At 49.3% G+C, this 69,693-nt stretch overlaps 4 protein-coding genes across 12 annotated transcripts in view; 2 read left to right on the top strand and 2 right to left on the bottom strand.

Moving 5' to 3' along the window:
• Window positions 1-1,487: 1,487 nt before the first annotated feature.
• Tmem140 (transmembrane protein 140) lies at window positions 1,488-11,096 on the top strand. 3 transcript variants are annotated; one of them, XM_052173424.1, is made up of 3 exons: window positions 1,488-1,720; window positions 7,557-7,696; window positions 9,741-11,096. In XM_052173424.1, exon 3 carries the CDS (start codon window positions 9,767-9,769, stop codon window positions 10,322-10,324), a length of 558 nt encoding a protein of 185 aa, XP_052029384.1. In that variant the 5' UTR covers window positions 1,488-1,720; window positions 7,557-7,696; window positions 9,741-9,766; the 3' UTR covers window positions 10,325-11,096. The 3 variants fall into 3 exon arrangements, with proteins under 3 accessions (XP_052029384.1, XP_052029382.1, XP_052029383.1); XM_052173422.1 differs by lacking the exon at window positions 7,557-7,696 and having other exon boundaries at window positions 1,489-1,720; XM_052173423.1 differs by lacking the exons at window positions 1,488-1,720; window positions 7,557-7,696 and adding an exon at window positions 7,733-7,851.
• Cyren (cell cycle regulator of NHEJ) lies at window positions 10,945-15,371 on the bottom strand. 5 transcript variants are annotated; one of them, XM_052173429.1, is made up of 4 exons: window positions 15,159-15,371; window positions 13,989-14,016; window positions 12,772-12,847; window positions 10,945-11,938 (listed from the first exon to the last, which is right to left on the bottom strand). In XM_052173429.1, exons 3-4 carry the CDS (start codon window positions 12,817-12,819, stop codon window positions 11,660-11,662), a joined length of 327 nt encoding a protein of 108 aa, XP_052029389.1. In that variant the 5' UTR covers window positions 12,820-12,847; window positions 13,989-14,016; window positions 15,159-15,371; the 3' UTR covers window positions 10,945-11,659. The 5 variants fall into 5 exon arrangements, with proteins under 5 accessions (XP_052029389.1, XP_052029388.1, XP_052029385.1 ...); XM_052173428.1 differs by having other exon boundaries at window positions 14,899-15,250; XM_052173425.1 differs by having other exon boundaries at window positions 13,765-14,016; window positions 14,899-15,250.
• Window positions 15,372-16,611: 1,240 nt separating this feature from the next.
• On the bottom strand, window positions 16,612-48,296 carry Wdr91 (WD repeat domain 91). 2 transcript variants are annotated; one of them, XM_052173416.1, is made up of 15 exons: window positions 48,127-48,296; window positions 46,694-46,873; window positions 45,641-45,848; window positions 44,107-44,189; window positions 42,936-43,069; window positions 42,051-42,216; window positions 33,112-33,270; window positions 29,581-29,768; window positions 28,611-28,761; window positions 26,678-26,772; window positions 26,375-26,543; window positions 24,260-24,368; window positions 23,516-23,628; window positions 21,666-21,863; window positions 16,612-18,731 (listed from the first exon to the last, which is right to left on the bottom strand). In XM_052173416.1, exons 1-15 carry the CDS (start codon window positions 48,247-48,249, stop codon window positions 18,567-18,569), a joined length of 2,241 nt encoding a protein of 746 aa, XP_052029376.1. In that variant the 5' UTR covers window positions 48,250-48,296; the 3' UTR covers window positions 16,612-18,566. The 2 variants fall into 2 exon arrangements, with proteins under 2 accessions (XP_052029376.1, XP_052029375.1); XM_052173415.1 differs by having other exon boundaries at window positions 29,581-29,774.
• A 17,456-nt stretch (window positions 48,297-65,752) lies between these two features.
• Window positions 65,753-69,693, top strand: part of Stra8 (stimulated by retinoic acid 8) — a 15,138-nt gene continuing 11,197 nt past the window's right edge. Inside the window, exon 1 of one of the 2 annotated variants that reach the window (XM_052172465.1) lies at window positions 65,753-65,944. In XM_052172465.1, the coding sequence (XP_052028425.1) occupies window positions 65,753-65,944 (192 nt within the window). The remainder of the gene's footprint in view (window positions 65,945-69,693) is intronic. The other variant, XM_052172466.1, reaches the window with a different exon arrangement.

Raw genomic sequence — 69,693 nt, forward strand, 5'->3', positions numbered from 1 at the left:
GAGTCCTCAAGGAGGCATGCCACCGTGACTCCCTCGCCAATCCCTCTCCAGGCTGCAGAGGCAAGGTGCTCCAGTCAGGTACGACGAGGTTCCAGGCACTGGCTCCTCCACCCAACCACAGGACAAAGGCTCTTCCCAGCCTTGCAGGCTAGACATACTGGAACCAGTCACCTTTGCCCTGCTTCTTCATAAGCTAGAAGACCCACATGGGAGTGAATTGTCACACCAAAGAGAACAGACTACTGTCTAGAGTACCAGCCGTACCCCAAGAGCCACGTCATTCAAGAGAGGCAACGGCATCCCCAAGTGTAACTCCGCAGAAATAGCTCGGTTCCTAGGTCTCAGGAAATCATACATAAGAGCAAAGAGCTCTGAAACTCTTGCCCAAGGCAACTTGTTTGGTAGGGTGTGGGGAAGTTCAGGGGCAAAGGTGGTGCCTAAAAAGGGTTGGGGTGGAGGGGAGACTTGGGTCTCATGAAAATGGCACTTTCTTCTAAAGGCAAAAGGCTGGGAGAACAACGGTGGGGAACTTCCCCACAATGGGAAAGGTAGACAGCATGGAACACGGCCTCCACACTGTATAGGAACCTTAAAGAAAAATACTATGTGCTATCCAACTTTGAACAAGTTTAAGACTAGAATAAAGATATTATCAGTTCGACAAACTTTTTTTTAAAAAAAATACCTTTGGTGTCCCTCATTTCTCAAGAAATCACCAGGGATTGAGTCTACCAAAAGTGAATACAGCCAAAAGCAGAAAAGCCTGGGGTCTGGAAATAAGAAAGCTAACCTAGCACGAAGGCAAAGGGAACCCCTGGGGCCAACCAAGACCCCAGTTGGGTGCAGGGTGTCATGTGGAAAGGAGAAACCCCACCAAGGCTTTGGGGTTACTGGGAGCTGTCTACTGTCTTTCCCAAGCTCACCCAGTTCCCAATTCCAGAGATCACGTGAGCAAGGGAGGCAATTTGTAAACTCGGGCCAAGAGTTCCCTCTCTGCGATATCAAAACTAAAAACTTTCTTTCTCTTTTACTTTGAAGAGGGATCACAGTGTTTCTGTTACTCCATAACTGTTAGGCATAACTTTGCTAAATGCAGAGTTCCAATCCAGAGGCACAGTCAAGATCATCGGCTGATTTTTGAAAAGAGAGTCCACGGCATAGGTGCCTTCCAAAGGAATGAGTAGAGAGGACCCAGGCTCCGAGAGCTGCACTGGCTGGAAACTTGGCCCCGTGAACTAAAGTCCCTCCCTAGAAAGATTCTAGGTCGCATTTCTCTGGAAGTTGCAATCCCCTGGAGCTCTGGAAGCTGGCATCAACTTTGGATTTTCGCATAGTAAAATCAGGATCCTCACCTGGCTCACTGCTCAGGCGATGTGTGTGCGCCAGCGTGGGTCACGTGTTCCCGCCAGCAACCAGAAGTTGTTTACACTCTTTTCTGAAAAGTCATAAGACACGGGCAAGTTAAAAAACGAAAGTGAAATCAGCTGATAGTGACATCAGTCAGCACAAATGTACCAAAGTTCAGAGAGCTGTTTACTTGAACGCGGCTGCCTGTGAGGGCAGGCAGAGCTCCCTGAGCTCTGAGCTGTGTCTGCTGTGGCTTCTCTCCTCGGCCCTGGTTTCTGGAGCCTGGCATTAGAAAGCAGCCCAAGAGAAAGAAGATCAACTCCCCGTACGCTGATTTCCATGACTGTCTCTCTAGGCTCTGGCATTGGTTTTCGTAAGTACACCCCACAGTTCCACAAGGGAGAAGAGGTGTTTACGGCTCCTGGACTTCACATTCTAGCAACATACAAAGGGGGGTAGCTGTGCTTGGTGCCCGTGGCCTCCTCTCTGCCAGGGAGTGATAGACCCTTTTACCTCTGTCCTGCCCCCATGCTCTTAAGCATCACTCGGTGTGTCTCTGCCTCCAAAACACGCCGAAGGTGACACTGAAATGGTTAGAAACACCCGGCTAGCTGCATGCAGCCGGGTCTCCAGGAAGCTTGGACGGGTAAATACCTGTGGCTTTGGAACACATTGTTCTCCAGAAGTAGGCAGACAAACAAAAACATGTCACTACAGCCAAACTGATACCAAGACTTGAAAAACACAAAGGAAAAATCTGTTTTCTTGTCCAAAAGAGAATTATAGGACATAAAAGATTTTAAGACCTGATGTCAAACCCCAAAACAAACTCATGGAGGGGTATTGTGCCTTGAAACGGCGCTTTTTTTTTTTTTTTTAAATTTGGGCTGATTAATAACTTCCATTACATTTCTTTAATCTGTAAAATCAAGTTGTTGGATAAGGAGAGAAAAGAAAAAACAGGGGAAGGGAGAGTGATCTTTCAGAGACAAAGTGAAGTGTGTTTTCAGTGTTTCCTCCCCTCTGGGTCTTCCTAATCACAGGTCTGAGATTCGGTGCCTGGACCAGGGCCCCACACATCCTGATTTCTAAGCTGCTATTTTCATCCCCACATTATCAAATTGCTGTGGTGACTTGTTTTTACAATGTCACTTTTCACAAACAGCACATAATTCTGGGACTATTTTAATGTGGCCTTCACCCAGAAACACCACAGCTAGCTGGCATTAGGACTTCAATTCTTCCGCCTCTCCTGTGCATCTTTCTATAGATGCCTTCACCACCCATGTGCTTTTGAACGGGCTGTCCTAAAAGCTGCTTTGTCATCCAGATGCACAATAAGCAACCTGTGTTACGCCTGATGTTGTGATACTCCGTCCTTGGTAGAGATTGGGGTCACATTCCTGATACTGCCTTGGGATAAGGTGATGAAAGTGGGTCACTAGGCCAAAAACACTTACGAACCTTAAAGTCAGAGTCACCGTGTTAGGAGGTGACTCTTGGCATATGGAGTGTCACCGAGGATGCTATCTACAGTTTTTTAGGGAAAATGGCACGTTACCCAGAGTACCTTGGAGGCATTGGAAACACAGATTTTTTTTCATGTTAGCTTCATTCTTTTGTGAACTACTTGTATTGCCTCTTCCAGTTTTATGCAGCAGTGTTTCTTGATGCTTGCATGAACATTCCATACGTTATGTGTATTAATTATCTCCAACTTATTGCAGATAATTTTCATGCTCATCAACTTACAATTCCGTATTGTTTTGACTGGTGCACAGAAATCTCCATTTAAAAAAGAAAAGCTAAATCTATAGTTTTCCTTGTAGTTTTGATGTGCTTTTATGCTCAGAATGTACTTTCTCATTCACAAATCAGAGTTTTGTTTTGTTTTTCTAGATTTTATTTGACATTGCTTCATTCTTGAATCCATGTGAAATTTATTTTGGTATATGGCATGGTGTCCTAAAATAGTTTAGAGCTTTTCATCTTCTTAATTTTTTTCTTTCTTTCTTTCTTTTTTTTATGGCTTGTTAATAGTCACTTTAGCATTTGCTAATTAATGGAAATTGGGCCTTAAACCTAATATCTGATTAGGTAGGGCTTTCCCCCCCCTGACCTGTGATATGGAACCATTTACATATTCCTGCTGATTCCTCTCCCCGTCACTTATCCTGTTTAGTCCTCCCCAGATCTTTTCAGAATTATCTCTGTAAAGCTCTATGTGGTTGTGTTCCAAGGAGCAGGAGCTTGGGGGCGGGGACATGTTATTTGTTCCACATGTTCCATGTGTCTTTGGTTCTCCAGGGCCCCTGGCTCAGAGATCCCAAAGGCAGCATTAGCGGGGTCAGGAGATGAACTCCTAGCCTGAGAAGGGGATGGTACACCTCCTCTGACCTGCGGGGAAGACGGGCAGGCAGAGCTCAAGAGCAGGCCAGGTCCTGGTGGAGATGGTAATCATCACTACGTTTGTCTCGAACATTCTTGTAACCTTCGTTCCCTGCTGGGTTGTCTGTTACTCAATGCCAATGAGCAGCAAAACAGTGGAACAAAGACCAAGTTAATATTAAAGGAGCCATTTAAACAGTTACTTCAACGCTTGCTGTCCATGCCTTCGTCTGGACCGTGCTTCTGGCTTTCTGTCACAGTCCTATGACTGTCTCCTCCGCTGGCCAAGCTGTTTTTATTTACACAGAAGACTGATCTTGAAAGCAAACATTACAGCATTCCATAGAGGCCACCTACACCACTAACCACACCCAGGCAACAGCTCCACCCTAGCCCAGGCTTGAGAAACTAGGACGTGGGCTCATCTTTCTGCCAAAGGAAGAACAACCCATTTCCCATTCTCCTTCCTTTCTATTCTGCGAGAGCTGCACCTAAGCCGCAGACTCTAAGCTTAAACACGTTTAGCTGAGCAGCGGAGTGGGCAAGCTTGCTCTCCCTGCAGCCTGTCAGAGTCTGCTGTTCCGCCTTTGCTCGCTGCACACAGCCCCCCAGCCTCTACCTCTACCTCACTCTTCTCCCCATAAATCGCTGCTTTAGCCTCAGGACCACAGCACACACGTGCACTTAGCATGTGCCCGATACTGGTTCATTCATAGGACTAGCAACTCCACCTCCCAAAGTCCCATGCAAAACCAGAAAATAATGACAGGAGAGGGACTTGAACCCAAGTGTTGTGGGAAGAATTTTTTTAACTGAACCAGAGGACAGTGGAGCGAGTGAAGAAAATGAAAGAGGAAGGAACTTATAAGAAGTCATGTGTGCTGTGCTGTCACGTGTTCTGCCACTGACAGTCAGTCAACCATGCCTGTCATCCAGGGAAGGTTTGTTGAGTACATTCTAGATGCCAGGAGCAGCCTTTGGTATTAAGGATAGAACAGAAAAAAAATTAGATAGCTGATAGATAGACAGACAGACAGACAGACAGATAAGGAGATGACACAGTTGGTAAAGTGTTTGCCATGCAGGTGTGAGCCTGAGTTTGAGACTCAGAATCCTCGTAAACAGCTGAGAATGTTGGCCTGCATTGTAATCCCTGCACTTGGGAGGCAGAAGCAGATGGTGCCCTGGGGCTCACTGGCCAGCCAGCCTCGCCTAATGGGTGATCTCTGGACCAATGAAAGACCCTGTCTCAAAAAATAAGATAGATGGCATTCCTAAGGAAAGACTGACACACCCAAGGCTGTTGTCAGGCCTCCACACATGTCTACACGCAAAGCAAAACAAAACAAACTTGACGACAGACAAAGCCGTTGTTCCCCTGGAATTCCCTTCGGCTGGAGGATGGGGCAGTCGGAGTGTCTTCTGTCAGACAGACAGTCATTCGTGCTGAGGAGCAGGGATGGGATGCCAGGCTGGGCTCACAGACGAAGAGGACGTTGCAGTTTCCACAGTGCTAAGCAAGGAAGCTGCGCCTAATCACAGAGCAGAGACCTGAAGGGGTGCGGTGGGGGGTGACAGTGGCAAGGGTCCTCAGACTGTCTTAGGTTTCCAGAAAATTCCAGAGAGGCCCCTGTGGTGACTGAGGAGGAGACAGCAAGAGGACTGGCAGTCTGAGGTAGGGCATGTAGTGACACTTGGAAGGGTCTCATGCTAAAGCAACAAAAAGAAGGCCGGAGCATTTTTAAATGTCACCCAAGAGATAAGAGCTCTAGAGTAGCAATGATTCCTCACCCTCCTGGGAGCATGCTCACGGCCCGAGAGCACCTGCCAGGCAGAGGATGCAACTCTGCTGGCCCGCGAAGGAATCAAATGTTAGCCATCTAGTTGATGTGTTTCCACAGGGGGAACGCCGACTGTGGGGACTTCCTGTGGAGGAACTTCAATCCTCTCTGCATAGTGTACAAACAAAACAACAACAAAGCACAGGGTTGTTCTGTGAGGCTAGCCTAGACAGAGAAGACAGAGTCCATGGGGCAGTGTTAGGGGTGCAAGAGGTGGCGGGCTGGTGTGTCCCAGGAGCTAGTAAGCCCTGCTGCCCTCTGAAATCTAGGCCTGAATCCCACGAGGCACTGGGGAAGGACCTGTCAAACAAGCAGCCACAGCAGGTTGGTTGTTTCCATGTAAGACAAAGGAGAGAAAGGGGAGCTCACGGGTTCTTAAATACCGAACATGCTAGCTAAATTGTGATCAGGGCAGTGACGAACTAAAAGTTAGAAATAAGTGTGCTCAGGGGAGCTCTTGATGTTTAGATGGTCGCCGCCAGTTTTGCATTGAAGGGGACAAGTGCCCGGTATAAGCTAGGAATGGAGGAGGTTGGTGCTACAAACCTTCCCTGCGGCAGGGAGCATCAGGCTCTGTGGGCAGTCTCCAGTTTCACTCGGAAAATCTTTAACCGGGAGCAAGTGTCAAAAAACAACGGGTCTCACCGCCTTTCCGCGCTTCTCCGGTGTTCCTCACAGGGGAGGGCAGCTGTCTCAGAGCCAGGTCTGCGGATACACGGCCGAGCTGTGCAGAGGGTCTCTGCTTCACTCACCTCTCGCGGCTGCACCTCACTGAGCAACGTCTCGGGCTGGAGAGACCATCTTACACACCCTCAAGGCTGTGAAAACAGGGCTCAGGGATCTGAGATCACTCTCAGTGTCACTTTTAAAATGATCCTGACAAAAGCATAATTATAATTCAGTGTGAAATGGCTTCCTGGCCATGCCCCTTTGGGCCACTAGCCCATTCTCCACTAGGATAACTCTAGAGATGCTTACACAACAAGCAAGCAAACCTCAACCTCAGACTAGCCTTCCTATTTCCACAGCGGGGGAAACCAAGCAGGTTTGAGTCACTGATTCCTCTGGTCATTCTCATGCTGTGGCCATCAAACCCCCATGAAGCAAAAGCCCAGATCAGGGGTCAGGCTGGAGACTGGTGCAGCAGGGAGGCTCTGCCCTACTGTGGCCTAGTGACAAGTCTGGGTCCTCTCTGCCCCAACCCCAGAGCATTCACAGGATAGGAAAGCTGAATCCCAGGATGGTTCCTTTTCAGCCAGCTTTGGGAACAAACCCAGGGCCTTGCGCATGTTCAAACGGCTTTTTTAAAAAGCAAAAGACCTCCACCGAAGAGATACAGCCGGTCAGTAATCCCTTGGAGAGGCTGAACCTTATCAAGCATATCAAGAATATGCGACCCTTGAGAGGAGGGGGTCAGATAGGCATCCGCCAGCAGGCAGCACATACCCGCACCCCAGTTATTCAGGAGCCTTGCTCCTGAAGGAGTTAAGCTCCAGTGAGTAAGGAGATGGTTGCCAGGTGGGAAACCTGACTTCCGCTCTCTGAACCCACATCACGTGGAAGGAAAGACCTGGCTCCTGCGAGCGTTCCTCTGACAGCCACACTTGTGCTATGGGCACACTCACAGAACATCCATAAAGGGCTTTGTAAGTTTAGCTGCTAGAAGGATAAATGTCTTCACAAGCATTTCACATAGATTATGAAACATAAAGAATCATTTATAAAAACTGTTAGCTTTTACAGCTCCAGGGAGCCCTTAAAGGTAACAGGAAGCAATTGTCGGGACATAGCCATGTGTGCTATAATGACACAAGGGAGATGCACTCGTGCGTGGATGCGACCCTAGCCACAGAGCATGGGAGGAAATATGCTCCCTGGTCACTCTGACCAGAAGCTACAGATGATTTCTACTCTTTTCCCACACTTTGACATGTTTTAATAGTTTTCTGAAACCAGCATGCATTGCTTTATTACAAACAGGAAGAAGTTCATCTAAAAGTGGCCACCGTGACTCAGCAGTCTCTGGAGCTGCTTGCTCTCCGAAGGAAGTTGAGCTTATCACAGGAAACTAGGCTCCTTTGTGCCCACAATGTGATCGCCAGGGCTGTCAGAAAACCAGGGTGAGGAAGGCTGCCGGACAGCTAGGGGAGTGTCACACGGGGTTTTCAACCAAGTATACAGGCACTGTGGCTAGTCACCAGCCTCAGGACTCTGAAGAGACTGGTGGTAAAATGCCAGTGACAGACAAGGCCCCTCAGGATGCTCGGACACTCAGGTATACGCCTAAGGGTCCCTCAGGATGCTCAGACACTCACGGTGTATGCCTAAGGGTCCCTCAGGATGCTTGGACACTCACGGTGTATGCCTAAGGGTCCCTCAGGATGCTTGGACACTCACGGTGTACGCCTAAGGGTCCCAGAGGGCGTGTGCGTCCGTTCCTTCCACAAACTTTCATCCTTCTCAGGATGAAACAGACAGAGACCGTCCCTAAGGAACACTGCATTCTCCTATCTCTTCCAGCTTCCGGCCTGCCCGAGGCGGCTGGAGAGAGGCTGAGTGTAGGCACTGCCTGGACTGAAAAGCTTGGCCACAAGAAAGCAAGTGCAGAGGACAAAGAGACCTGAGTCCCGGTAAAACTCAAGTTCCAGGACAGACCCGATGCTAGAGAGCCTCCAGTGCCAGGCCGAGGAGCAAAGGCTGAACTCGGACTCTAGGCTGAGCAGAGGAGAGCCGGCCAGGCCTGCCTTCCCCACGGGCCTGGGCCTGGGCCTGGGCCTGCGCTCCGTCCCTCCCATTTTCGAGTGTTCTCCTCTCTGTGGCAAACCTTTGGGAAGCCAGGCGTGATGGCACATGCCCGTTATCAGCATTTCAGAAGATGGGGCAAGAGGATCTTAGGGTTTGAGGTCAACTTGGGCTACACAGCGAGATTCTTATTTCAGAACAAGGCAAAACAAAACAGTAACCCTCCCAAACCGCCAAAAGATCAGTTGGGAGAAAATGAAGCCTGCTCTGCCCAAGCAACAACCAGGATGCAACCTGGGAGCCTCCTGTTTGGATGGTGTGTTTAGGTTAGCCCTTGAAGCTTGGTCAGACAGTGAACTTGGTGGCTTCTCAGAGGAGGCGTGGTCAGCTCAGCACCGCTCCTGCCAGGGCCCTTGTTTGTGGCTTTTTTTTTTTTTTTTTTGGAGACATGGTCTCTTTACATAGCCCTGGCTGCCTGAAACTCACTCTGTAGACCACGCTGTCCCTCAAACTCTGAGATCCACTTGCCTCTGCCTCCAAGCACTGGGATTGAAGGCAGGTGCCGCCATACCCGGCCTATGAAGTAAATGTTAGGTATCCATTAATCGTGTTTTGAAGAATATCTCAATGGCTATGAACAACACCCACAACAGTCAGTGAAAGTCACTGTATTTAACCCTGTGCTTTAAAGACATACAGTCACATGGGGAAGATATCTGTGGAATAGGAACAGGGCTTTTTACTATGGTGGTAGTATAATTTTTTCTTTTAAAAAATTTTCCAGAATTTCCTAGAATAATAGATTACTATTGTTATGGGGTGGGGCAGAGAGACATATTTTAAAATCAGCAGTGTATACTGGTGTGATTTCATCCCAGGAGAGGTTCAGTTCCCTAAAACGGGCAGGTACACGGGCCACTGCTCCTCCACACAGCTCACAGCCAGCCAGCCAACCCAGCCATAGAGCGGTGCTGACCACGCACACCCAGAACACAGACACTGGTCTGACGTGTAGCCTCACTGGGTAGTTTCTCAGTTCCCTAAATGGTTGTCAGCAGCAACCGAGCTTAGGCTCAGTCAAGCCTCGAACACCTACCTCAAGCTGCAGCCCCAGCTAACAGTGAGGCTTGCCCTTCTCCCTCACACCTCCAAAGCCACCTCTGTGAGGATCTGAGGCTCTCTCAGAGAGCTGCCAACAGCTTACAGCATCTATGCTGCAGTGAACCCCTTGATCTGAGGGCTGAGGCTCAGGACACTTCAGGTTTCCATAGCTGCCCAGTTCCTTCTAACCTCAAACCAGTTGGTCACTGTGAGTGGGACCTGGCTGTGACTTGGGACCTCCTGTCTACATGAGGGCAGAAAGACTAGGAGTTTGGAAACATAAAGAAAGGGCTGGATACTCACTGGTGTGACCTTTTCCAGGCCGCCCCCCTGCAACAACAGAAGACATGGCTAACTCCAGGCTGTGGCGGAACAACTGCCTGCCCTTCGTGGGCATCATGATCCTGGTGGCCGCCGTCCTGGCCCTGATGTTCTACGCTCTCCTCTGGAAGGCAGGCAACCTCGCTGACCTACCTAACCTGAGAATCGGCTTCTACAACTTCTGCCTGTGGAAGGAGGACATTGGCTCGCTACAGTGTTACAACTTCCCTGAGCTGCAAGTGCTGGGCGTTCCTCAGGTTGGCCTAGCCCTAGCCAGACTTGGAGTGTACGGAGCCCTGGTGCTCACAGTCTTCGTCCCTCTGCCTCTCCTCCTTGCCCAGTACAACAGAGATGAGGGAGAGTGGCAGCTGGCCGTGGGCTTCCTGGCGGCATCCTCTGTTCTGTTGGCCAGCGGACTAGGCCTCTTCCTCTCCTTCGTGTGGAAGTGGCTCAGGCTCTCCCTCTTGGGGCCTGGATTTCTAGCTCTGTGCCTAGCCCAGGGTTTCCTCTTCTTCTTGCTTGTGGCCACCGTTATGTTCCCGCCGCGGGATAAGAAGGACAAGAACCAGTGGGAGAACTGTTAGTCCAGGCTTACAAAGGCTTATGGGATTGCAAGGGTTCCCCATTTCAACTGTGCTCCGAGAAGGTGCCAGAGAACCTGTGGCTGGGTGGGCCCTGTCAACCGCCCTGTGTCACAGCTAACGTTGGTCTCGAGCTCGCTCTGCAGATGGGACCACCCACTGAGCAGAAGGGCTGTGGTGTCAAGGAACCCAGAGGTGGCTTGGAGGGCTGGGGTACCTGCAGTTTCTTAGGATACCATGTAGCTCTTTAGCATGGGTTCCTGCATTAATCAAACAATCCTCACCATAGCCCCAAGCAGGTGGGAGTCTGAAATTTCCAAGCTATCTTGGCAAAGTGTCAAACTAGAACTCTGTGACGGTTATGGCAACAAATGGGACAGTTAGCAAAAAACAAAAACAAAAAAACAAAAAACTGCTTTAACATTGAGTCCTGTCAGCACAAAGAGGCCTCACTGGCTTTTCAGGGTCCCCTGAATGGGTCCCTGGACCTGACAGCAAACAGGAACCAGCTGTTAAATCATTCTTGTGACCCAGGGATGCAGACACCAAATGTGCCAAATTCTGGAAGGTGAACAGGGTTGAGTAGTCACCACAACCACACGTCTCCTCACCTTACCCAGAACTGGAAAGGCAGAAGCACGGTCTTTATTACACATTAGGACATCAGTATATATACATAATTTTTTTCAGTGTCGGTGTATCAGAAAACCTATGTGGCAATGCGTCCTTCATTCTGTGCTCATCAAAAGCCAAAGTGAACACAAAGAAAGGTGGACTCTGGTGTGATCTTTTGTCCTTCGCGTCCTGTGTCCCACTCTCCTTACAGATGTACAGGAACCAAGGTGGAGGCCCCAGGAGGACAGGGCCTATGGCTCTCCGGTCTGATAGAGCCTCCTGCTCCTAGACTGGCAGGGGCTGTGGGCAGCTGCCAGCCCGTTTGGTTGGAAGCTTCCTGCTGGGCTGTGTCATGAGGGAGACTGTTCATAGGTTTTGTTTTGTTTTTTTAAGTCAAGATCTGGCTACCCATCTAGAATTCCCATGTTCTCAGCAGCTCTATTTTTCTTTGCTTCCGGCCAGTAGGCCCAAGACCTCATTTTTACTGTGAATAAGACACAGGGCTGGAATTGCCAACCCTCAGAGGCAGAGGGCGGTGCAGGACAAGGCCATAACAGGATGCCTTTCTGCATCCTGCTACAGAAAATGTCCCACCCAAACTGACAGCCTCCTGGGACTGGAGGTTGGGAGCTAAGCCTGGTTTTCGTGGGTGGCAGGGGCGGGCAGCACCCTCAGATCCCAGCAGATCCCATGGCTCTCGGCAGAAGCAGTGACCAGTTCATACTAACTGAAAAATATCTCCCTGACGTACTTTAGCGAGTCTTCCTCCTCCTTTTCCCCCTCAGGACTTCTGGCACAGGGAGAACTGGATGCTTCAGGTCCCTGGGGAGGGCTGAAGCCTAGAGCAGGCGAGTCGTTCCCGCTGCGGTCTTCTTCCTCACAGCTGCCCTGGCTGCTCTCCGGGGAGCTGGTGTGAGGGGACGTGGAACAGGGCGGGGAGAGCTGCAGCTTATCAGTGGCCTCCAGAGAGGGCCGTTCCCAGGGCCTTTCCTGTTTCCGGCCCTGCAGAGCAGAAGAGATGGCAGTCTCAGCATGAGCAGCTCATTTCCCCGACACACTAGTTTGACGGTGGCTGTACTCTGAGCCAACCGAAAAGCCAGCAGAGTACATGACCAGGCCGGGACATGCTCCCATCCACCCCACGGGCAACCACCCTTTCTTCACTCCACACCTCAGGTTCAGGACCCATGAGGGACAGCAGAGTAGAAAGAAAAAGGATCCAACTGAAAAAGCGGCTGGAAAGGTGAGACACGAGACCACCAGGAATCCCGGCCACAGAACGTGCTGCGGGCCTAACTGAGCCCTCCGCTAGCTGGCCACAGAGCCTTGATTTCCTGGGGATAGCAGTATCCTAGATCAGTGCATCTGGGCTGTCACAAGCACTGGCAAGATGATGCACTGCTCTAAAGCACAGAGAAATCATGAGAACTCTTCAACTTCACAGCAGGGTTGTTCTGACATCTTCAGGAAGCCAGGAAACTTCCACAGCCTTCTGCTAAGGAGAGGCACACTGGGAAGGTGCGTCTTCCCCAACAGGTAGCCTTCCCAAGAACACATGTGAACACTTGAACACTGCCCTTCTCATACATGTCAGAACGCTTCCGCACAGGTGCCGGCTCTCCCTCACACCCACCTTGCAGCTAGTCTCAGAGGCTCACCCCACGTGACACACACACCACAGACAGTGGCTGAGGAGAACCTGGCTGAGAAGAGGAAGCTGTGGGACCTGAGACAGCCTGGGAGTGCCTGTCCTACCAGGAGCAAGGACCTATGCTAGTTCCGACCCATGAGTAGTCGCCAGCCATAGGAGTCAGAAGAGACAGGACGGACGTTACCTCAATCAGGATCCCCAGCGCCACGTCTACCATTTCAGCTTCATTCATGCAGTACACAGTCTCCGTGGCAGGGGCTCTGAAATAAAGACACGAAGTCACAGCTGAGGGCAGAGGGGCTCACGAGAAGGAAGGGAATGGAAGCACCCCCAGGTGGTGGGGGAGTTACTGCTTCTCGGAACTGAAGAGTTTCCTCATCCTAGTGTCTCAGGGAGAGGGCACAGGGCAGCCCACCCTCTGTGGTTTCCCTCACAGGATCAGGGACTAGGCATGGTGGCTGGCTTCCCACCGTTCCTCCTTGAAACACTGTGGGCTGCCGGGTGTAGTGGTACACACCAACACTAGGGAGGCAGAGGCCAGTGGATCTCTGTGAGTTCCAGGCCAGCCAAGGCTACAGAGAGAGACCCTGCCTCAAAAGCAAACAGTGGACATAGCAAATACAGGCCTCCAGGCCAGAGCCCAGTTTGTATGTGAATGTGAGGGTTTTGTTTAGACGGGGCTGTGACCGCTGCTGAGAGAACAGGGGAGAGCCAGCAAGCGTGTGCAGTTTCTAAGAGAATGGAGGCGCCCTACTTCCTTCCCACGTGATAAGCTCTCCCACCCTGACTACCAGCATTCACCCAACTCACAGCCGCTACTTCAGATTCCTTGACTGTCTGTCCGAAAAGCCCTGTGCACAGGAAAGACAGGCACCACTCGGCTGACTAGATTGCAGACCCATTGGTCTTGCTTTTGTCACAACTGAAGAAGAGATAAGCTCTGAGCAACTAGCTTCCGAGGGCGTGGTCCGTATGCAGAGCTCACCGCCTGCACAGACAGCCAGATGGCAGGGCCTCACCTGCACAGAGCTCACCGGCTCACCCATGTGGTAGTGCTTCTCTGGGAGGGACAAGCTGAGACCTCAAGGCTCTGCTGGAAGGACCCACCTCATGGCCCCGCCCACTCTGACAGGCCAGGAGAGCTACTGAGAAGCTCCCTGACCTCAGGCTGTCCCACCTTGTTGCTGCCCCAACTCGCCCAGCCGCTCTCTGCTTCCTCTTGGCTGTCTTCACTGATACAACCTTTCTCTCATTCACAGGGGCTGTCATCCATGAGGGAAGGATCCTCTTTTTGTTCTCAGATTTTAGGGTTTCCATGGCTAGAGTTTTCCAGATTCAGTGACTTGCTTCTCTAGAGCAGGACCAAAAATCACAGTCTCTTGCCACACCGGCTCAACTCACCCCAGTAGGTGCCGCCAATCTTGAACGCCTACAAGGAGGAACCAAGTCAGTAGATTCTAGTAAGTCAACGCTCTTTCAGTTACCAGCAATAATTGCTGTTCAGTGTCGGGCAGGCCTGAGGTGAGCCAGAGGTGAGTTCACATGGAGGACCAGTGGCAGACAGGACGATGCGGCCTGCAGACAAACTTCTGTGACCCCTCCACAGCTCTGTGCCCCACACAGGGAGTTGGAGCAACAAGAAATGTTTTCCTGTCACTTCTGCATCCCAAGAGGAAGGAAACAAGGGGACTTTAGTCTCCCTTTCCTCTGCATCCCAATCATCCGTGATGATCTCTGTCACTTCTGACAGCCAGCTTCTCACCTCTACAGTGAATTTACTGTTAGAAGTAAACATTCCTTCTAGACTCTGCTCAACTACCTAGCAACAGCCAGGTACAAGCCTGGCTTGCTATAAAAGGACTGTTTGGCCTCTCTTAACATCTCTGACCCTTTTCTCTGACCTAGACCCTGGCCTCTCTCTCTCTCCTTCCCCTTCCCCCTCCCCTCCTCCCTTCTTCCCTCCCTCTCTCTGTCTCTCTCCCCTCTGTCCCCTCTTTCTCTGCCTCTACTTCCTTCTCAATCCCCCTTCTCATGCTCCAAATAAACTTCCTTTTATACTAGACCGTAGTATGGTTGATGGGGGGGGCGGGGGGGGGGGGGGGCTCAGCATGGCCGCTAAGGCCGCACCATACCGCATCTTACAAAATACATCAATTACTAAAACCCCAGGGCCTTCTAATTCATAGATTTCATTAGCCAGTGCCCCCCTACCCCCAACATGCACCACTAGATCGTTTTTTGGCTCATCCAGAATGACTGTTTATAACTTCATTTAAAACAAACAAGAAAACTAGGAGGTCATCATCCTAACCTGTCCAGTCACAGAACAGAAGTCGGTAAGAGGAATACGATCCAGTGAATGACAGTGTACAGAGATGACTCAGACCCGGCAGTACATGTGTATCATCACGTTCATTTTATAGGCGAGAAACAGATGTAGAGTTAAGAATTAGCGTGCACAAAGTCGCAGAAAGCTGGACATCAACCATCGAGCCAGGTCTTGCCCACCGCAAGGTTTCTGGAGCTCAGTGCTGATGGGGTCGGGCCCGTTGGGTCTCTGGAAAATCTCACCCAGAAGGCACACGCGGGACCTCGCTGCACTAGCGCGGAGCTGGCCGCGCCACTCCCTCCCTACCGCAGAGGGCGCAGTGCGGAGAGCCGGGGACAGGACGGGGCCGTGGGCAAGAGCGGAGGGCGGCGCCGCGGTCCTCTCGGTGGGTTCCGGGGATTCCGAACTGCGAAGCGTGCACGCACCCACTGCCCGCCCCTTCCGGCTCCTGCGCGCTCTCGGCGCGCGCGCTCCCGACCGGGCCGCTGGCTGGCCCCGAGGCGGGTGCCCCCTGCAGACCGCGGGTCACTTCCTCAGGCGCGGGTTTCTGTTGGCTGTTGTTTGTGACTGAGGGGCAGCAGCGGCAGGCTCTTAGAAAGCGGCCAGTCAGTAAGTAGGGGAAGCAAAGGGGTTCTGTTTTTGACAATCCTGCCAGGGGATCCCCCAGGAAACCAAACACGTCCCACGAGACGGGGTGCCTGGCAGTTCAGGAAGAGAAATCAAACTCCCATATACTGCTTTACAATCAGGTTGGTGGTCCAAGGTTCCCTCTGCAGAAGTGGAGGAGGTGCCAGGTGTCCGGAATCTCTCGGCTAAACTCATTCATGATTTAATGCAACCTGGGTGGTTGGGATAGAAGCCACGGGAGACAACGACTGAAAACACGCTGGAGCAAAGGGAACCTCAGGTCTGATTCTGTGTGCCCCCAAACGGAGAAATCAAGAGTGACTATGTGCGATTTACAACAGCAGCCAACAGTGCCCTCTGGACTGGTGCACCCGCAGCTCCCCAGTTGAGCATGCTTTCCCCACGGCCTTTCCCTGGCTCGTGAATGCTAATCCTCAATCTTAAACTGATATCCTGGACCAGGAAGTTCAAGGCCCCAACTCTTAATGGGATAAACCAATGGCTTCCAATCCCACAAATGACCCCTGGAGTCATTTTAGCTGCTCTTGAACCAGACCCGGCTGCAACCTTTCTGGGAGGGCAGCCCCTGGCTGTCAAGAAGGTAGCATTCAGGCTGGAGAGAAGGCTCAGCGGTTAAGACTGCTCTTCCAGAGGTCCTGAGTTCAATTCCCAGCAACCACATGGTGGCTCACCACCATCCATAATGAGATCTGATGCCCTCTTCTGGGATGTCTGAAGACAGTTACAGTGTACTTACACATTAGATAAATAAATAAATCTTTTTTTTTAAAAAAAAAAGTAGCATTAAAGTTGATGACTTTAAATAGTCTTCAACTTCACCTGCTGCGAGCCAAGCATGTCTAAAGCTGGGAGAAAGGGCATCCTTCCATCCTTTGATTTCCTTTGATTCTTAATAATTCCCCCAACCCTACACATCACTTAAAATGTCTCCATGGCCACCCAGCAAATAAGGCAAAAGACAAGAAACACGTGTGGCTGCATACAGAGCCTGTTGTCCGCAAAGACCCCAGCAGGAGTGAGAGACCAAGCTAGGAGACTTGCCTGTGCTGGAGTCCACATGGGTTTTATTATTTTTAAATTGGCAGATAAATTGATTGGCTATAGTAACAAATGTCAGCTTCGTTTAGTCAGCCCGCCATGTAATCATTACTGCACTTCCAGACCTGATGCCGAGCTCCTGGGCACGCACGGGGTTGGGGCTGAGCAGGGAGGGTCCTGAGCACAGGGAAGGAAATCCAGATTTGCAACTGCCAGGCAAAGTTCTCAGCCCCCGGAAGAGTGGTTCAAGGTTTGCAGTGTGACCCGCCTTCATGGTTGTGCTCCATGCCACCTCCACTCAAGGACTGCAAAGGAAAAAGCCCTATTAAGGCCTGCAAGGGGTCCAAACAGGTGCTTTGAAGGGTGTTCTTCCTGGGAGGGGCTGGGTAGGAACAGACAGGCTCTGGAGTGTTCCTTCTGTCTCTGAGCCTTAGAACCACTACTTCAGCAAGTTGTGGAATACACCGGGAAGAAAGAACATGCCATACATGAGACACAAGAACTAGAGGAAAAGTCACGCCTCAGGCTCTTGACTCAGATAGAGCCCAGAACCACAAAGCTGGGTGGGACAGATGAGGCTGTGTGTCAGCTGGAGTGGAGAAATGGCAGGGGACAGATTGACCCCTTCATGTCAGCATGGACATGGGTACACCAGATGAACATGAGATGGTGCCGCGGATAAAGCCACTTGCCATGCAGCCTGGCCACCTGAGTTTGATCCCCCAAATACACACAGAGGTGAACAGAAAGAACGAAGTCTACACCAAGTTGTCTTGTGATCTCTGCTGTGGCATGTCCCACCCCAGTGCCCGCCCACCCAGCACACACATGCACACGAATAATAAATAGTAACTATGAGACATAGGTTTTTCCTATATGTCACTTTCTGCTTTTCCTTCTACCCCAAAGGGGGGCCCAGGTCTCGACACCTCAAAACTCCCAGGTGCTTTTCCCTCTGTAGGCACCTGGGAGTTACCAACCCCACAGCCCACAGCTAGCCTGGAGCCCAAAGCAACTATCCAATGACTATTCCGAGCAGTCACTGTCCATGGAAGTGGCATGCCCCAGGCAGGTAACAAGGTCACCCATGCGAAATGTGGGAAGCCCGGGGCCCCCTGACCCTATACCAGCTCTTTAATGAGGCCGGTCGCAGCAGGAGGATGTAGGACTGACAAGGGATGGGACTCGTGATCCTCCCAAGTGAGCGACCAGAGCAGAGGGCATGGAAGGAGTGCAGTCGTAGCTGATCCAGCAGAGCCAGGCAAAGGTGCAGACTGCTGCTGTTATTGACTCTGGGAGAATGAGGGAGCCACCAAATGAGGGGCTCTGGGACAGAAGACCCTGAGGCGCAGGAGCTGGAGGCCCAGATCTCAGGCCTGTTATTCGGAGAAGCCTCTTAACCAACAGCTTTCAGGTTCTGCAGAAGATACTCAGATCTTGGCTTGAGGCCAGGAGAGGGCACTGCGGGCCACATCTCAACTCTAACGGGGTTCTGTCAGAAACTTGCTCGCTGAGGCTAGTGAAAGGTAAAGTATAATAACCAAGGCAGGGAGCTGTGACTACCACCAGGGCCAGGTGACTCACATATTCCAGAAAGAGACACCAAGTGACTGTAAGAGCATTATCTCGCTCTGATTTTTCCCCCTTAAAACAGAAAAATAAGCAGTTATGTACAAAATTCGGTCAATGCCTCTTGGCCCGAACACGGTGTGCACTGCGGCTCCTTGCTCAGCATCTGTCCTGTGTTCCATGCACGCTCTGCTCCAGCCGCAGTTCCAGTCTCACAGAGTGCCCCACACCTCCTCCTGCAGGAGCTGCGTCCCGATGACTGAGACCCCTCGGCTTGGTGGCTTTCCTGAAGATCCACAGCCCTGGCAGGGCAGAACCAGAGCTCTGTCCTGCCTGTCTCATCTCTCTTCTGTCAGAGACAATTCTGTTTCCCGCGTGTCACTGCAGGCCGGACATCAGAGCTTATGGGCTAGGAGGGTGGTGAGCTTGATCTTGCCGTCCATGGAGGCTGTGAGGCACGTTCCACAGTCCATGGCGGTGCTCCAGTCCACGGTGACCACAGGGGCACGGTGGCCACCCAGGCTCAGACAGTTTTCTAGAACTTTCTCTTCACTGCCCAGCTGCAGGAAGACAGGAGTGGAGAGGCAACATTAGCAGACATCACTCACAAACATACACGCTTTAACCCAAAGCTTTTAGTGTCCAGCAACTGCCTTGAACCACGGAGTAGCCACCCCAATCTGAGGGTGTGGCCTGGCCCACACCCCGCTCTTCTGGAAAGTCTGTTTATACCTTCGCTTTCCTGACCACAGGCAGTCCACCTCATGTGGAAACCAAGTCCCTGAGATGCTCTTCAGAAGATGGCATTTTCTCTGCGGCCCTGACCTATCTGTGGGCGAGTGCTCCTGCACCTACCTTGTCTGTCCCCACAGCATCCACCTGTTACAGCGTCACCTGCCAGCTGCTGGCTGCCTCTGTTGTGGGCCCTACTCATTCATCTGAGGTACAAGTCTCAGTGTGGGCATGCAAACTTTGGGAGGGCAGGGCCTCTATGACTAGCAGCGTCACTCCAAATGCGGCCAGGCACAGGAAGGCCTTGGTGAATGTGTGAACAAGCCTGCTGTCCAGCAACACATACGGGCACTCACACACACACACACACACACACACACACACACATCTAAAACTGTGCACATGTGTGAAGGGCCAGATGCTAACAGGCACTGCCCTGAGAACCAGAAACAAGATGGCTCCTAGCAACACTAGGACACCTGTGAGCAGCGGGAGAAAGCACTCACATCCACGAAGAGATCTCTAGAAGTGCTCTCAGTTAGATTATTTACGGATCGTAGAAATGCAATCTGAAGTTTAGCAGACGCCCTAAGTGACTGGAACATTCGTGGCACTTGGAAGCCTGGCAACCCGCCATCTGACTACAGAGCTGTCTGACTGTGCGTCGCATATACAGATGGGGAAAAGGCTGCATGCCTTAAAATAAAATGTATATACAACCATCCCTCCACATAGACAACAAGGAACAGCTCTCCCAGAAGTTTTACTGCAATAAGCCTTAAAGAGGAAAACTAGGCTTGTAAGTAGCGTTTCAGGTGTCCTGAAACCACACGAGACCGTGCAGCTGACAGCTGTGGGAGGGTGAGAACACAGCAATGCTGCCCTCTGCAGAAAGAGGAGCCTTGCTGACGGCAAACCCAGGTCTCACTGAGCAGCCATCGGGTCTGTGTGAAGCTCCTCATTTCCCACTCAGCCCACACAGAGTCTCCCACTGGCCTCTGCCCGGCCTGAGGCCCTAGGAGTGTCCTCTCCCATATTCCCGACCCCTTCTCTTTCTAGTCCACAGACTGCAGCCTCCCTCTAGGTCTTCCTGAGAACTTGGACCCCACCCAGGTTCCCTGGGAACTGCTCAGGACTTAGCTGTCTGTCACCTCCTTTCATTGCTGTTTAACTTGTGTGGGAACCCCAGGCAAGCACAGATACTGTTTAACCCCTTGGTCCACTCTTGCAGTACAGGGATGCCAGGCCTAGCACACAACTGCTGATCAAACCCAAGCTGTTTGTTGACTGACAAGCAGTGGCATCAGACACTTAGAGGACCCCTTGGTCTCACAGACTAAACACCAGTGGCAGGGAAACCTCCCAAATGAGCACTGCAGGAGGGGAGGAACTCACAGCCCAAGACACCACGTGTCTTGGGCTCAGCCCTCAGAACTAATCTCTGGATGACCCGAGTCAGAAGGGCAGCACTCACAGTCTCTCAGTGGCACAAACCCCTGAATCAAACTGAGCAGCTCTGACTGGAGAGGTTTTATTTGTTTGCTTGCTTTGTTTTTGTTTGTGGTTTTCAATCTATAAACAGAAACAAAAACAGTGTGGACAAGCCAGCAAGAAGGCTTAGTTGGTAATGACACTTGCTGCCAAGATCAAGGATCTGAGTTCAATCCCTGGGAATCACGTGGTGGAAGGAAAGAACTGAGTTCTACAGGATGACCCCTGACCCCACCCCCCACCGCTCACCCACCCCACCTCTCATCAAAGAGAGATGGACAGATAGATAACTAGAGATAAATAGATAAACACAATCCATTCTTTTAAAGAGAGGGCTCGGTAGATAAGAGCACTTCTTGCTAACTCCTAGCATCCCAAGGGGCTGTTCACAAACACCTGTAACTCTGATTTCATGAGATCTGACACTTTCTTCTGGGTACCACCGCACACATGTACATAAATACATACAGCACGCAAGCACACATGTAAATGAAATCAGAACTATGCAGACAACTTGTATCCTAGACTGACAAAGGACACCTTGAATTTCTGTCTCACATGTAGAGCTTGGTGTGCTTGATTTACAGGCCTCCTGTAAAACAGCCTATTCTAAACCAGAAGCAATCACCTAGCTCAGACTCTTGAGGTGCATGGGCCCATACTCCGAAGCCCTTTGCCCTATTGATATCTTTGAGAATATATATTATTTCCAAGGAATAAGACAAGAAAAGGGCAGAATCAGATGCAGGGCACAGAGCACACGCAGCTATGCAGGACACAGGGCACAGAGCACGCTCAGCTATGCAGGACATAAGACAGAGAGGGCCACACTCAGCTATGCAGGACACAGGGTACAGGGCCACACTCAGCTATGCAGGACACAGGGCACAGAGCACACTCAGCTATGCAGGACACAGGGTACAGGGCCACACTCAGCTATGCAGGACACAGGGTACAGGGCTACACTCAGCTATGCAGGACACAGGGCACAGAGCACACGCAGCTATGCAGGACACAGGGTACAGGGCCACACTCAGCTATGCAGGACACAGGGTACAGAGCACACTCAGCTATGCAGGACACAGGGCACAGGGCCACACTCAGCTATGCAGGACACAGGGTACAGGGCCACACTCGGCTATGCAGGACAGAGGACACGGAGCACACTCAGCTATGCAGGACAGAGGACACAGGGCCACACTCAGCTCAGGTCAGCCAAGCTGACCTCCAGAGAGAAGTCCCTGTCCACCAGTTCTCTGTCACCCACTTACCTTGTAGATGAGACCCCCTGTAGCAGAGCACGTCAGCATGTAATTGCCCTCTGAGTCGAAAGCGAAGAGCCGGCCCCTGGGAACCTGAACCTGCTTGTAGCCACTGTAGCCGGACAGGACAAAGGGCCCAGTGGCGTCTGAAGGGAGGCTGTACTCTGACACCTTGAGGCCACTCCTGTGGATGTTCCACTGGATGAACTGTAGATACAAGGACAACAAGGCTCCCTCAGATAGTCACACAGAGGCTACTTCCCAGAGTCCCTCAGATCCCCCAACAGCAGTCACCATCTAGGCCTGGGAGACAGAGCCACAGCCAACCTCAGGCTGAGGCAACGGCCTCCCTCACCTTCCACAGCCTTGAAAAAAGCCTTTCATGAGGGGAAGCGACAAGGGCTGCCAGGACCGTGGTCTGCTTCCCAGTCCCATCTCTCACCAATACAAGTTTCTTCAGGGGAAAAAAAATATCTAGAAAGCAATCAATAGCTTCGTATCAAAGCCCAACCCTCCTCGTTCCTCTGGCCTGAGCACAGGAGAGGAAACTGGACAGTCATAGGCTTTGCAAGGTCCCCTGGTCTCCTGGGCAAGGTGGGTGAGCTGGTGTGGGGCGGTGCTTTTTTAGTCACAGTTAATATTGTCATTATTCCTTCCTGTATTATTAGAATTGTGGCCCAGTTAGTGTTTCTGGACCTGGGGACAAAGTATAGAGGACAGATGGACAGATTACAACACTTTTCAGTTGTTCAGCAGTGCAATCAAATCACAAGATGAGTGGTACATTCTGTGTTTCGCGTGCGATGTGGAGAGTGAATAGCCCAGACTGTAGACAGGCTACTCATTATCCCTCAAAGTCCTGCCCACATAACAGGACGTCGAGCTGTAACTTAAAAGCCTTACAGAGTTTCCAAGGGAAGAAATGAAACAGGACACAGTGGCACACATTTACAATCCCACCCCTATGGGAGACTGAGGCAGGAGCATCTTGGAGCCCAGGAAGTTGAGGCCAGCCTGGACAACAAACTAAGATGTGGTCTCAGAATAACCTAAGTAAATACATAAATAGGTGTGATGGCTTACATCTGGTATGCCGGCACTTAAGAGGCTGAGGCCAGGATTGCCCTGGGCTATAGGGAAAGATATGATCAGATAAATAGATAGGGTAGGTAGAAAGATAGATAGATAGATAGATAGATAGATAGATAGATAGATAGATAGATAGATAGATAGATAGATAGATACGTACATACATATATACATACATGCACAGATACATAGACAGACAGACAGACACTGGTTTTGTAATCACTGTTTTCAGTATAAAATCCCAGTTTTAGGAGGGTATATGACACAGCTAGTTCTTTCTCCTACTTCTGCCCACCCCTGACTTCAGTCCAAGGTCACTGTCATTCCCACTTCCTAACCTATGCTTCCACAGAGGAAATCTACACGAGCCTCATCTTTTACTGACTGAGCAGATGGGGTCTGCTTACTTTTTACTTCTGTGAACTCTGCTCAGATCTGTTTCCTCTTAGGATCCTTACTCCAGCTCATCAGCTAACCCCGTGCACTATCTTGTGACCATGACCAACCACACTCACCAAAGACTAGCTTCCCCCAAATGTGGTTCCATCTCTGGTGACATGAGTCAGTTTTGCCACAACTAGGAAGACGGATACAGCACTCCCATCTACAAGAACAGCCAACCCCACTGCACTCACTGAACCCCTCGAAGACGCTTCGAGGTAGACTTCTATATATCCTTATTTTGAGGAAGATAAAATGGAGGCAGAAAGAAGTCTATGGTCACAGAGCTCACGGACCATCCAGCCACCACCAACGCGGCTGGCACCTACCTTGCCGTCCTCGCCGATGCTGTACACGGCGTTCTCATCACAGCTGAATTCCACAGAGTAGACCTCTCCACAGTGGGCCTTCCAGCTCATAGCACACTCGTGCTGCTGCATGTCTGAGAGAGCAAGTCCACACCTGGTAAGGCCTGAGTGCATGGCAGGACCCCTCACCCTCTGTGACAGCTGCTCTAGCGGCCAGGGGCCCCCTGGGCCAGAAATGCTGAGCCTTCCAGGCCACCGGCCTCTGAGCAGCCTCCTGATTTGATAAAAGGGAGGCCTGGGGATTCTTGGGGATTGAGCTCACCTAGGGATCCTATAAGTTTAGGGAGACAGGAGTCCTTCATATCACACCTCTATAACTGTCCCCGAGCACCATGGAGATTTATCACATACATGTCACCTTATCCCATTTTAAAGCCTAGGCCTATCTTCCTGGAGACAGGAGACAAGCCACCTAACAGCACATGACTAGGATGGCACTGTTCTCCTGCGACCCCTTGTAACCTGCACAGGTGACAAGGACTCAGGTCAATTAGCTCAAGGTCAAAGGACTACTGAGCCCTGCCCTGTGCCATGTCTACAGACAGTAAGTGCATACAAGTGGACCGTTGTGGAAGCTTTGAAAACAGTGACCAAAAGTCAAGCTCTAGTTGCAACACGCTTCTAAAACTGGGCTTCTGCAGTGGCCCCGGCCCCGGCTGGGACGTTTAAGGAGGGGATCAGGACTGCTGGAGCACGCTGACGTACCAAAGAGCCGGATGACTCCATCAGCAGCCCCTGTGACCAGCAGGTTGCCATTGTGATTGAAAGCTGTGCAGTTGATGGCAATGGGCTCCGGGTCCAGCGAGAACTGAAGCTGGGGATGCAAACAGAAGCACCGTTAGCGGGCTGGTCCAGCGCAGACCCTACTGGCTCCCCCGCCAAGGCCTGCTTCTGAAAACACTATCTGAGTGTCTGTCAAAGTGCACTGACCGATGTGCTCTTCTGAGAGGTAACGCCACTGGGCCTACAGATATTCTAGCTTCTGCACGTCAGAGCAGTGGTGAGTAACCATATCTCAGCATCCCATGCTTCTCTTCCTCACGTGGGCTCCAAGCTAAGTCTTCCTGAACACCCCTGTAGCCAGCGGAAACTATCCGTCCTTCAGCTGCCTTTCACTGCAGGCAGCCCTGAGCGACAGAGGACACACACATCCCAAAGCTGCTCCCGGCCCTTCCTACGAGGCCCAACATCCACGGGACCTAACAAAGCTAGAGATGTAAATAAGATCTCAGGATATAATGTGATAATGAGGAACAGCATTCCAACAAGGCAGAACCCTCTGGGGACTAAAACTGCAAGGCTGCTGTCATTCACATACAGGCACAGTAGTGACCTGCAAATAAAGGAATCTGCTGAGACCAAAGACAAGAGGAGGGTGAGAGCCCTGTGGACCAGTGAACACAATACTCAGAAGCCTGAGCCCGGAGTGAAAGGTCTGGCCAATTCCCACACGCTGCTAAGACTCCGAAAAGCAACACCCTCCATGCAAGAATGAGCTAGAACTTCACAGAAAGTGCTAAAATAATGCACCTCTCTGCTAAACATAACCTCAGGCTAGTGTGGGTTTGCAAGCAAATTCACAATCCCTGCAGAGTCTGAGAATGGATTTCAAAGTTGTCAGTGGTTGGTGGAGCCTCCGGGAGCCTGGCCGAAGTGAAAGCGAGTCCTCTCCAGAGAAATGCAGCTGCCTATGCTCAATGAGGCTTGTGTGTGTCCCCAAGGAGAAAGGGCCAGAGACAGGAACCTGAGGCAGGAATCCACAGGACCTGGGGAGCTAAGGGGAAAGGAGCAAGCACCCTCAGGAGCAGCAGGGCTGGGACTAGCAGAACTCCAGAGCTTTCAAAATGAAAGCTGGAAGCCAGAGAGAGGCCTGCAGGGGAGATGGAGCAGGAGCAAGCCCTGTGTAAGGATGAGAAACAGGACCCGCTATGACCGTCCCCACAGGCTAATTAAAGATGGGACGCTGGGGAGGGCCTGAGCTGTCAAAGCTGAGGAGATGATGTCATGAAGGCAGTGGAGTGAGACAAAGGAAGAGTCCTTAGAATGCCAAGTTGGTGTTCTGAAAGGCAAGAGAGAACCAGAGCCGCGTTAACACTGGAAAAGAATACAACTAAGAATTTTCCAGAACTGGACAAAGACACAAATCCTCTTGCAAAGCTGCAACTTTAATTTTGCTTACCTTTATTTATGTATTGAGGGTGGGAATTTTATTCTTTTATTTAAAGGCAGGCTAACCTAGAACTCCTGCTCCTCCTGCCTCGACCTCCCAGATGCTAAGTGTGCAAGCATGCACTACCACAAAGAGGTTCAAAAAAAAAAAAAAAACCAACATTTTTTAGCTTAGAAAATCCATAGTGAGATGATACTCAGATAAGATCGTAAGAGCCAGACAGAGGGGTGGGCTACACCAAGCGCCAGCCTCTTGATTTCAGCACACACTGCCAGAGAAGACAGAGCTAGAGTTAGAGGGCAGGCCTGTTTCCAACTAGAATACAAAATTCTGAAAGAAAAAAAAAATAGGCACCCTGCAAGTCCGCACACATAAAGTGTGAAAGCCCAAGAAGCAAAAATAGGCTGTGTGTGCATGCAACTCTGCATGCATGTGCTAAGGCACCTGTTAAGCTGTAAGGAGACAGTAGTAACCCAAAATTCAAGACAGGATCTCTGTAAAGGGCGAAAGGCGACAGAATTAAGAAGAGCCGGTGAGTATCAGGACAGAGAAGAGGAGGAAGACGACTTGTCAAAAACACAGGGAGTGTGGGCAGCGTGCCCTCCAGGCAGCATGCCCAGCCCCAGGAGACCCACAGGCAGATCCCGTACCTGCTGCTTCATGGTTTTTGTATCCCACAGCAACAGCTTGCCAGGAACCTGGTTCATGCCTTTGCTGCCAATGTCTGGGGCTGAGGAGTCTGTCTGGGAGGTAAGGCTCGGAGCTGCGGCTGAACAGACGAAAGAGGCCCCATTGGGGCTGCAGGCAAGAGACAGGATTCTGCAATGTACACAGGGTTGGGTCAGACAATCATCACCACAGGCTCTGGGGTGATTCCCACTCCAGGAGGTGGGGCCCACAAAGCAGCTGCAGCAGCCTGAGGCCTGAGGGGGCATGAGAAGGCTCCTGCTCACCTCGGCATGTCATCATTGATGTTGATCTCACAGAGGTTCTTCTTGGCTTCTGTATCATAAAGACGGACCGTCCCCACACCACTGCCTAGCAGGAGCTGGAATGGGAAGAGGCAGGAGGCTGAGGAGGACAGGGGTCAGGAAGGACTACCATGGTGAGAGAGGCCACGCCCACTCCCGTGTAGCGTGCAGGGGGCAGACTGCATGGCTCATCCAGGCAGTCAAGGAAACTCAGGCTACAACAGACCTCACTTAAAACGCCATGAAGAGGGGCTGGTTAAGAGCACTGGCTGCCCTTCCAGAGGACCCGAGTTCCATTCCCAGAATCTACATAGCATCTCACAACCATCTAAAACTGCAGTCCCGGGGGAGCTGACGCCCTCTACTGCCTCCTCAGGCACCAGACACATATGACATACACACGTCATTAAGTCATGAAAGCCAAGCAGTATTTTGAAGTGAGAGGGGCAGGATACTGAAGAGGGGGGAAAATAGAGGTGAATGGACCACTGGGGGCATCTGAGGGAGTCACTATCAGGGGAATTAGTGATGGGCTCGGAGTGAATGCATTCTCTCCTGAGGGCTGTAGGAGCAAGCTTTGCCCTAACCCCCTTCTGACTTCCTGTTTCGCTGTGGGCCTTTCCCCTGGCATGGGCTCCCATCGTGATACAGGTCCTGCAGCCAAGCTTGGGAGCCTTCACCAGAACTGAGCAGGTGCCAGAACCATGGTCTACAGACCTGTGGGCTAGATAAACTTCTTTTCTTTATAATATACCCAGCTTCGAGCATGTTGTTACAGCAACAGAAAACAGACTTTCTGTGGAATCTCTAGAAGAGAAGAAGCACTCAGAAATATTCTTTCTCTCCTTCCTTTCAGCTTTAAATCCCAGCTGCTCCAACCCTTCCTGCTCGCTCCTGCTTTCTCCTCCCTTTGTCGGACTGGCCCTGGCTAGTCTTGGGACTGAGGCGACTGCTCCATTTGCCTTTCCAGGGACAGTTGTGGCCCTGGTTCCATCAAGGCCTCCAGAATATATAGACTGGGTGCTCCCCACCTCTGGGACTTAGGATTTCATTTGGGTAAAAGTGTAGAAGGAAATAACAAATTAATGCCAGAGCAGCTCTGCTGTGGGGTATCCCCAGGAATATTAGCGAGACAGTGGCCTCCACACCCACCCGGCAAGGGAACACCAGTTCAGGGACAGCCCTGAGAAGGACATCCTATGAAGACAATTCCTTCCTATGTTTTCCGGAAAACAGACATCAGTGCCTGTCTGTTGGGCTACAGACAATTTTACCTCCTTAATGGCAAACCCTGCCTCAAAACAGAAAATCCAGTGGGAAAACCAACAGTGGGCCACCCCAAAGCAATGGGACCTGCGGAGGGCACAAGCTGGGACACTGCCCTCACAAGCTATGGCTCATTGGGCCAGGACAGTCAGGTCTTAACAAGAGAAGAGTGTGTGCCAATAATGTACCAGAAACATGGGCAGGGGGGAAATGAGAAGCCAGGGTCTCCTGAGACACAGCAGCAGACTGGATAAAGTCTTCCACAATCTCCAGGAATAACTTCACTGCCACTCCAGGCAGGACTCAGCGGGGCCAGGCCTAGATGTTTGGTCCTGGGCCCCATGATGGCATTGGGAATGAGATTCAGCTTTCCTCCTTAGCTCCGCCAGTCAAAAGCTTCTGTGCTGGGCGTGGTGGTGCATGCCTTTAATCCCAGCACTTGGGAGGAAGAGGCAGGCGGATTTCTGAGTTCAAGGCCAGCCTAGTCTACAGAGTGAGTTCCAGGACAGCCAGGGCTACACAAAGAAACCCTGTCTCAAAAAAACAAACAAACAAACAAAAAACAAAACAAAAAAACAAAACAAAAAAGAGCTTCTGAGAACTTCTGACTGACGTGCAGAACAAGCTTTGCTCGCAGAGTGTCACTTACCAGCCTGTCTCGCTTGGTGGCCCACTCCAGGGAGAGCAGTGGTGACTTAGAAATGGAGGACGCTTTGGTCTGCATGATGGGATTGAAGGACCACACCTTGATGACCCCGTCTACATCTAAGCTGGCCACTCTCCTACCGGAGCAGTCCACTCTGTGACAGGACAAAGGGAGGCATTAGTGTCTTGGCCTCATCCTCTTGGGCCAACACTGATCCCAACAACGACACTTTCCCAACTTTCCAAATGCATTAAAAATGATGCTTATGGCCTACAAGTGAAGGGTAGGTCTAGACTACTCTAGAAATAGTCATTTGTTCAAGAAATACAGTAGGGCACCAGTAAGATGCTCATCTTTCTGATTAAAGTAAAGATGAACACTGCATAAGCCTGGAGACCTGACTTGGATACCCTGGAGCCCACATAAAAATACAAGAACCAATGCCCAAGAGTTGACCTTTGACCTCTATGTGCATGGGTACACTTACACACACAGCAAGCTCGCATGCCCACAACAAGAAATACACAAAGAAGCGGATGGGATGACGATCCACACCGTGCCACGCAAGGCCGCACAGAGAACATGTGAGATGAACAGCAGCAGATTTGCAGAGTGTGTGCCTTTGGTGATGTGAACCTGGCATCTGAAATTTGGAGCTCTTCCCTCATGAGGCTCCAGATTGACCCAAGGGCCAAGCACCTCAGGAGTGTCAAAACAGGGCGCTGCCTATGCCTTGCGGGTTGTTCTCCAAGGCCATACTTCCACTATGTTTAAATGCAAACTTAAACATAGTAAAAGTTTCCATCCAAACATTAACATGGAGCCAATAAAACTGAGTGGTCTGAGGGAGACCACTACCAATGTAGCATCCTGCAGGACTCCACTGACCCTTTTGGGGACACTTGCTGCCACTAACACTCTCAAGCACTGCCTGGAATCCCGCCCCGCCCCCGCCCCAACTCCCCAGGCCTACCTGCAGTGCATGATGGACGAATGGTGCTCCCCGTATTCTTCTTGGCTCAGCACTATGAAGGGCTGCTCCGGGCGGTCTCCCTCAGAACCCGCTGTGGACACCCGGGCCAGGACCTCCACTGGCCCCATGTGGAGTTCCAAGCAGGGCTCAGGCTCTGGGCCACTGCCTTCCAGCTTCTTCTCCGCACACTGTGACTGGCAAAGCGCGGAATGTCAGCTTAGAAAGGGTCTCCTCCTCCATAGAAACACACTAGCCGACTACAGGAGGCCACCGCTGCAGGAGGTCAGCTCTGAGCTGGAGAGCTATGCACAGCTCCCCTGGGAAGAGTGGGGTGCCTACTCCCTGAAAACTGCAACCCTCTCACAAACCCTAGATGGGGAGAGGGCTGGGTTTGCTCTCCCAGTGGCAGAGTTGTGTCTTGATGCAGGCAAACAAGGCAATGTCTGAGTCCGGTTTACTGTTGTTGTGATGAAACACCACGCCCAAAACAAGGTGAAAAGGAAAGGTTTTATTTATTTGGCTTAAGCTTCCACATCACTTTTCAAAGTTGGTGGAAATCAGGACAGAAACTCAGGCAGGGCAAGAACCTGGAGGCAGAGGCTGATACAGAGGTCATGGCAGAGTGCTGCTTACTGGCTTGCTCCTCATAACTACCTCAGACTGCTTACTTCTGGACTCGCCAGCCCAGGGATGGTAGCATTCACAACAGGCTGGGCCCTCCCATATCAATCACTAAGAAAAATGCCCTACAGCAATCGTTCTCAATCTGTGGGATATTAGATATTCACAATATTATGATTCATAACAGTAGCAGAATTACAGTTATCAAGGGGCAAGAAAATAATGTTACGGGTGGGGATCAGCACAACATGAAGAACTGTATTAAAGAGTTGCAGCAGGAGGAAGACTGAGAATCACTGCCCTCCCAGCTTGTCCACAGCACAATACTATGGAGGCATCTTCCCAATCGAGGTTCCTTGTGTCAAATTGTCATAAAACTAACCAGCACAACTGAGCCATTGTCTACCTGACAAGCACTTCACTGTTAAGCCATAAACTTCCATTCATCCCCAAGATCACACAATTGAGACATCACAATATAAAACATTTCATAAACTTAAAAAGTCCCATAGCGTTATAAGTTCAAACACCTCAAAAGTTGACTCTTTAAAAATATCTAGTCTCTCTAAAGTCCTGTAACACTTCAAAATCCCTTTTTATAAAAAAAAAAAAAAAAAAAGTTTAAAGTCTCTCAACTGAGTTCCTGTAAAATTAAAACCAAATTAAATGCTTTCTTACTTCAAAAGGCAAGAACCAGAGCAGTCACCACGATCCAAACAAAGTGAATCCAAGCTCTAACAGTGTAAACAGCTCAGTGTCCAGCATCGGGTTCTCTCAGGCTCTCTGGCTCCTCCAGGGTCATCTCTAACTCTGCCCTCTGCAGCACGCCCAGCTTGTCCCCTAAGCCTGGGCAGGCTCCACTCCACCACTGCTGCTGATCTTGGTGGCCATCCATGGTACTGGCATCTCCAAAATGCTGGGGTCTCCTGATACAAACAGCTTCTCCTGGCCTCTCTTCATGGTGCCAAGCCTCAACTTCTCGACACGATCCCTTCAATTCTGTGCCTTTGCCAGTGGCTTCTCCTGGTCTCTCACAGTGCCAAACTTCAGCATGCCTTTAAAAACAGTACCATTACCAAGGTTCAGCTGCCAGCCCGAAGGACGATCTTGTGTGCCTCTGGAGCACGGCTTCTGTGTGCTGGCTCTCAGGAAACACCAGAAGGTTTCACCCCAATGATACTGGTCTCTTCTTAATCACAGCTAATTTCTCAGCTCCAGCTGACCAGCATCAATTGTCCCCGTAAAACAAAGGTTTCACTTCAATGGTGCTGGTCTCTTATAAGTCACAATTGAGTCTTCAGCCCCAGCTATCCAGAACCACAAACAGCACATATGTCATGGCCCTGATAGCCTTTAAGCAACTTTCAAATTTCCCTCTGAAACTTCAAGTCAAGCCAGGCCTCCACTGCCTGCATTTCTCCTCAACATTCATTCCTCCTGAGTTCCCACAGAAGCTTTAAACACTCAATGGATCTTCTAACCCAAAGTCACAAAGTTGTTTCACAATCCTCCCAAAAACAACAAGATCAGATGATTCCCGACTATCCTAGTACAGTGTCTTAGGGTTACTATTGCTGTGATGAAACACCATGACCAACAAAAGTTGGGGAGAAAAGGGTTTACTTGGCTTATACTTCCACATTGCTGTTAAGCATCAAAGGAAGTCAAGACAGGAACTCTAACAAGGCAGGAACCTGAAGGCAGGAGCTGATGCGGAGGCCATGAAGAGGAGCTGCTTGCTGGCTTGCTCCTCCTGGCTTGTTCAGTCTGCCTTCTTAGAGAACCCAGGACCACCACCCACAATGGGCTGGCCCTCCCCCATCAAACACTAATTTAAAATATTTCCTACAGACTTCGCCTATACCAATTAAGGCTGCCTCCTCTCTGAGGACCTTAGCTTGTGTCAAGTTGACATAAATCTAGCCAGCACATGTGGGGAACAGAGCTTAATGGGAGCTGACTGTGGGTCAGCCCCTGTGCTGAGTGGTTATAGCTTCCCCTTAACTTGCTTCCAGATGATGTCACTACCACCCCACTTACATCTGTGGGAACTAGACTGAGGCAGAAGCTAAACACCTTCCCTCAGAGCACCGGCTGGCAGCGGGGAGGACTTGGGTGTAAAGCTAGAGCTGTCAAGTGAAGCCTGGCCGTGACAGTGCACCACGCCAACCAGGATATGTTCCTGACTCGGGGACCAAGGAAACTGAGGCTAGTGGGCAGACAGGAAGAAAGGCCCGAGAACCTCAGGGGCAGTCCAGCATCTGCCTCCCTGTGGCACCAAGTGTCCTTCACCACGATCCCTCACTGCTCACCCAAGATACACCCAAGACCTATGGTGCACTGGCCACCTGGAGGCCCTGACAGCCTTCCAGTTATCCCTCGGGATAACACCACCAAGTGGGGGAAGGAGCTATGATAGGACTGCAGAAGCAGTCTGAACCCTTCAGAAGGCCACAGTGTGTGCTCTCCACCACTAGGCTGCTAGCATAAGGCCACAACTGCCTTCAGAAGGACAAGAGGGCACACCCAGGAACGAGTGTTCCAGAGGGTGAGCCTTGTAAGTCACTCGGGCTTTGGTAGGAACAGCTGACACCATCAGGAAAAGCAGATGCCATCTCACGTTCCCATAGCAAGAGATCCCGTCTCCAGGGCTCCCAAGAGGGAAGATATGGCTACAGCACCTTAGTGAGTAAGTACGCCAATAGGGAAGGTCTGGTACGTGGGGGTTCCCATAACTCGTCTTACAGAGATCTTTCTGGCCCCACTTGAGAAAATACTACCAGAAGAAAAGCAGGCCAAACAGAACCCCCAAACCACAGTGTGACACCAACCAACGCCAGGGCAGGCCCTGTCTAACAGCAGAACTCAGAGGGACCCCAAGGGATCCGCGGCTGCCCAGGCACCCTATACCTGAGAGGAGGACGTGGAGAGCAGCTCCCGCCTCTCCTTGCCATGGTCCTGCAGGCGCCGTTGTCGCTGATGTGTCCAGCCTACTTCCCCAGAGACCGGCCCGCTCAGAAGGCTCTTCCCATCCTTGGCCGCAGGCCCTGGGTCCTTTCCCTTGGTAACCTAGGGGATGAGAAATAGGCTGTGGAAAGTCTCACTCGGGCTGTCCAGACAGTGACTGCAGCAGGAAGGATGCAACTCCTCTCCCCACTAGCTCCCAAGAGAGGCCCTCCCAGGCTGGCCTAGGCAGGAGGTTTGACCCTCCAGACTGAGCTCCTCCTGGCTAGGTGACCTGCTGCCCTCAGCCTGCACTCTCACCTGGACAGAGGCAGAGATAATCTCTTTGAGCCAACAGAAATAATCAGTTTTTGTTATAGGAGCCCAGTACTTTAGAACAGGTCAGTTCTCACAATGGTTAATAACAGAATTTATATGTAACATTTGGATAATATTAAGTACACGCACGCGCGCGCGCGCGCACGCGCGCGCGCGCACACACAAGCCAATCTCCTCCATAGAGAAAAAGAAACACAATACAGTCCATTGTTTTGGGTCAACTATATGACTAAGCTGGCAATTGTAAACAAATAAAGAACTGGGCTGGGGGAGGGGGGAGGGGTCAGGGGTCGGTGACAGAGCACCTGCCTAGCAGGCAAAAAAGCTTGAGTTCAATCTCAAAAACAGCAAAATAAAACAAACAAAAAGTCAGGAGCCATGCCTGGTGGCACAGGCCTTTAATCCCAGCAGTCTGGAAGACAGGGGAAGGAGGCCACCGAAGAGAGTTCCAGAACAGTCAGTGCTGTTACACAGAGGAACCGTTTCAACAAACAGACAAAAGAGTCAGGACCACTAAATTATATGGTTTACAAGCGACTAAACTAACAGAACTTACTTACCCTAGAAACTGTGTAAGATAAATTAGAAAGAAAAGGCACTAAAATTTTTCTCACTTTTTTCATCCAAGAGTGAAAAAGTCCACACTATAACAAAGGGATGGATCTAATAACCTCTACCTACCCCAGACAGCTCTTCACTTCCTGTGAGCAACAGGAGGTGACAACTGTTAGCCAAGTGCTGAAGATGGTATCCTGGAGTGCCAACCCTCAAGACACAATCTACCATGCTCCTGTTTACTGACCTGGATGGCAAGGAGTAACTCCCAAGATTTGTCCCCTGACCTCCACCTCTATGCTGCAGTACATGCACACACGTCTTTCTGGTGTCTCTGTCCGTCCAGTCTGTCGTCTCTCTCCCTCTCACACTTAGACACACACACACACACACACACACACACACACGTGTCATCCTAAATCTGCTCCAAGACCCCATTTTATACACATCATGCTGGCCACAGTTCCGGGGCTGGGCACCAGATGCTGCTGCTGGTGAGGCTGTGCAGACGCAGGACCTGTCATCCCTTCCTGATGACAATACATAATGATAAGCCCCAAAGGGAGATGGGAGGGAAGAGAGAACCTTTGCATCAACCTTTCAGGTAAGAACAAAAAGGCTAAAGCGGAAGCAAGGAGAAGCCACAATGCAATGCAAGCTTCCAACAGACCCCCAAACGCTGTCTGCCATTCTCTGGACAGGGCGCTAGAGGGAAGGAAGACGCTGGGAGGACTTGGGAGGACTTGGGAGGACTGTGTGCTCCCTAGGTGGTGACACCTGCCCGCTGCCCGCAGGACTAGCGCTTTCCACCCTCCCTCATAGGACAATCCTCCTACCAGCAGCCTACACCCTGCAGCCCTGACTGGCACCTAAACAAAGGAGTGGCTGGCTGCTGGCTAGGTGAGGCCACCAGAGCAGTGACTGTCTGCAGGGACACGTGCCTCTCTCTTTCTATTACTGGGGGATGAGGGGGTCCTTACCCACCAAGCTGAAGACCGGAAGTGCTTGGGTTTCCTTTCTCCAGGTTGTAGGATATCTGCATATGTATTATAAAATATCTTGGGCATGTGACACACATCTAAACATAAAATGCATTTAGGCTGCATATACCTTCTATACCTACAGCCTGAAGGTAATTTTATACAATCCTTTTAAAGAGCCAGGGGGTGCTTGCCTCTCCTGTGCACAGCCCTGGATTTGGAGCCTAGTACCGGAAAACAAGCAAAACAAACCAACTCGCCCCAGCAGTTTTGGTTTCCATGCTCCTGGGCTGCAGGTGCCTGGCCTATATAAGCAGAACCCCTGAGGAATTCTTTTGCTGCCCATGTGGTTTAACAGAGAGTAAAGGAAGTGCGAAACAGATTGCCACACTGGGCAGCTGGCTGGTTATGCTTGCACAGCCGACAAAAAGCCTTGAGGGAAAGGTGACTCCGGGAGGATGTGTGAGAAAGGGGTGGCCTAGCCCAGTGAGGTTCAGGCTGCAGCTCTGGGAACAAAACCAGAGAAAGGAAGGGCTTCGAAAAGGTAAGCGTGCGGATGTGTGGGGCAGCAGATCTGAGGCAAGAAATGCTGGCCACTGGGCGCCCAAGAAGAGGGCAAGCAGCTACAGGGATGTGTGATGCTGTCAAGTCATAAAGAGTAATGCAAGCCTAGAAAGTGCTAGAAAGGGGGCTGCAGGGGGGGCCCAGTGCACAGGCACGAGGACTGAGAGGAGCCCCACAACCACGCCCCTCCATTTTGTAAATACAAGTAAATCAAGTCTGGTGTGGAAAGATGTGCTTCCAGTCCCAGGGCTGGATCAACAGAGACTGGAGGTCCCTGATCAATCACTCTACCCTCTAGACCCAGTTCCAGGCCCGTGACAGGCACCAGCTCAAAAGGTGGGTGGCTCCTGAAGTTGTCCTCTGGCCTCTGTGTGTATACACATGTGTACCTGCACACACAAGCACCTGCACACACAAGTCAACACACTTCTCAACACACAACGTGCTAGATCAGCAGATAAGCTAAGTCACAGACTGTGTAGACACCCTGACGATAATAAGCTAGAGACATGGCCAGGGACTCGTGTGAACAGAAGAGCAGAGAAAGGAAGGGTCTATTATGGGTTAGGATTGCACAGCTGACGGGTGACAGGTGACGCAGAAGGACTTCATTTCTGCAGCTCTTCCCCTCCTGCCTTCAAGCACGGAGAAATTCCTATCAACTTCGTCCATGACTGTTCCCCTCCAGATGAAACATGGTCTGCTTATAAGCCTTAAGCTGTTCCACAAAGAACAAGAATGGTAAGACGTACCACTGAGACACGGCCCATTTTAATTCCAAGGATTAGAAACGAGCCCGTGGCTGTGGGTAGGTCCTGGGAAGATAAATGCAATGGGAGAAGTGTCTTTTTCTAAGACGGGCTTGGAGGATGGTGAGGGAGCACTGCGGAGGACAAGGTCTGCTGTGATCACATGCTTCCTCAGAGAATGATCTGAAACCACAGGAAAAGCTGCCAAAAGGCAGGCGCCAAGCAGCCACATAGATCCCTGTCCCAGGGCCGTATCGGGGTTTTCGTGGACCACAGGAGTACCCTACCTCAGGAACAGGAGTACCCTACCTCAGGAATAGCACTTTGTCGCTCTCCTCTCTGCTCATTTATCTCCTATGCCTAGTAAGCAGTGTCCTTTCCTCTTTCGATGTGTGTGGTGGCGAGGGTGCTCAGTCCAGATGGCCACTGTGGTGGTTTGTATATGCTTGGCCCAGGAGGTGGCACTGCTGGGCGTGTGAATTTGTTGGGGGAGGTGTGAATTTGTTGGAGTAGGTGTGGTCTTGTGGGTGTGGACTTCAATACTTAATATATTAATACTTTAGTATTTGTCCTGACTGCCTGGAAGTCAGTCTTCTCCGGGCTGCCTTCAGATGAAGATGCAGAACTCTCAGCTCCTCCTGTGCCGTGCCACGCCTGCCTGGGTGCTGCCATGCTCCCTAATTGATGATAATGGACTGAACCTCTGAACCTGTAAGCCAGCCCCAATTAAATGTTGTTCTTATAAGAGTTGCCTTGGTCATGGTGTCTGTTCACAGCAGTAAAACCCTAACTAAGACTAACAGATAGTATAGAGGCTGAAAATTCTCAGAAGCCCCCTCTAGTACCTCCCCAGTCAATGCAGAGTCCCCAGCAGGAGGACCCAGAGAGATCACAGCTAGAGGGTAAAAGCACTTGTCACTCACGCATGACTAATGACCTGTGTTAAATCCCCAGAACCCATGATGGAAAGAGACACCTGTCTCTGTAAATTGTCCTCTGACCTCCACACATGTATCATGACATGTGTGTTCATGTGCACAGATGCGCGCACACACACAATAATACTACTAACAATAATAGTATTTTTTAATCTTAAAAAAATCTTTAAAAAAAAAAGCCAGCAGGAACTAAAAAGGGACCCTTCCCTCACATGTCAGAAAGGCAGAGAGCTGGGGCCCCAAAACTTCTATTTTACAAAATAAAAAATACAAATGGGTATTAAGAATAAGCATATGGTAAAACCAGAGAGGCAACAAAAGAGTCATTGATAGCGAGAAGCTCGGGGCTAAGTGTGACCCGTCAGCTGCTGCTGAAGGAGAGAAGACAGTGTCCTTCAGCACCAACTGTGACGATCACAGGATACCAATATGGCAGACCTCTGTGGAAGGCAGCTGTCCACGGAGCACTTTAGTACACAGGCAAATGCGTGTCCGGATATAAATGTGCACAACTTAAAAAAAAATGTTTTCTGTGACATAATTCACCACTGCAGGTTTTAAGGACAAATCTCATAAAAATCCTAACTAATGCTGGGGCTGGAGCCACTCAGTGGTTAAGAGCACTGGCTGCTCCTGCAGAGGACCCAGGTTCAGTTGCCAGCACCCACATGGGGCCTCACAACTGTAATTCCCAGGGTATCTAACACACTCTTCTGGCCTCTGCAGGCACCAGGCCCATGTGTTGAATATATATGCACCTTGGCAAACATATATAAAATAAAAACACTTTAAAAAACTCCTAACAAGTGGATTCATACGACATTCAAATGGCCTAAATTCTATCCGGTCACCTGGCTCCCAACAGTTCAGGAGAGATGTCTGTAGCCTGTCTTTTGTAATTTGCTCCTTCTAGAGACAGCCTGGGTAAATACAGGAGGATTCCAAAATTCTTCCTAGAGAGCTGCCCAGCTTTGGTGGGAAACAGATTTCTCCTGAAGGCCAAGGCATCAGAAGGCAGAGCCTCCTAAAGTTCAAACTGTAGTGACAGGCATCCTCCCCCACCCTGCCTAGTTCCAGGGCGCAGGCCTAAGCCAGAAGGCCTCACCACTGCTGTCTCAGCAGGGAACAGGGTAATTTGCAGAGGCTGTCTTTGCTTTCCCTACTTGACAGCCAATTAAGGGCTATCTCCATAAGACAGTAATTCCCACCCGCAGTCCCTGGCTCACTTAGCGGATGTGAAAGGCCCAGAATTATACTCCAGGGAAGGACACAAAGGCAGGGAAGCTCTGCACTGCATGCCTGCCCTTGTTGAGGTGACCTGTTGGCTCTTGCAGTTACAGATCCCGGAAAACCTTGGGGACCACGGTTTTACAGTCACCCCCTCCTCACCTCCAAATCTGCCTCCAGATTCCTCCCAAAAGCCTGGAGAGTGTGTGTTCACAATGGTCTGAAACCAGATGTCATGCCTCTGCCCTGTAATCGCAGCATTTGGAAGGCTGAGGCAGGAGGACTGTCAGAGTTTAGGGCCAGCCTGAGCTACATACAGTGTGGGACCCTAAGCGGGCAAAATGCTGTGAATAAAATTTGCAATGCTATATGTAAATAATATTTAAAGTAGAAAAGTCTAATAATTTTATATGTTGCCCATTTAACAATAAAATACCATTTACGTTTCCTGTGTGTTCATCCTTTAACAGCAAACAAGAAAGAAGGATTCTAGGATGACCACGGTGGGAAAAGATTGACCCTAACATATGTTGGTCAAGCCAGCTGGTGTAGAGCACAGTATCTGCAGCTACGGAGTCCACAGGAACATGCTACCACAGCGCAGGAAGGCCCCTACCACATACTGCATCAGACACTGGGGAGAGAAAGGTCTACAACACTACCTGAACGTCAATTATGACACAAGAACAGAGACATTATAAAGTCCCCCAAAGTGAGGAGCCGCATACCAGGGATCCCAGGCTGTGGCGACAAAGGTAACAGAGAGTGAGCAGAGAAGTTCAGCATGGAAAGAACTGGACTGTTCTATACAAGCTCATCCTGTGTGGGCTCGGGGACAAGCTAAGGTCACCACAGGTGCACTAACGAGCTTATACTAAGCAAATGCCCCTGAGATAGCAGAGAAAGGCTGGCCACACCACAGGAGCCCCTACTCTGATGCACAGTAGGACAGGGAGGGGGTGACCCTGAAATCCACTAACAGTTCTACAATTCTGCTGTTCCCTCGAACCTCAAATCTACCAGTTATTATCAGAACTGAAACAAATGCTGAGCCTAAATATCTACCATTGGTTGAAAACAGGAAGTGAGTACGTTGGGGAGATGGTTCAACGGGGAAAGGGCCAGGCTGGCTGCAGACACCCATGGTGAGCTGGGAGAGCGACAGAGAGAAGGCACTCAGCATTAATCTCTGTCCTCCAAATGCGCACATACACGTGCATATACACTGCAAAGAGACATGCACCGACAAAAATTTTAAAATCATCATCATCATAAACAGAGAGAAAATGACTTGGTCAATTCTTTTTGCCCCCTAGAATGTAGACAGCTATGGTCTCCATTAAGGATGTAGAAAGTGCACTGTGAATATACAACACAGTGGCTCAACCTTGGTTCTGTTGTATTTTAGAGGTAAGCTCATAAATGTTTCCTTGTAAACCATACATTCTTACCCTCACCTTTGGCTGTAAACTACACACACACCACCACCACCACCACCACCACCACCACCACCACCACCACCACTACCACCACCACCACTCAGACTTACTACATGAATCCTGAATGTATCAAAGGCATGGCCACAGGCTTGCCTGAAGCAGTCTTTGTGTTTGCTTTCAACCCCAGTGAAGCTTGAGTTCAAGAGACTCAATGTTCCACCACCATCCACCAAGCTTTTAAACGTTGCTCACTGAGATGCAGAAAGCTAACAGTGGAGGAGACCTAGCCACATTCTAGAGGAGCCAAAGCTCTACTTGTAAGATTCGGACTCTCAGAGAAGCAATCGGGGATGGCGCTGGCTGATTTATGACTGTCTCCACACTCAGGCATGCCAAGGTGACAGTCACACAGCACTGACATGGGCTATGAGAGCTGATGGCGACCAGGATCTTCAGGAACCAGGCTTGACGCCTCTGCTGGACACTGCTGCTACCAAGGGCTCTTTCTTCTGTAGCTCTGTTCCTCCCCAAGAAAACTAGGGAGGATTTAAACATCCCGAGTATGGAACAATGAGCCTGAGCCCATGCTCCATCTTCCCCAGATTCCTACTCAGTGTCTCCAGCTCAGCAATACTAACTCATCCACAGGCCTGTGGCAGTCTCCTGCAGACCCCAGCATCCTGGGCACAAACAGCCACCCTAAACTGCTCCACCAGTCACAACTCGTCAAGGGCAGTGAAGAAGGGAAAGACCAACAATCTGCTGTCTTACGCTGCGGGTAGTTTCTTTAAAAAAATCTCTCTTCTCCTTTTCCTCTTGGGACCAGGAAGTCCCACCTCTACCTTCTATCTAGCAATTGGCCTCCAGCCTTCTTTTTTTTTTTTCTTTGAGACTGGGTTTCTCTGTGTAGCCCTAGCTGGCCTGGAACTCACTCTGTAGACCAGGCTGGCCTTGAACTCAGAAATCCGCCTGCCTCTGCCTCCCAAGTGCAGGGATTAAAGGTGTGCAAGTGCAGGGATTAAAGGCGTATGCCACCACCACCGGGCAACCTCTAGCCTTCTTTATTGGCAAGTCAAGAACCAACTGGGGAACAAGACCTTAGCGACAGAACCTCCCCCTTACAGTCTTAGTCAACACAGGAGAAGAGAAAGCAGTGAGGTCTAAAACTCCAAGTCTATTAAACCTGCAGACATCTCAACTGTGCTACAGAAGTGCTCTACTGAGCCACATCCCCACTGGGAGTTCCCAAAAGCAGTGGATTCTGACAGACTCTACCAGTAAAACCCCTTGGTAGGACTCCTGGCTGCTCTGGACATAAACTGGCATCAAAGGCCTCTTATCATTTAGCATAAACATGAAGAATGGTAGAAGTCTTTTATAGAATCAGCAAGTATCAACTTTTTAAGTGAAAAACACAGGCTTTCACTTTAGTCTTTAATTTACCATTAGGCCAGACACTTGTTTCTCTCATTTGTATCACTCACACTTCAAAATTGCAAAACTTGGATCAGAATCCACACTTGAACACTAAACACTCGCAATCCCTCGAGTTGCCAAGAAACCTAAGCAAAGGGAAGGACCCCTTCCAAATCTACCCCTGCTGCCATCTGACACCTCACTAATGGAGTGTGACAGACTGACAGTTGTTACAGAGGTGCAGGGGAACTGGAGGACAAAGCTACTTGGGGCTGAGAGGCAGAGATTAGGAGTCCAAGGTTCAGTAAGTCCTGTGGGCATGTCCACACATACTCAGCCTTCTGCCTCAGCATCACGCCCTGCACTGCCAGACACGGGTGAGATGGAAAGGGGTTTGTTAGGTGGATTTTCTGGGTTGTTTTTTCACTAAATCCCCCTCTACAGTTTTATTGCTGTTCTCAACCTGCAATGACATCACCAGCTTGGTAAGGCTGGGGGGGGGGGGGGGAGGGGCCTCTAGGGAAGGGAGAAGAAAGGAAGGGGAACTGAATTCGGGATCTCATAACACACCCAGGAATTTGGCCCTGAGAAGAGGAACCACAAGTACCTGGAGTGACAAGGAGTGACAAGGAAGAAGGCCTGAGAACAGGGCATCAGAAGCATCTTGATAAGCACTAGACAGGCAGGGCCCACACTTACCTGACTGCTGAAGGAGTCTTTCTTGGCAGAACTCTGGGCCTGAGCAGGGCCTTGGGCAGGTGACAACCTTGAAGGGCTCTTCTTAGTCTGAGGCAGCAGTGAGGACAGGAACCCCACTCGAGGAGACTGGGAGAGGGAGGCGGGCCTCTGGCTGCACACCAATGCTCTGGCAGAGTAAATCACAGCACAGCATTAGGAGCTGGAGCTGGGGGGGGGGAGGGGCAGGGATGAGGACGATCAAAGTACACACAACTCCTGGCCGAGATTAGTGACAGGGGGCTTGGGTAGGTTCTGAGACCTGAGTTTGAAAGGTGGCATGACCCTTGGTACCATTTCCTGACCAACGAGCCAGAAGCACATCCCCAAAAGTGAAGTCTGCAGCTCTTTTTAGAGACCCAGGAGAGCTCAGAGTTGCCTTGTCTGATGGTTGGCAGTCACACATGCTACTGAGCACGTGACTGTGTTAATCCAAATGGAGATGAGCTGGGGTGAGCCACAAGGAAATGCAAAGACTTAGTGTGTATATATATAAAAAATAAAATACAGGGGCTCATTATGTTTGATTAACCCCAGCAGCCTCTCCTGAGGAACATCCCACCTGTGGAGACCAGTCCTTCCACCTATGAAGCAGCATCCCTGGACGCCACCATCATAACACCCGACCCAGCTGTACAGTTCTCCATCCAGGGGAGAGCCTTAGAAAACTGGGACCTCACGTACACAATTAGGAACCAGGTATGCTAAATCCCTCTGTGGCAATGCTCCCTCAGCAGACACAGGGCACTGCCAATGAGGAAGTCAGTATGACACTCAGACCACAGAGAGACCAGGGGACAGATGGCAGCTCCCACTCCCCCGAACCCATAAACCACCAAGCACACTCACAGCTCCGAGTCCCCAAGGCGGTCCATGCTGGAGACATAAGGTGGCAGTTTGTGTTGGACCAAAGCTGCTTCTTCTTCTTCCTGCTGTTGTTCTTCCTTCTTTAGCCGATGGATTTCAGCTTGCAGTGCAAAAAGCTATGGAGGGGAAAAGCCCAGTTAGCCAGTGACATTACACGACCTTCACTCTATTGAGGGAACTTCCTAGACATGCCCCATGCAAACCTGGCCATAAGGAGCACTTCTGCTCATCAAACGGTGGGCAGATGAGAGCGCCACAGCTAACAGCGAGTTTAAAACGGGAAACGCTTTTGGACATCCAAAACCACTGTAGGTTTTTTCTTTTTATCGTTTGATTTACTTCCTTTTACCACTTCACTGTTTCTTCCTGAATTCACTGGAGGGAAATCCTGCCTTGATTTTTGAAATCCACAAAATGAGCGTTTGAAACTTGCAGAGGAAAATGTTTTTAATGATTACAGTATTGCATCTTTAGCCCTTGCCTATCCACGAATCTCAAACCCCGCCCTCCTGCCCCGCCCCGTCCCGCAAACAGCTTATAAGCTTGCTTTTTTTCCTCTAGCAGTATCACTGACACAGATCTTCAATCCAAGATGGGGAGACTCATGGGGCAAAACATAAAAGCAGGCACAGGCATCCTGAGCTCCTCCTTTATCAAGTGTATTGCTGGATCAGAACAGTTTTCCCTGCTTATAAACAGTGTGTGCATGGCTACATGGGAAAAACACCGGGAAGATAACTAGCAGATGGAGCTGGAGAGATGGCTCAGCAGTTCAGAGTGTGTGCTCTTGCAGAGTCCCCTCATCAGGTGGATGATGGCTTTAACTCCAACGCCAAGGGATCTGACGCCCTCTTCTGGCTTGCACGGGCACCTACGCCCACATACCACGCATAATTTAAAAGAAAAATGATGAAAAGAGCCAACTGCTGCAAACACAGTGTCCTTCTTCTTACAGGTTTGTTCCTGTTGTCACATTATTCATGAGGCACACCTAATTTCACACACTAATCCCAGCTCTGGTGGCCCCAGATCCCCACGCCTAGTGATTCACTTTCATCTGAGAACAGTTCACCTTTTCTATAGTTAACAGTTCCCACTGCTACCCCGAAGCAGATGTGCTTCCCAGAGAGCGAGCCTGCCGCTCGGAACAAACCTTCTGGCGCAGAACCTCATTTTCTTCTTGGACCTGGTTGGTCCTCTGGCACTCCGCATCGAAGTTCAGGATCACAGGAACCGGTGCACAAAGTTAAAGAATAAGTCTCTGCCTGGCAAGGTTTCAAAGTCCTTCCCAGGCAAACATTCAAATGTGAGACCCAGGGAACAGAGGACGGAATTGGCACTGTGGAAAGGAAAGAGTCTCTTCCCAGTCCCTGGGCCTGTTACTTAGACCACCTGACTCTCTTAGATTCAGAGACACATGACAATCTGCCTGGCCAACTCTTGCATAAGCCATAAATCCCAAACTCAGGCATTTCCCCAGCACCAGCAGTAAAGAGCTAGTGTTCAGCAGACTTCACAATCTACGCTTGAGCGCGGCCCATGCCAACATCCATCTGGAAGCAAAACTGAAAGCAGAATCCACCACTAGGCCTTTCCTTTCTCCAGGCTGTCTCTCTCCCTGGCAAAACTGTAAATGAATAAACCACTCCACAGACTGCATAGCCACACACCAGCCCATGAACCCCTAGGCTCCAGCTTAGGGTACAGGTCCTTCCCAACTGCTGCCCAGAGTTCTGTTGGAAGCACAGAGCGGGTAAGACGCAAACCGCAGGCCAATGTGCATGACCTAGTTTGCAGGGTCATGGCCTGTTTTGTACTGAAAAGATAATGAACAACAGGTTCCAGCTGCCCTGGAGGACCGATGTGGTCATGCTAAGTTCTTTGGAAAGTCCTCAGGAAGAAGAGGAAGGCGGAGAAGAGAAAGGCTGAATCACACTTATCCACAACAGGAAGAGGGGGGTAAAAAAAAAGCAAAGGCAGGAACCTCCAGCAGAAAATGTCCCTCCCAGAGGTCCACAGAGCTCAATGGCTGGGCCTCTACCACACCCAAATTTATCAGTACCTCACCAGGCAGCCATATCCACACATCAGATCTGGGGCCTTCAACAACATAGTTGTAGGCCGTGAATTACAGTGATGTTCTCTCTCTCGTTCTATCTCTCTCTCTCTCTCTCTCTCTCTCTCTCTCTAACACCTGGAAATATATTCTTAAAGCTACTCTATGCTCTGGCAAGCTGAGGCACACTGATGTCACTATCCCAGAAGGTAATCCAAACACAAGCTCAGGTTGAAGACTCCAGCCCCAAAACTGTTTTCATCTGCCGCCAAACCCCAGCAAAAGCAAGCGACACCACCCCACCCCCCAACCCACCCAGAGACATGCACCATGCAGAGAGGGTACTCTCATGCCTGGCTGCTCCTAACCCTTGAGTTGCCTGACTGAGCCAGTACCGGAAACCAGAAGCTGCCAACTTCCCTACCCACGCATATCAGCTATTACAGACAGCACACATGCAGAACTAAGAGTTATGATTCCCTGGACTTGTGACAAAGACAACCGCAACTCGTCAAGCCCCCTCACATGACACCTCGGAGTGATCTTTGGGTATTTTGTGAAAGAAATGCGTGTCCCATGATCAGTGTCTGGTTATGGACACTGCTGCGCGCACATGCGGCAGAAAGGATATGCATGCACTGAAAGAGAACACTCAGGAAGTTGTGCAGAGAAATGATGAACGTGTCGGCCCATTGTCGAGAAAAGTAGGTAGCGAAGGTAGGGTTGGTGTCTGGGGACGGCAAGAAGGGCAGGACAAACCAATCCTTCCATTCAGCCTGGTTCTGGAGCTCCGTAGCCTGCTTTGCAAAGAATTCTTGCGCCTTGTCGTTTCGGTTTGTCTGCCAAAAGACAAAGGAGGTTACAAGGGAGGAGAAAGGAAAGTCCCCAGGTCCACAGCCTTTGCATACCTCTTGCCAGGCCAGTAACAACACAATATCTATAAACCCTACAATACGAAGAAAATCATCACCCTTTTCTCATTTCAAAGCTGATTTACACTGAAGTTCTGAGGCTGGGGATAGCTCAGTTGGTGGAGCATTTGTCTGGAACGCACAGAATCCTAGGTTCAATCTCCAGTACCAAAGTAAACCAGTCCCAGGGCACACCTGTATTTCTAGTACTTGAAATACCGAAGCAGGAAGATCAGAAGTTCAAGGTCATCCTCAACTACATATCAGGTTTGAGGCTGGCCCAGGATACATGAGACCTACCCAATTTAAAAGTCAAAAGTAAACTGAGGTTCTAATGACATATGCCATCCTGAAAACAATCCCCAGGTGAGGCTCAAATAATCTAAATTAGTTCCCCAAATCAGCTACATTTTGTTTTGCTTTTAGAGACAGGGTTTCTCTGTGCAGCCCTGACTGTTCTAGATTTCACTCTGCAGCTGAGGCTGGCTTCGAACTCAGAGATTCACCTGCCTCTGCCTCCCAAGTGCTGGGAAAGAAGATAGGTATGCACCACCACTGCCAGCTCCAGCTTTATATATATTTTATAGTTTATATATATATATATATATATATATATATATATATTATATATATAATATAGTTTATATTCTTTAAAATGCTCACAAGTTTACATGCTTAAAACCAAAAGGACATAGAACTGGGGAAAACAAATCAGATGATCTCTACAGATCATAAGACATGGGGGATGGGGAAATGGTCAAAACAAGAAGTACCTGGATTGTATAGACAAGATAAAAGCGGAACAGGCTGGTTTTCAGTTTGTGGATGGTAGGTCGATATATGTCCTCCAAGCGGCTGAAAAGCCTGCGTTCCAGGTAGCTCCAATAATCCCGAAGGGCAGCCAAATCATATACCTGCATCAACTGTTGCAACTGCTCCACAATCTTGTCCACCTGGGTAGAGACAGCATCATTGGAGGTGGCCAAAGACAGAAGGAAATTCTTACCTCGCTATACATAATACAGTTTCATCTTCTTTCTATGGCTCCCAGATGTAAAAACATATAATTCAGTTGGCAATCTATAAAATTCCCAAGATATGTTAACATAATGGTTTCCAAATGATTTTCTCATCCTAGAGATAGGGCTTGATGCTCTGGCAAGCTCAGAAATTCCAGAAGGCAAGAGCATTAACTCCAGGTGTTGCGTCTCCTTGACCAACTTGGCAATGTCACTTCAACAGCAGTCTTGATTGCCTCACATTGTAAAAATAAGTAAGAGCCAATGAGCCAGAGACAATTGCCAGGATCCTTGTCTCAGCTCCACAGCTTCTGGATTCCAAGAAACAGTGATTACTGGCTCCTGCCGGTCATCAGAGTCCCACCCGAGCCTCAGTGGCTGCTCCCTTCAGCCAAAGACAATCACACCATGACAATGTTTTGAACACCAATATCTATCCAACAAGACACTGCTGTCTGGAGCAGGGAAATGCTTGGCTTTGCCACCAAGCAACCAATAAACTCGCCAGGTAGAAACCAATGTCCTAACTTTCTTCTGATGCTCCAACAACTAGCTCACCACCTCCCTCAATCTATCTGCCCAAGACCAATTTAACTCGGTACATACAAATATACAAACATACAAATCATAAGCAAAGAAATCCCAAGCACCTCTTAATGAAAAATAGTATCAGAGAAGTTTGTGTTTCAAAGCATGCAGAAGGAAATCTGCCAATGATTCCCTTATTATGCCATTTTTACAACCCACCCCCACCCCGCCCCCAAACCTGAACCGAGCATTCTTGGATGCAGCCCCCTGTGCTCCTGCTGCTAAAAAGAGACAATATTCGAATACTACTTCTATCAAAATTCAGCCTTGTGCTCAACCATGGCTCTTAAAGCGCTGTAACCACGCCGGCCAACCATTGGCTAGCACCTGCTGAGAGGCTGGAATGGAGTGAAGATCTGGACCAGGAATCAGGGACCTGAGTCCCGATGCTCCTGACTCACTCACTGAGCAACTTCGGGCAAGTCACGACCATCTCCCGCCCTCAGTTCCTCCTATGTCAACCGAGGGCCAGATTGGAGACCTCTACAGTCCCCTACCACTCAGTGACAGCGCCGCCCTCGCCCCGGCGGGCAGTGTTGGAGCAGGAGGCCCGCCCCCCCTCCCCCGAGCCCCCTCCGCCGCCCCTGTCGGCCCCTCACCCGGAACCCCTTCTCTTTGTCCGCCTTGATCTCGGCATCCAGCTGCCGCAGAGTGTGCGTGAAGCCGCGGAAGAGCAGGTACTCCCGGACCAGCTCGTCTGTGCGCTCCACCGCCTCCGCCATCGCTGCGCGCGCGCGCCGCAAAAGACCCGAGCGGCTCAGGGCAGAGGGGCGGGGCTTGGCGCGACGGGGCGGGGCCTAACTCTGGCGCCTCGTACGTCACACCACGCCCAACCTACCAATCCTACGCCCCGCTCCGCCCCGCAGGCGCCCCGCCTATCTACCCCTCTGACCCCGCCCCTCACTCTCAGCCAGGTCCCTGACGTCTCCTCTGCTTGCTGAAGTTTTCTAGTAATGCAGAATGTCACCTGAGTTGCTAACACTGCTGCCTCCAAGTAAAGTAAATCTGGACCTTGCGATAGTCACAGGGCAGGGTGATGTTCCCAACTTATTGGCATGACACTGCAGAATCTTTTGTCCTCTGCCCTCCTCTTACAAAAGGAGAAAACTGGAGCCCCAACAGGTAAAGTGGCCAGCGTGAAGTCAACTCACAAAAGCCCGGCTTGGATCTCTTTTCTTTTTCTTTCTTTTTTTTATGTTTCCTGTGCCAGGGCCTCACACACACTAGGCAAGCATCCCACCGCTAAGCTGCTTTTGGATTTTGTCACAGTCTCACTAATTTGCCCACACAGGTCTTGAATTTGCAATAAAAAAAAAAATCCCCACCACCAGTCCTGTCTAGCCCTGAGTTCCCTGAGTCAGGAGAGTTAACTATACCAACCAGTGGTGTACCTTAGAGAAAAAAGCCAAGTTTCAGAAGGGTGTGGCCTGTGGTCCCAGTTTCTTGTTTGTTATTTTCAATTAATTGTAGTTTTGTGAATAGTTTTCAAACTCAGGAAAATTGTAAAAACAACCTGCATTTGTTTTCTCTGAAGAACTTTCAGTTCCTTTTTCCTTCTTTCTTTTTCTTGTTTAGAAAATTATTTGAAGTTTTACAAGGCATACACATTTTGCCTTATTTCTTCATCTTTGAGATAACACTGATAATGTCCACCAGGCAGAATCAAAATGAGGATTTGATAAGACAGTGCATGAAGACCAGGCTTGATGGTGTGTACCCTGGAGGCAGAGCCAGGAAGGTCACTATGAGTTCGAGGCCAGCCTTTCTCAATTTTTTTTAAAAAAAGAAACAAATAGATCAAATTATTCATGTGTACACACACACACACACACACACACACACACACACTTCCTTCTATACTTTGACTTCCACAGAAGAAATGTAATTCTGTGGTAGGATCATTCTAACCCTACCTGCAGTAGCCTAGTTTCTTTATTGAAAAGGAGATCTTTAGGCAATTCCTCAGTATCAAGGCCAATGGCTCTGCTCTGCTCCTGAACGGTAGGGATGTCCAAGGGCCCTAGCAATATCCATATGACTGCTATCCTTTAAACCTCACCTCTGCTTCCATATAACATAGCTCCTGCCCTACCCCTGCCCTCCAAGGGCTGGGGAGACAGCTCAGAGGCTAGGAGTTCATATTGTTCTTCCGAAGGATGGGGATCCACACCGGTAGCTCACAACTGCCCGGGACTCCCTCCAGGGGCGATCCAGTGCTCTGACTCCTGTAGGAATCTTAAAAAGCCCACCCCTCCCACATATGTCCTGTGGACCATGTCCGCATCCCTGCATCATTGGGTGCTGTCCTGAAATACTGTGCTTCTTTCCTGGTTTTTCTATGCTCCGACTAGATCCAGATACTACCTTCCTGACAGGAAGACTTTCAAGGTCCCTGTGTTAGACTAAACTCAGAGGGTCACTTTGATTGTCATTTGGTCCTGGCTTGTGAAGAAAAAATTAACATTTTTTTCCTCTCAAAATTTCATGTGCTTGAGTGTTCTCCTGCATGTATGTCTGACAGATGCCAGAAGAGGGTGTCAGATTTCCTGGAGTTACAGACAATTGTGAGCCAACATGCGGGGGCCAGCAACTGAACCCAGGTCCTCTGCAAGAGCAGCAAGTGCTCTTAATAGCTGAGCTATCTTTCTCTGATTGTATTCTAGCCATTTCACCTGTTAAAGTGTGGAGGCTTAAGACTTTTTTTTTAATCCTGTAAACAAAATTAGAGCTCATGAGTGGATAGGTGGATAGCCTTATAGATAGATAAACGGGCAAATGAATGATTTACTAGGAGATGCAGCTCACATGATTATGAAGTCCAAGAAATCCCATGACAGGGTGTTTCTGTTTCAAGACCCTGGGATGTCAGTAGAGTGGTTCAGTTCTGATCGAAAGGCCTCTGAGTCAGAGGAGCCGCTGAAGTCAGTTCAAGGCTGCGGGGGTGGGGGTGGGGTGGGGGTGGGGGCACTTTGGGAGACCGCATCTAAGCACTTTGGGAGACCAGGGTGTAAGCTCTGAAGTTCAAAGGCTAGAGAGCCCAGGACTCTGATAGCCAAATGCATCAGGCAGTTGTGTGTGTGTGTGTGTGTGTGTGTGTGTGTGTGTGTGTGTGTGTGAGAGAGAGAGAGAGAGAGAGAGAGAGAGAGAGAAGTGCTCCTGGAGGCGTGTCCTCAGGCTGTGAAGTGACAGGAACAGGGATCCAGTGAACATGACTTTGGGCTCTTGGCTCAAGAGGCCACTCTCAGGAAGGCTTGCAAGTGGGTTTCTCCCCTCCTCTCCCACTCCTCATTCTCCTCCTCTCCCCTTCTCTCCTCTTTTTCTTTCTTTGACCTGGTGTGTGTGTGTGTGTGTGTGTGTGTGTGTGTGTGTGTGTGTGTAGCCCAGGCTAGCCTCAAGCTATAGCACCACCTAACTCCGCCTCCTGATGGCTGGGGATACAACCTTGTGCTGACACACCCAGCACCTCTATGTCTTCGCTAATTTTTTTAAACTGTCAACAAGACAGCTGCAGAGAGAGGCCCTGTAGGTACAGAGCAGGCTGGGGTGAGGTTGGGAATTTGGAGGATGAGAAACTCACTTGCATGCCCTCATGAATTCTCTGGATAGGGGCCAGTGTCTCAGATCCTGATACAAGGGGGACAGAAAAGTCCCTAAGGAAAAGCAGAGTGGCTCTTGACACAGTGGGGTGTGGTGTGAAAAGCAGGACCAGGACATGAAAGAGAGATTCCTGAAGAAGGAGTGGGAAGGGACAGAGTGAGTGAGACACCTCTGCCCAGGGTCTTGCAGAGGCTGGGAGACAGGCTTGCGTCCCCGTGTGTTCCCAGAGTTGGCTCTTGCAAAGGCCTCACTGCGTATTAACTTAGGAGATGCAAATTGTTTCTGTAGTGAAAGTGATGCATTTTATAGACTCATAAACTCATAGACTCCATAGCCTATCAACTTTATTGGTGGCTTGCTGCCTTCTGCAAATGGTTGATTCTCTGCCTTAGGGCTGGAAGGCAGGGTAATAAAGAGGGTGGCAGATTCCTCCTCTGACCTGACCCACTTCTCAGGAAGTTTTGATAACAGTCTGTGATCTGAAAGAAAGTGCTTTGTTTTCTGCATTAGTAGTAGCCAGATGAGGTTCCCAGCAGCATCCAGCATGAGGCTTGGGGACTGTAGGTTGGCAGTAGGGCACTTGCCTAGGGTGAATGAAGCTTCCTGCTCAGTTTCCCATAGCATTATAAATAAATACAGTGACATACATAGGAAAAATGGAAAGTTTTAGTCCATCAGCTGTTGATGTGTAAAAGTTTGGGGGCTTAGTTAAGAGCTTTGGATGAATCAGCACCAAGAGATGGCTTGTCCAGTCAGGCATGATGGTGTACATCCGTAATCCCAGTTCTCAGGAGGCAGAGGCAGAAGGATCATTGCAAGTCCAAGAACTGACTGGTTTATATATGGAGTTCTGGGCCAGCCTGAACCACATACTGAGACCCTGTCTCAAGAAAGAAAGAACAACAGACATATAGCTGTTATAGGAAATGAAGATGCTATTAAATATTTCACTCATGAGCTGGAGAGATGGCTCAGAGGTTAAGAGCCCTGGCTGCTCTTCCAAAGGTCCTGAGTTCAATTCCCAGCAACCATATGGTGGCTCACAAGTATCTGTAATGGGATCCGATGCCCTCTTCTGGAGTGTCTGAAGGCAATGACAGTGTACTCACATACATAAAATAAATAAATCTTCAAAATAATATTTCATTCATAAATCAAGCTAAATGTGTATTGTAGTAAGGAACTTGAACAATGTTAGCAAATATCAAAATTCAGGTATACCCACAAATATGTCTATTGCCTGCAACCAATAATTGCTAATATTTTTATGGGTGTTCATATACAGAGTATAAAATATCACCTAAAACAGTGGTATTGCAGCTAGAATCTATACTTTTAATGGTGATGGGGCAGCGGGTCAGTTAGTGAAGTGCTTGCTCTACCTTGCAAGACCCTGGGGTGTGACGGTACCTGTTTTGTAGTCCAGCACCGAGGAGGTGGAGGCAGGGTGCTTGTGGCTTCTTGGCTAACCAGTCTAGCCAATTGGTGAGCTCCAGGTTTAGTGAGCGAGCCAGTCTCAAAAAAAAAAAAAAAATGAGGTGAAGAATCAATTGAGGAAGACATTTGACACTGACCTCTGACCTCAACACACGGCTGCACCTGTGAATGCCTGAATGCCAGCACAAACATGCCTAACCTTAAATGTCTTGTTTTAGAATAGCTACTAATATGCAACCCCAAAGAATAATCCAGAAAGACCTGTGTAATCTTTATTGTTTTTCCTTGCTGATAACATCTTATAAAAATAAAGCACAATAGCATAGTCATGATTTTTGTTTTGTTTTGTTTTTCGAGACAGGTTTTTCTCTGTGTAGCCCTAGCTGTCCTGGAACTTACTCTGTAGACCAGGCTGGCCTCAAACTCAGAAATCTGCTTGCCTCTGCCTCCCAAGTGCTGGGATTAAAGGCATGTGCCACCACCGCCCGGCAATATTGATATTTTTAAGTCAATGGTTTTAATGAGTTCTCTACGTGTTGGCATGAATGTGTTTCTTCACACACATGTGCATCCACAACCAGCCATGGTGCAGACCAGTTCCACCATATGAATCCCTTGCATTGTCCCTCTCATGATAAGACTCCCCTGGCTTCTCATGTCTCTCAGCCCTTAACCAGGGGTACTTTTTCTTTATGTCTAAATTTCACATTTTCAAAGTTATCCTATGAGTAAATCATGTTGTCAAAGGACATCTAAAGTATGTCCAGTTTTTTGGTTATGATGAATAAATGTTTGTTTACAGTTTTATTTTAAAGACTCATTTATTTTTATTTGTGTGCATGACTGCCTGCACATATGTGTGTGTGCCGTGTATGTGCCTGGTGCCCACTGAGGCCAGAAGAGGTCATTGGAACCTCTGAAACCAAAGTTACAGATGCCTGTGAACCTCTATGTGAATGTTAGAAGCTGACCTAGGGTCCTGGGCAAGAGCAGCCAGTGCTCTTAACTGCTGAGCCATCTTTCTAGCCTGTGTGTACTGGTTTTTAATGTTAAAGATAGATGCCTTCCTTCTCTGGGTCAAATCCTCATAGTGTGACTATTGCATTCTATGTTTTCTTATCTGTAGTTTTGTAAGCTTCAATCACAGGTTTGAACTTACAGTCTCCATCCATGCTTTGAAGCTGAGCTTGTGCTTTTCAGTTAGAGACACCTATGGGAGAGACATGTGGAGCTGTCCCTGGGATATCATGTAGGAGCTCAGGAGACAGGCCTGGCTGGAAGGGATATTTAGTAGGCATCAGTATAAAGGTGATATCAGATGCCTCCCTGGAAGTCAGGACCGTGTTCTGGGCTCCCATGTTGGCTGCTCAAACCTCCTTCATTTTGTTTCCACCTGAGACTGTATCTCTCTGCTTCCTCGCTTTTGCTCCAGGAATGGACTTGCCTGAAGGTGGCTGGGCCCTAACTGACATTGCCTGCAGTAAATGTTTATTGTGTATGGGCTACAAGCCAAATGTTATTTTGTGCTCTGGAAGTATAGTAGTGAAGAGACAGGTGATAATCCCTCCTCCCATCTATCAAGCATAAGTTTTACTGGAGGGGAGAGACAAATAAGTCATTAACTGATGAAAACACTGATTTTGAAGATGGTCATAAGCAATGCTATTTTGTACAGGGCTGCCAGAGAAGCCTCTCTAAGAAGCTGACTACTGTGGTCTGAATGTTGCAAATTGAAACCCAATCCCCAGTGTGAAGGTGTTGGGAGGTGAGGCTTCTAAGACTCTCCTGGTGTGACTGCTCTGGTGCAGGAAGGAATATGTATCCTAAAGAGGAACACCCCTGCATGTCTCCACCTTGGCTATCGGACTATTGACACAATGGTTCCCAAGGAATTGGAATTTCCCTGGAAATCTCATGCTGTGGGAAGAGAAAGAAATAATTTCACTCATTTCTGACAACTTATAACACTTGCAGGAAAAGGCTGGAGTTGAGGCCGTGAGGGCCAGTGATGGCCAGGACCACAATTGTCCAGGACTGCCTACTTAGACACATGTCTTGCCCTCTACTTAAGCCTGAACTTCAAGACTTCAAGTCAAGACAGCAAAGACATGTGGGTCACTGGCTCTTTAGAAAAATGTGTTCCTCTTTTTGAGATGGCCCACGCTGAACAAATCTCCTTTCTCTGCCTACTACTACTACTACTACTACTACTACTACTACTACTACTATACCATAGAGGACTGAACTTAGCTTGACAGAACTGCAGGGACTTTGCCTTTGTTCCTAAAACCTGTGCTCCAGCTGAGCCTTGATTTTTAACTTCCTGGGCACCAGAACTATGAGAACTAAGTCCGTTCAAAGCCTCCCAGTTTGTGACATTTTGTTAGGAAAACAGACAAAAACTGAGACATGACATCTGAATAAAAACTGGACGGAGAAAAGGCAGCTAGTATGAGTGCCTGAAGACATTCCAGATTAAACAAGGAGTCTATGAGAGGGCATAGAGAGACTGTTTTTCATTCATTATAAAATATAAATATATAAAAATATATTTTTATATTTATATAATATATAAGTAAATTTTATAGCTAAATATTATACAATATATATTATATCTTGTATAATATATATTATATATTGTACTATATATAATATACTTATATATTATAAATAATATATTATATAAAAATATTTATATTATATATAAATATAATACAATCAATGTATTATATATGTTCTACATAAATAATTATATATATATATATATATGTATATATATATATATATATATATATATGTATATATATATATAAAATCTTGAGGCTGGAGAGATGGCACAGTAGTTAAGACTGCTTGCCCCATAATCATGAAGACCAGAGTTTGGGTCCTAGCACCCATGTAACAAGCTGGATATCCCTATAAATAACTGTCACCTCAGCTCTGAGGTGGGCAGAGACAGTAGGATTGTGGAGGTTTCCTGGCTTCCAGCCTAGCCATGAAAATGAAAGCCCCAGTTCCAGGAAGAGACCCTGCCTCTAAAGGAATAGTTGGAGAATAACAGAATAATAAAAGACACCTAGTGCTCTCTTTGGGCCCCCACATGAGCATAGATACCCACACGTGGGCACCATGAGGTAGGCAGGGGACTGGCAACTAAATTAAAGGCTGAGGTCTGTCAGAGGTCAAAGTTTGCAAACCTCACAGGGCAAAGACAAGGCTCTCAAAGACAAAGGTTCGCAGCCTCAGTATGGGCTCTGCTCCTGATAGCTCCAGCAGCCCTTAAGGAGGTTTAAGCAGAGCCAGGAGAAGGACCACAGATGCAGGGACCACCTAAGAGACAACCCTCAGGCTCTCAGAAACCCACATCAAAGGCTGCCCGGGAGTCAGAAGGGGTAGGTCATGACCCAGGCAGAAGATGGAAAAAAAACGATACATTTTTAAACTTGCCTCCAAGTGGGTAAGGTGCAGCCGCTTTGTGGACCTGGAACAAGCTTTTGAGAGAGGCCCTGCTGCCACACCTGCCCACACCACTCTTTTCTGTGTCATTCTAGCAGTTCACTATAGGGTCGTCCAGAGCTCCAGCTCCTTTAGCCTGACACGCCCTTGCTAGTTTGGAGGCGAGCTGGTAACAGGGTCTCCATTGGTCTCCACTCCAGTACCTTAACTGTCAGATCTGTTTTCTGCCGGGAGCAATAGCCTCACTTCCAAGCTCAGGTTAGCCACTAACTTCAGCTATTTTTTTCTTTCAGGACTATCTGATTGCTGCAACTACAGCTGTCCCGCACCATTCCCACTGGACAGTATTTTGTTGTTTAAAATACACAACCCACCAAAACCATTTGAAAGATGACACCATGACTCGATAGAGTTAAATTTAAGGTACCCTGATGCACGTTAGATAAGGGGCTCCTTTAGAGCCAGTCACAGTCACTGTGAGGTAGATCCCCATTTGGAATCCAACTTCTGGTGCTTCCTTCCAAAGTCCTGGCTGCAGCTGCTTCTTCGAGTGACCTCTGTTTAACCTCGGGGGGGGGGGGGGCGGCGGGCAGGTGCATGGAGAAACAGCTCACCTCAGGTCAGACTGCAGGAGGCGCCCTCCCTCCTATTCACAGACTGAGCCTCTCACCTTCCAAGGGGCTTTTGCTTGCTTTCTTTGCTCTACAAGAGTGTGCCGGTTTGATGTGGTGGCGCTCCTAGTGTGCCAAACTGATGTGGTGGTGTCGGGACCACTACAGCTATCTCTCAAGATGCAAGGGGAAAAGGAGACTTAAAGATAATAGCCCATGTGATTTGAGATGGAAAATGAGCCGTCTATCCCCTCATCCTGGAGGAAACTTGTTGCTTATTACACCAAGGACTAAACACATCTCTCTCTCTCTCTCTCTCTCTCTCTCTCTCTCTCTCTCTCTCTCTCTCTCTCTCTCTCTCTCTGCATTTGAATTCCATCTTTAAGGATTCTCTGCTTTCTTAGTCAGGTTCCCCCATTCCCCTCTCCTATTTTGTACCTATCCCCTCTCACATCTTTACTTTTCTCTTTCTTTTCCTCGAAACAGGGGACTTGAAGAAGACTCCTCTCTCGCTCAAGAGAAAGTCATAGGTGGCATTGCCCCAGCTGAGGGGCGTAAGAACTGGCGCTAGCCGCCTGGATGGGGTGAGAAGGTCATCTCGCTCCTTCCACACCTTCTTGCAACCTGTGGCAAGTTGTTACAATGTTTCCACCAGTGCCCACGCTCCCATTGGCGTGCCACCACGCTTCCCCATTGGTCATGGGGTAGTGACAGGGCTGTGATTGGTTCCCAGCTGGGGTACCAGGTCAGTTTTCTACCTGAGGCAAGCGCCTCTCTTCTTACTCCGCGACGGGCAGTCGTGAGTGACTGACTCGTCAGGGCTTCTAGCAACTTCCTGCGCGGTCCACAAGTGTCGAGGGTGCATGGTTGACCGTGGTGGCCTTAAGGGTAAGTGCCATTGTGTTCTCAGAGGAGGAGTGGGTGCTTGTGAATGCATGAACAGATTTAATGCATGAAAAGGAGCTGTCAGTGAATATTTAATGTTTGCACAAGCATGTGCGTGTGCGTGTCACCCGTGACTTCTTAAATGTGTGTGTCACCCGTGACTCCTAGAGCATGTGTGTGGCTCAGCCGCAACCCCTAGAATGCGTGGGGAGGGTCACCCGTGACTCCTTGAGCATGTGTGGGACAGCCGCGACTCTTGGAGTGTGGGGAAAGAAGGGTCACCCGTGACCTCTAGAACTTGTGTCTGGGTCATCCACGACTCCTTGACCGTGTGTGAGGATTACCGGCGGCTCCTAGAGCGTGTGTGTGGGAGGAAATCACCCAGGACTCCTAGAGCGTGTGTGTGGGGTCACTCATGACTGAGAAAATGTGCAAGTCGCCCACGACTGCTAGACTGTGTGTGGGTCACCCACAACTCCTAGAGAATGGGTGTGAGTCACCCGTGACTCCTCGAGCGTGTGTGGGGGTCACTTGTGACTCTTGAGGATGTGCGGAGGTCACCTGCGACTCCTCGAGGGTGTGGGGGAAGCTCCCGCGACTCCTCAAGCGTGTGTGGGGGGGTCACTTGCGGCTCCTAGAGGATGTGTGGGGGTCCCGTGACTCCTAGAGGATGTGTGGGGGTCCCGTGACTCCTCAAGTGTGTGTGGGGTCACTTGCGGCTCCTAGAGGATGTGTGGGGGTCCCGTGACTCCTAGAGGATGTGGGGGGAGGGGGGGCTCCCGCGACTCCTCAAGCGTGTGTGGGGAGGTAACCTGCGACTCCTAGAGGATGTGTGGGGGTCCCGTGACTCCTAGAGCATGGGGGGATCACCAGCGACTCCTAGAGGATGTGTGTGGAGGTCACCTGCGACTCCTAGAGGATGGGGGGGGGGGGGGGCTCCCGCGACTCCTCAAGTGTGTGGGGGGGTCACTTGCGGCTCCTAGAGGATGTGTGGGGGTCACGGGCGACCCCTAGAGGATGTGTGGGGCTCTCCCACGACTCCTTAAGCGTGTGTGTGGGGTCACTTGCGACTCCTAAGGATGTGTGAGTTACCTGCGACCCCTAGAGGATGTGTGGGTGTCACATCGACTCCTAGAGGATGGGGGCCACCAGCGACTCCTAGAGGATTTGGGGGGGGGGCTCCTGCGACTCCTCAAGTGTGTGTGGGGGGTCACTTGCGGCTCCTAGAGGATGTGTGGGGGTCCCGTGACTCCTAGAGGATGTGTGGGGGTCCCGTGACTCCTAGAAGATGGGGGGCACCAGCGACTCCTAGAGGATGTGTGGGGGTCACATCGACTCCTAGAGGATGGGGGGGTCACGGGCGACCCCTAGCGGATGTGTGGGGGTCACGGGCGACCCCTAGAGGATGTGTGGGGGTCACGGGCGACCCCTAGAGGTTGTGTGGGGCTCTCCCACGACTCCTTAAGCGTGTGTGTGGGGTCACTTGCGACTCCTAAGGATGTGTGAGTTACCTGCGACCCCTAGAGGATGTGTGGGTGTCACATCGACTCCTAGAGGATGGGGGCCACCAGCGACTCCTAGAGGATGGGGGGATCATCTGAGACTCCTAGAGAATGTGTGTGGGTCACCTGCGACTCCTAGAGGATGTGTGGGGCTCTCCCGCAACTCCTCGAGCGTGTGTGTGGGGTCACTTACGACTCCTAGAGGATGTCTGTGGAGATCATCAGTGACTCCTAGAGGATGTGGGTCACCAGCGACTCCTAGAGGATGTGTGTGTGTCTCCCGCAACTCCTAGAGCGTGAGGGGGTCACTTGTGACTCCTAGAGGATGTGTGGGTCACCTGCGACTCCTACAGGATGGGGGGTCACGGGTGACTCCTAGAGGATGTGTGGGGATCCCGTGACTCCTAGAGGATGGGGGGGGGGGTCACCTGCGACTCCTAGAGGATGTGTGTGGGTCACATTGACTCCTAGAGGATGGGAGGGGTCACTGGCGACCCCTAGCGGATGTGGGGATCACTTGCAATTCCTACAGGATGTGCAGGGGCGTCTCCCGCGGCTCCTCCAGCATGTGCGGGTCATTTGTGACTCCTAGAATGTGTGTGTGTGTGTGTGTGTGTGTGTGTGTGTGTGTGTGTGTGTGTGCAGCAATTCCTAGAGCATGTATTTGTGTATCACCCACAACTCCTTCATATTTGATAGTGATGTTGGATTTTTCTTTTGTTACATAATCAAATGGGCATAAGGAATCATAGGGAACCCAAGTACGTGATGCAGCACATTGCACAGTCTGCCTGACTTTTGCTAATAAGAAGGCTCACACGCAAGTGTTTTTCAGAGATACTTTAAAAATTTAAACATTTTCTGAAACCTAGAAAAAAATAAGATCACTTATTTTTATTTAATCGAGGGAAATAAAAAAAGTAAGTAATTTCATTCAGTTGGCTTGTCCATTAGTTTTGCTTGTTGGATTGAGGCAGGTGTGTGTCACCACATCTGGCTTTGGGGAACTTTACACAATGTTAGTTCTGAGTTGGTATTAAGCAGAGTTTGTATAATTTTTTTTTTCTATAAAAATGTAGTTTGGGGGCCAGGCAGTGGTGGCGCACGCCTTTAATCCCAGCACTTGGGAGGCAGAGGCAGGCAGAGCTCTGTGAGTTTGAGGCCATCCTGGTCTACAGAAAGAGTTCCAGGACAGCCAGTGCTACATAGTAAAATCAAGTCTCAAAAGGGGGGGGGGGGGGAGGCAGCGGCAAGAGAAAAGCCTCTTTAGACTTCAGCACCATGGTATACCTTAGTCACCCCAGCACTGACGAGCCTGAGGATCGTGTGTTCAAGGCCAGCTAAGGCTACAGAATGAGCCTGACAGAAATAGGAAGGAGAGGAGAGAGAAAAGAAGAAAGAAAACCTGTGCTTTAATTTATAGACGAGAGGTTATAAACATATGACCATGGCAGTTTGAATTGTCACAAAATGCCCCTTTAGAAGACTGCCTCAGCGAAGCTGCCATTTTGCAGCCACCATTTTGTATTATGCGACTGAAAACCTGCTTGGCAAGTCGACCCCACTGCATTAAAGTTTTGAGGGGCAATCTCTCAGCACCTCAGCCTTCCTGAAGGGCCTTGGTGTTTTTCTTTGGTGTGGTGGTGTGCACCTCACTCTCCTCTGGCAATGCGAAAGGTTCCTGTCACTCGCTCTTGCTCAGGAGAGTCACAGATCCCTGACTGGAAGCACGGAAAGTGAGAACGTCTAGCTTGCAGTCTAGTTAAGGACTTTTACCTCCTGGTTACAGGTAGAGAAATTAAGATCTAGGGAGTCCCTTGGCCCAACCCAGTCACGTGCTGGCTAAATGAGCTAGCATTGTGACTCGGGCCTTAAAGCTCACCACATTAGCTGGCCTGCCGTTCCCTACATAGCACGGCCTGTGTTGTAACATCTCTAAAACACCTTACCCACCCACCACCTGGATTTCTTGTTTCTTAATTTTTTTCTATCTTTTATTTTAGATAAAGTCTTGATATACTAGATAACCCACACTTCCCACATTTCATTTTTAATTGATTTTTTGAGGTTATCATACAAAACAATGAGTTCATAGCATGTTTATGTTGTTTTGCTTTATTTTGTTTGCTTGGGTTTTTTCTTTGTATTTTTCTTCGTTTGTTGTTGTTGCTTGGTTTTTTCTTTTTCATTTGTTTTTTTTTAAGGGGTGATTGTTTTGGGTTGTGTTTTTGGGGGGGGTTTCTTGGTTGTTGATTTGTTTTCATTTTCCCTTTTGTTTTTGTTTGGTTTTTTGTTGTTCATTTGTTTGCTTGTTTGTTTGTTTGTTTTTGAGAGAGGTTATTCGTGTGTGTGTGTGTGTGTGTGTGTGTGTGTGTTTGAAGTGATCTTACGTCACCTCTGTCTTGAGTTTGCTGTGTAGGTAAAGATGATTGAGCTTTGGTTTTCTGCTTCTGAAGCACCACTCACCTAGTTTTATGTTTCTGTGGTGTTTGGGATTGAAGCCAGTACAGGTGATCTATATAGCCAACCCAAGTTTGGGAAGTTTTGAGACAGAATCTTCTTAGTCCAGACTGGCCTGGAACTCTAGGCAATCTTTCTGCCTCTGCCTACCAAGCACTGGGATTGCGGCTCTGAGCCATTATCCTCTCTCAGAGAAAAGTATTTTCAGTTACACATAGTAACACAAACCTCTAATCCTACTACCTGGGAGGCCAAAACAGAAGGGTCCTGAGTTTGAGGATAGCCTGAGCCATAATCTTGAGAATCTACCTCAAAAACAAAACCACCACCACTACCACCACCACAACAAAGTCAGTGCTTTCCTTCAAACTGGTATCTCCATCCTGAGTTTCCTGGGTCATCTCAGTGTGTCCATTCAGTCCTCTGGTCATGCCAGTTTCCCGGGTGAGCATGGCACTCTCTCTCTCTCTCTCTCTCTCTCTCTCTCTCTCTCTCTCTCTCTCTCTGTCTTTCTCTGTCTCTCTCTCTCTCCTTTTCTCAGGCAGCAAATGTACAGTATTGGTTCCCACGGTTCTAATTGGCCGCCTCTCACTGTGAATCCTGCTAAGAACTGAATTGGTGAAATAGCGAATGCTTGGAATACAAACAGTTCTGCATGGTTAGAGAAAACTAAGATGCTGATTTTTCTCCTGCTCCATGGTTTCCCTCATCTTAACCCTCATCGCCCTTGCCTTTTCAATCATTGCTGCTGGTCCTTCTAACCCCGGGGAGATCTTTGTCTTAGCAGCCCAGTCAATGGGATTCTTTGCTTCAATCTGGAAAAGGCAATGCAGACAGGGGTGTTGGGGGGAAGCACATCTACCTGCAGGTGCTGCATTTTGCCATATGATTGGAAGGATGCCACCAACGCCCAATGCCATCATCGACCCATTGGGGGAAAGGGATTAAGTTGGAAGCCCGTGTGGCAAGCTTCTCGGGTGAATTAATGTGGGCCTGGAAAACAAACCAGCTCAAGGAAGGCAGTGGTGGCACGCATCTTTAATCCCGACTAGGGAAGCCAAAGCAGGCAGGTCTCTGAATCTGAGACCAGCGGAAGCAAAGCAAAACAAACATGATGGGTAGAAACCAGGGCTGAGGATATGTAATGTTCTAGGTGACAAAAATGACAGTGGACTGCAGCATGGCAGTCAGTGGGAAGAAGAGGGAACAGTTTTCCTCTTAAAGACCCAAGCAAGGGATGGGTATGTGTGCCTGAAATCCCAGCTCTCTTGAAGCTGAGTCAGGAGGAGAGTTCTGGGTCAGCCTGGGCTACTCAGCAGACGCATTGGCCTGGGATGGGGGTGAAAGGAAGCAATCTTCAGAACTTTCTGGAGTTTTAAAAAGTATTCCAAACTGATTTGTTATTCCTAGTGTTGGAGTCCCAGGCTATACAGACTCATTACAGACCTGACTGCTGAGGGCAGATTTCTTTATACATCTTAGTCTGCGAGGGTTTTAAAAGAAAAGGGTTCATTCTGTTGTGACACTTTAGGCACGGCCAGGAAATGCTTTATTGTCAAGATACACCCCTAGCTAGAATGTTTTAAAGGTTTAGTTATGCATATATGCATTTGTAGAGGTGGGGGATCAGTAAGTGCAAATGTGTGCCAACTAGTGCCCCTGGATGCCCCTGGAGCTGGAGTTACAGGAAGTTATAAGCTGCCTAATGGAAACGCTGGACTTGAACTTAGGTCCTTAGCAAGAGCAGCAAGCAATCTTAACCACTGAGATAACCCTCCAGCCCCTAAACCAGTTTTATTTTAACTTTGCATCTTAACTGATAGGTACAGACACGCACAGACACACATGTAATGCCAGCATACAGAAGAGTTGGCAAGATCTTGACTTCAAGGCTGTCTTAGGCTACATAATAAGAACTTGTCATACACATACATATCACTTATTGATCTTAAGTTTACACAACACTAGGTCCCCCTTTCACTGTATGCTAGGTCACCCATTCTTAGCACAGCACTAACTTTAGTCCCGCCTTGCCTTTTCCCATCCCAAGGAGCTTTCTGTGGTATTTTTCCAGGGTGGGGCCTCTCCACGCAATCACAGTTGCTATTGACCTGGACCCAATATTGACCTGACCATTACTGTTCAGTCTGGGGGATGGACGTCCAAGGACATCACTGTCAGTCTGGGAGGCTCAGAGAGCAGGATGCACTCACCATGCAAGCTTTACAATCTGACCTCTTTCCTGGGATCCCGAAAAGGTGAAAGGGGAGCATTTGTTCTATATGGTTGTCCCCTGACCACGGGTACGGCCACACAAATTAATAATGCGAAATAAAAGCATTCAGTCTGGCCTCATGTGGTGGTATATGCCTTTAATTCCAGCACTCCAATAGCAGGGATGGATGATTTCTGTGAGTTCAAAACCAGCCTGCTCTACATAGAGAGTTCCAAACCAGGTCCCTAAAAGTTTGGTCAGAAAAATATAGACCTAGCAGGGGCAACAGGAATTCCAGGGGATACTAGTAATCAAGAGAGACTGTCTTTAGGAAGTTGCAGAGGTTCGTTGCTGGTCGTGACTAGGGAACAGCTTGTAGGAGGCCACTGAAAATCACTCAGCTGTCCTACATCTGCCAGCCTCCATCCTCCTTGGGCAGAGTGAGAGGTCAAGCTGCCCCCTTAGCTCCTGACCTGGGAGAACCTAAGGCTGATGGAAGGAGATCCGGGCCACAGCGCCAGGTAGCCAGTGGGGATGCTCTGGTGTTTTTCTCAATCCTTAAGCTGGGCAGGGAACACTGACAACCACAGTTAAGAGCAAGTTATGAGAAAGTCTCCCCCCTGTGGTGGAGGCAAGAACTGCACATTTCTCCCGGGCTCCCAACAACCATGCGAAAGCTTTCATGGGCATGGGCATTGGGAAAGCTTCAGATTCCCTACAAGTCAAGAGGGTTTGCGTATGAGTCTTTCATGACTCACCAGACAATTGGAAGTCCTGGGAAGATTCTACTACCACTAACCTTCCATTCATCCGAGCACTGTCTCCTCTTAGCTTCTCATCTATTGCTTTAGAGCAGACTCTTTTCTGACACTATAAGCTAAATGTCACAAACTGGGTAGCTAATCGCCTCTTAAAGGCCATACCTCTGGTTACAATTGCTGCTGAGTTTCTACCTGAGTTTATCAATCTGTCTCTTTAAGTGACCGACATACATTAAATTCATCAGTGTCACTAATCCCCTTGTACTGAAGCTCTGAGCTCAGGGGAGAGGGAACCCTGCAGAAACCTACCATCCAGCACTGAGCACTGCTGCCCAGACAGGAAGAGGATGCAGGACCTCTGCTCAAAGAGCAGTGGGGAGGAACTCTAGGTGTAAGGGGTAGTCTTCAAGTAAGAAGCCTTTAACCTTGCCCCTGTTAAGGCTTCTATAGCCTTAACTATAACTAAAGGGGATTGGGGCAGGGTGGGAGTCAGGGCTCAGTTACTAGGATGCTCTCTAGATTCATGAAGCCCTGGGTTTTCTCCTCAGCACTGATGGCACTGGGCAGTGCTGCACTCCTGGAGTCTCAGCACTTGGGAGGTAGAGGCAAGAGGATCAGTCTGGACTGGGTGGAACCTCTTGAAAAAAAAGAAAAGGAAAAGAAAAACCATATGGTCGCAATCACCTCACCAAAAGGAAAGACTCCTACTTTGTAAAGTCATCTATGGCAAATGCCAGTATAATGGTCATCTTGACAAAGTAGCAGACGCAAGACAAGAAAAAGTCATGCCTGCTCCCCTATGAAGTCCATGAATCTGCTTGCTTTCGTAGGCTCTTCTTTCTTTCTGAAGTATATAATATATGCACGGGAAAGTCCACAGATCCACAGTGGACGTCTTGATAGCATTTGTAACCGCCCCCTATACCAAAGAAGGGCCATTCATAAGGTTAGAAAGACCTCACAGTGTGGAACCCAAGCCTATTCAGACTAAACAGACTAGGAAGGACGGCTCTCAAGGTCCAGGTGCAAACTTGACTATAGAAACGAATGTCTGGTGAGTGCCTGTAATGTGCCGGAATCATGCTGGGGTCAGCCCCAGTGCTCCTCAACCGGAAGTCCACCATAAATGGTTTGTGATTTTAGGAGCTAAGCTTCAGTAGGAGATTTGGGGTCACCTGTGGGTCTTGGTTATAGTCACTGCCTTGTGAGCGATGTCCTTTCTGCCTGCTCTATCTGCTTTCCTCAATGCTGTATCTCCATTATGCAAGGCTAACGGGGGGTATATTACGTTATAGATTATAATGGCCAACCCCGGAGAAGGCAAGCAATCCAATGATGATGGGGCACCCAAGCCAGTGTCACAGCTGAAGCAGCTTGAGTCTCGGGTGGTCCGCAGACGCCTGTCCCAGGCCCGCCATCGAGCCACCTTGGTAGGGCTCTTCAACAACCTAAGGAAGACAGTTTACTCCCAGTCTGATCTCACAGCCTCCAAGGTACAGGGACTTGGGGAGGGTGAAACATTTCTCCATGTGGTGGTAAAGTAAGGACTGGCCCAGAGCTGCCAGCCCTGCTGCCCATAGGCAGGCTGTCAAAGCCAGGCTTCTCTGCCAGCACCAAGCAGCCTGACCTGAGAAGGGAAATTATGGGTTGGAGGGAGACCATGTGGTTACTTGGTGGGCAGCAGTCATTCCCCAACAGATGCCCCGGGACCCTGTATATCTATCTATACTAACACGTGTGCATGTGCACACACACACACACACACACACACACCATATACACATATACAATACTAGAACTGAATACACACTGGCATTCATGTGAAGGCTCAGTGTGTCTGTATCTCAAGGCACGCATTTATCTTTTCCTACCCTTTTTGATTTTTATTGATGCTGATGTTTAAGGCAATCTCCGTGTAGCTGAGGCTGGCCTAGAACTTTCTTGAGAATAGACCATTCTTGAAATCACACCCGCCTGCCTTTGCCTGCCCAGTGCTAGGATATTGTTAATCCCACCAAATGAGAGTAAAGACCATTAACCCAGATTCTTTGGTCAAATTAAACAATATTTATTTTCTATCAGTTAGGGCTGTCTCCCCGAAAGTGAGGTTTGGAAATATAGCATCGAAAACAGGAAAGGGAGTGTAGGGTTTATATAGCCCAGACAATTCTGGTTACATAGGAACCTGGCCGAACATTTTAAAGTTTGGCAGAACATCTTATCAGAGTATAATCAAGGTGTGAATCCAACTCCATAGGGCCAGGAACATGTAACATTTCAGAAACAGGTTAAAGCACAGTCAAGTTGAATTTTGCAGGAAAGAGAAATGAACTTGTTCTGACCTGGTAACAAAATGGCTTCCATCTTTAAGATGGAGTCCAACTGGTCCATCAGAGGACAGGTGTGTACCACGAAGCTCTTTTTCTTCTTGGTTATCTTTTTTAGCTGCTAATTAAAACTACATTAATTAGTTATTGTCCAGCGACTGGAGAAAGGCCTGGTAGGTGGGGTGCTGGAGGAGAAATCAAGTTCCTAATGGCCACTGTGCAGAGTCCCTATATTTTCTCATGGCTTAATAGAGGCTGGAGGAGGAAAGGAAGGCAGGAGGTGGGGGAGGGGAGACACATGCACTCTGGTAGGGGCAAGGCCTAAAAGCGCCCACTCCAAGCCTGACTCTTTCCACATCTCCCTGTCTGAACTCTTTGTACCCAGGAACCCATTCCCAGCTGGTTGGTTTCCTTCCGGGGATGGCACCTTCAGCAAAGCAACAATCAAAACCTTTTTAAAGTTGTCTATTACTAGAATTCCCAGAGGATTCCCAGGTTGGGTTGGGGTAGGAAGACACCACAGAAAAGCTCTGGAGTAGGCCCAGGATTCTGTGGAAGTTTTAAAAGGCAGCTCCAGACCACTTGGAAGAGGGCACCAACTGATACCTGTACCATTTCCAGCTGCAGGAATCCCCCACAGACCCCCCACCTGCCCTTGGAGTAGGTAAAGGGGCCGGTGAGTAGTGAGGGGAAGACGAGTTAAGGATTGTGGGGTGAATGGGGGGGGGTTCTGCTGAGAAACAGAGCTCTCCCCAGGGCATAGCCATGTTCCCCATCCACTGAATAAAGAGGTACTTGCTTCTGAGGGGCATGAAACCCTGAGGTCCCTGTCCATGACTAATGGAGCTGTGTGAACACACTAGAAGGACAGCCAAGCAGAAAACAGGTGCCCAGGCCCTCGCTGTGGGGAGTGCAGCTAAATGTGGAGGAAAGCCATATGCACCCTTCCCCCATGCACCCACTCCTCCCCAGATTTTGACTTCATGCTTTTGTAGATAAGAATATGGCTCTAGACCAGTCTCAGTAAAAGGGAGGCAAGTTTCCTCTGGCCTTCATTCAATTGCCACATATGTGAAACAAGGAAATATTCATGGCTTCCGCTGTTTTCTCTTCTTCTTGGTTATTGGAGGGACAGTCTGGGATTCTGCATAAAAAAAAAAAGTTGCTCTATGAGGCTGATCAGTGGCACGGTTTTCTTAGTTCTCCACGGTTGCCCTAACATGACAGCAAACATGGGTAGGGGGCCTAAAACAACAGCAGCTAATTGACAAGGTCGGGGTCCAGCCCCTCGGACAGCCTCAGAGGAGATCCTTTTATGCCTGTGCTAGCTTCTGGCTTCTTCCACTCATCCCTGCCGTCCCTTGGTTTGTAGTGGCACTGCGCCAACCACCATCCATGTCTGCCTGCCTTCACATCCTCTTCTACCTGGGTCTCCCTGTTCTGTGTCTGTCCACATTTCTCCTTTTTCATAAGGACATCAGTCATATTGAATTGGGCACCAGCCTAAGGGATCTATTTTAATATGATTATCCTACCCCCAAACAAACAAACAAACAAACAAACACTGTCACAGATGTCAGGGGTAGAAACCACAACGTATCTTTTTCTTTTTGGTGTTGGGATTTGTGGGTAGATAATTCAGTCAGAACCAAAAATCCCAAGAAAGTGAGCCTACTTAAAGCACACGAGAGGGCAGGAGAAAAAGCCCAGCAGGAAAAGGTGCTGGCCATCAAACCCGATGGCCTGAGTTCAAACCCCAGAACCCGCATGGAGGAAGCGCCCCTAACGGTTGTCCTATGTCCACTACAGGGTCATCCCATACTCCCAGCATACAGTAAATGTTTTAAAAAATAGAAATGAAATTATATGAAAAATACATCTAGGGAAAATGTCAACATTAATGTCCACAGCTTCCCTGATGCAGTAGGAATATAAGGAGACGTGGGGAAGGTGTATCTTAGGTGGTAGGGCGGCTTCCTAGCATGCATGAAGCCCTGGGATCCGTGTCCAGCACTGTAAAACCTGGAGTGGTGGTGCACACCTGTAATGCCAACACTCTGGAAGAATCCGAGGCTCAAGGCCATTCTTGGATACACAGTATGTTCGAGATTACCCTGGGCTACATGGGAGAGAGTCCTGGCTTCAGAGAAAGAAAGGGAAAGAGTGTAGGGGAAATGCTAAGAGGTAGGGCGCTGGCTCTGGACCGCAATGCCAGCATCTCAGACTGAGACAGTTGCTATAACAGAACACCCTCTCCTGGGAGATTCATAAGCCACAGAGATACGTTATTCACAGCTCTGGAGGCTAGACTGCCTAGGTTCAAGGTGCCAGCAGAGTTAGTGTCTGGTGAGGGCTAGCATGTCTGTTTCATGTAGAGTGCAATCTAGCCATGCCCTCATGTGAGAGAGTGGACAGCTCCCTTGGGCCTCCTGTCTTTTAGTCCCATACATTCAGAGATCTCTCTCATGACAACTGCCTCTCTAAAGACCCCACCTTTGAATATCTTCAAATGAGGGTTAGGCTTAACATATGTAACACGAAGAACACAAACATTTAGATCAGAGTAGCCAGAGCATCTTGTCGTCCTAGGGAAGGACAGTGAGGTCTATAGGAGAAAGGGTGGGAAGGAAGGGAAAAACTCTGATTTCAAATTCACAGGGTATTTATTTTTAGATATGTTTAGATCACATAAAATATTTTAATTATTTTCTTTTTTTGTTTTAAACAGGGTCTCGTGTATCCTAGGTTGACCTTGAATTCAATGTGCAACTGACATTGAACTCCCAAGATCCTTCTGCCTCTACCTACAGAGTTCTGGGATTACAGGCATATGCCAACATACCTAGCTACACAGAGCATACAAACCCATCAAATAAACATTTTGAGAAAAAGATACTAAGTTGCACATGGTCACA

Source organism: Apodemus sylvaticus, chromosome 2 (genome assembly GCF_947179515.1).
Source record: "Apodemus sylvaticus chromosome 2, mApoSyl1.1, whole genome shotgun sequence".
Taxonomy (NCBI): Eukaryota; Metazoa; Chordata; class Mammalia; order Rodentia; family Muridae; genus Apodemus; species Apodemus sylvaticus.

Coding starts and splice junctions, on each gene's coding strand:
- Tmem140 (XM_052173422.1), top strand. CDS start 1,687: ATGACTGTCTCTCTAGGCTCTGGCATTGGTTTTC. Junction 1,721..9,740: donor AGGCTCTGGCATTGGTTTTC/GTAAGTACACCC, acceptor GACCTTTTCCAG/GCCGCCCCCCTGCAACAACA.
- Cyren (XM_052173425.1), bottom strand. CDS start 13,904: ATGGAAACCCTAAAATCTGAGAACAAAAAGAGGATCCTTCCCTCATGG. Junction 12,848..13,764: donor CGAGTTGGGGCAGCAACAAG/GTGGGACAGCCT, acceptor TCTTTATTTCAG/AGCCCCTGCCACGGAGACTG. Junction 11,939..12,771: donor CGCTGGGGATCCTGATTGAG/GTAACGTCCGTC, acceptor TCTGCTCTGCAG/GGCCGGAAACAGGAAAGGCC.
- Wdr91 (XM_052173415.1), bottom strand. CDS start 48,249: ATGGCGGAGGCGGTGGAGCGCACAGACGAGCTGGTCCGGGAGTACCTG. Junction 45,849..46,693: donor ATCTTGTCTATACAATCCAG/GTACTTCTTGTT, acceptor GTCTTTTGGCAG/ACAAACCGAAACGACAAGGC. Junction 33,271..42,050: donor AAGACTCCTTCAGCAGTCAG/GTAAGTGTGGGC, acceptor CTCATCCCCTAG/GTTACCAAGGGAAAGGACCC.